The sequence below is a fragment of the Oncorhynchus gorbuscha genome, linkage group LG19 (assembly GCF_021184085.1).
Source record: "Oncorhynchus gorbuscha isolate QuinsamMale2020 ecotype Even-year linkage group LG19, OgorEven_v1.0, whole genome shotgun sequence".
NCBI classification, from domain to species: Eukaryota; Metazoa; Chordata; class Actinopteri; order Salmoniformes; family Salmonidae; genus Oncorhynchus; species Oncorhynchus gorbuscha.
In genome coordinates, this window is record NC_060191.1 from 36,822,864 (window position 1) to 36,889,138 (window position 66,275).

At 42.3% G+C, this 66,275-nt stretch overlaps 1 protein-coding gene and 1 long non-coding RNA gene across 2 annotated transcripts; both read left to right on the forward strand.

The window, feature by feature from the left end:
- Positions 1–5,621: 5,621 nt before the first annotated feature.
- LOC124006173 lies at positions 5,622–35,878 on the forward strand. The gene is made up of 3 exons (XR_006833739.1): positions 5,622–6,034; positions 35,069–35,137; positions 35,300–35,878. It is a non-coding gene; the product is annotated as an uncharacterized LOC124006173 (long non-coding RNA).
- A 6,676-nt stretch (positions 35,879–42,554) lies between these two features.
- On the forward strand, positions 42,555–45,098 carry LOC124005937 (mRNA decay activator protein ZFP36-like). The gene is made up of 2 exons (XM_046315581.1): positions 42,555–42,672; positions 42,947–45,098. The coding sequence occupies exons 1-2, from the start codon at positions 42,640–42,642 to the stop codon at positions 44,006–44,008; spliced, it is 1,095 nt and encodes a 364-aa protein (XP_046171537.1). The 5' UTR covers positions 42,555–42,639; the 3' UTR covers positions 44,009–45,098.
- Positions 45,099–66,275: the final 21,177 nt, after the last annotated feature.

Below are 66,275 nucleotides of genomic sequence, written 5' to 3' on the forward strand. Positions count from 1 at the left end.
TTATTGCAGGCCATCCACTGCAACAAAAGGGAATAACCAGTGGAGGTTTTGCCATACATGCTGTGTCCTGTGGCTGTCTCATTGCAGTGACATCCTCAAAAGAGATATTATGGTTGCTTGGGAAAACATGTCAAACTGTACACAACCTAATATTGGGACACAAATAAAATCTCAACTTTGCTCTGGGAGATTCATAAAGCTATATAATATGTTCTGGGAGGAAGACTGTGATGCTTCCTAATGATACACTGGTCAACAGCTCTACCTCTTTCTCCACCCGCAACCCCACTCCCCAAAACATTGCATCTGTGTAAAACCTACAGCACATCGGTGCAATAGTGGCACACTTCCCAAGTGCTAGTTTACGTGAAATGTGTGATCAAAAAGTATACTGAAAAAACAAGAATCCACATCTGATAATGGAAGGGGATTACACAATATTGCAGAGGTGGCACAATACTTCCCAGCCCAATATCTCTGGTTTACAGGGAAACCGAGGTTCCTGGAGGAGTGTGCATTATATTCAAAATGTGATTTGGCTCTCAGAGAACATCTCTGTGGGCAGGGGAAGTGATATATACTGTGATACACTGAGTTCTTAGGTAACCAGGGGACATCATGCTGTTTTTTTTTACATAAAGTGGAATTATCAGGTACTGGTTCATCTGGTTGTGTTTCCTCATATGCTAGAAAACTTTCCATTAGTTCCTTTATGCTACATGTGGTCTTACAGAAATAACTAGAATATCTCACAAAAAGCCAAGTCATCACACACAATGATGGTGCAAGTGAGTTGGTGGGCAACACATTCTGATGGTTTATTTCTATATAAGAATCACATTTGAAGTGTTATGATAATTAGGATGAAGACAAAACCTGTACTGACTGGAGTGGGAACAAGATTTACCATTGGATTTACCATGTATGTAGTGAAGGAAGTTTGGCTCTTTTTACTGACTCTGATCTTTTCGACTCGTTCAGTCCAAAGAATGAATCGTTTGAAAAATGTTGTTCATTTGAGTCAGCAATGCCCAGAGCAGGCAGGTCTTCCTACCGGCAAACAATGAACTGAAAACTCATGAGTCTGGTCTATAAGAGCCTCTCGTTCATTATAGGAGAATGTTGGAGCCGTCATTTGTGATTTAGACTATTTAGACGTAAACTTGTAAAAGAAAAAAAACAAATACAATAATTTATCTTGTCTCTGTATTTTCATAATTTTCCTTCAATTTGCAAGAGGCTGAATGTATCTCACCGAGAAAGCATCGAAGCAAGTGAAACCCCCTGCCCTCTGTCTCTGTATGAGTAGGCCATCTATCTGACTCTGTCTGGTCAAAAATAATATGACATTGTTGCCGCCAGTGGGGAAGCCAGCGAGCCTTTGGCCTCCCTTGATAAAAAAAAAGCATAAAATAATAGCCAAATTATTGTTGAGCTAAACTGAGATAGCTCCTGACGCACCACAACAAACGTGTCAAGGGAAGCCAGTTTGGATTTGGCTTCACTCCTATCCTATCAAGAGAGAATAATGTAATTGACAGAAACGACTTTCCGTTGCATCTCGTTGCGTTGTTGTCCTCTGGTTGCTAGCTCGCGAAAATTGGCCTTTTCCTAAATTGGCCACGAATGGAAATCGGGATTTCGTTTTAGTTAGTGAATATAACAGCGATTCTGATCCTACCATAAATTCATATATTGTGCCTCTGAACTGAGAGGATAGGAGTTCAATACGGAGCTAGATGTAGGAGGCAAACGTTAACTAGCTAACGTTGCCCATGAAAGGAAGTTAGGCTAGCGAGCAAGCTTTTTAGCCAGGTAGCAATAGAAAACCAAAAATAAAGTCATAGACCATTTTGTCAACATGAAAGAGAGGAGGATGGCATTGGCATGTCTCTACAAGTGTTGTGAGTATGTTTTTCTTCTACTTGTACGAACGCACGCAAACACACACAACACACACACACACACACACACACACACACACACACACACACACAAATCAGAACCATTGACAGCCACATTATAGATGATGTTGTTTGGACTATATTTTTAGTTGATTGGATTCAAATGTTTTTGCTACTTTTCAGTTGTCACTGTGTTAGACTAAGCATATGTGATCTGATCAAGTTTAGAAAGTTGAAATCGTGCTGGAATAGTGGAGGCAGCTCCTGTGTTCTTTGCGACTTGCGGTAACTCCAGAAGGTGTTCAGAGATAGATGCGAGGGGTTGAGTGGAGCTGAAGGATGGGACTAAAGACAAACAAAAGATAGCTATTGTAAAAGATAGTGTCCATAAAATGTATATATTGTGTGTAAACTGGAAGTAAAAGCCTAAGTGTTGTTGTCCATTAGTTTACTCCAATTAGGGGAGGAATGGTAGGGTTAGGCGAAAATAATAAAGAAAAATATATTAATATATATATATATAATATATATATACATATTTTTATATATGGGGAATTATAAATGATGCCAACAATTACATTGATGGAAGCCACAATCTATCTGTAATATTAAAGCTGATCTACCCCCCCCAAGCAGAGGCTGTACATATGATTTGATTCTACAAAGCTGTGTCCATCGTAACATTCAACAATCAATTAATTGCAGTCATTCTTGCACCATGAGATCAATTATTAAATGAGTTCTTCTCTATGCCCATGACCTATTTTCCTGCTGTAGGACTCAGTGGCCAGCACTAGAAGGTCAAATGAACGACAAAAGTGAACGAGTCACTCCGAAAAACAAATAACGACTCTCGAGTCAGTAAAAAGAACAAATTATTTTGCGAACTGCACATCACCAGCATGCTGATTCACAGACCAGTGTTGGACTTTGACTGCGTTCTCCACCAGGTGGCATCACAATAGAAGAGACCCTTTGCACTTCCTCTTCTCAATGTATCTCTATTACAATGGATTTGAAGCAAGTTGGTATAGAACAACTTTACCCCAAACACTGTGTTAGGGGCTACATGCAATGTTAGGATTTAGGGAGCGTAAACTGATCCTATACATTATGTCCAGTTGAAGTTGCTTGATTTGATAAACAGGCTACCCTTGACAGAAATTACAAGATTGGGCAAGACTGTAAAGGCCATGACCGCCCTTACAGACATGGCAACATGTCATTGAACGGCATTCTACAAACATGAAGATCACAGAGGATCATAACTCATCAAGCCAATCGATCATTAAAGCTTACGGACTTGTTGCGCTTACATTGACCTCCATAGGTATTGTGACAGTGACAAATATTGTTGTTTTGGGTCTGTCCACCAGCACTGTAGATATAGAATGATCTGAAACACAACCAAAGATTTTTTCCAGAAATCAAGGATGTCTACAGATGTCTGAACCTGAATCATCTGAAGTCATCTTAGGGATAACCACACTCCTCCCCACACTCCCACTGCCCTGCCGGGAAGCAGTCAGAAAGTAGTGTGACGCGAGTGTGACTCAAGCTGTGAGAATTATGTAGATTCACTCTCCCCCCAGGATAATGATGAACACAGGGGACTTAAATACAGGTTTGACTTGGCAGTAACCTATACACTGACTGCAAAATGGTCACACACGCAAAGATTTCATCAGTGAAACCAAGAGTATCTGAAACGTTTTTATGTTTGCACCACTCAGAGTATCCCCTCAGTTCAGAGGTTGGAGCCTCATGTTTGTGGCTCAGCAGAGACATATTATGTGTCTTCCTCTTGTACAACTGCACAGGTTTTGTACAACAGGCAGGTTCCTGCCACTTTTCAGCCATATTAAACAGTCTGAATGCAAACTGAAGTGTATTTTCGTGTGCAGTACATGATTCTGTATACAGTCAAATTCAATCACAGATGAAGACAGTAGGTTAATTAAGACAGAAACGATAACCTTAACCCCTTAACTACTTAGCTATTGTAGCATGTTACCTAACCCTAACCCTAACATTAGCCACCTAGTTAGCCTAGCTAATTTGTGTAATGTACACGAATGCGTTGGACAACTACAAATACCTAGGTGTCTGGTTAGACTGTAAACTCTCCTTCCAGACTCACATTAAGCATCTCCAATCCAAAATTAAATCTAGAATCAGCTTCCTATTTCGCAACAAAGCATCCTTCACTCATGCTGCCAAACATACCCTCGTAAAACTGATCATGCTACCCATCCTCGATTTCAGCAATGTCATTTACAGAATAGCCTCCAACACTCTACTCAAAAAATTGGATGCAGTCTATCACAGTGCCATCTGTTTTGTCACCAAAGCCCTATATATAACCCACCACTGCGACCTGTACACTCTCATTGGCTGGCCCTCGCTTCATACTTGTCGCCAAACCCACTGGCTCCAGGTCATCTACAAGTCTTTGCTAGGTAAAGCCCCGCTTTATCTCAGCTCACTGGTCACCATAGCAGCACCCACCCGTAGCACGCGCTACAGCAGGTACATTTCACTGGTCACCCCCAAAGCCAATTCCTCCTTTGGCCGCCTTTCCCTTCCACTTCTCTGCTGTCTATGACTGGAACAAACTGCAAAAATCACTGAAGCTGTACACTCATATCTCCCTCACTAACGTGAAGCACCAGCTGTCAGAGCATCTCACAGATCACTGCACCTGTACATATCCCATCTGTAATTAGCCCATCCAACTACCTCATCCCCAAACTGTATTGTTTTATTTATCTTGCTACTTTGCTCCCCATTATCTCTACTTGCACATTCATCTTCTTCACATCTATCACTCCAGGGTTTAATTGCTATATTGTAATTATTTCGCCACCGTGGCCTATTTATTGCCTTACCTCCCTTATCTTACCTCCTTTGCACACACTGTATATATGCTTTTTCTACTCTATTATTGATTGTATGTTTGTTTATTCCATGTGTAACTCTGTGTTTTTGTACGTGTCAAACTGCTTTGCTTTATCTTGGCCAGGTCGCAGTTGTATATGAGAACTTGTTCTCAACTAGCCGACCTGATTAAATAAAAGTGAAAGAAACAAAGAAAGGAAAAATAAAGAAAATTGTGTAATGCACACAAAATGAAATTTGTGTAATTCCGATTAAGTTATTTGTGTCTATTTTACAATAAGCTTCGATTGTGTGTCGGTTTTTAGGGTTGCATTACTGGGCAGGTGAAATGCTCCAAAAATGCAGGATATTTTATTTAATCTAAACCCAAAGTCAAGTAAATGTCAAATATTATACATTTATGGCATTCAAGTAAATGTCATATGCTGTACATTTATGGCATGCAGACCATTCATTCAGTTGGATTATTCCCGACAAACCTGTGGTGGTTAGAATAGATCAAATAGCTTCGAATGTCGGCCTGAGATGTATAAAATGTGTTGACGACCCCACGTGACTAAAGACTACTGGATGTTTGTTGACAGCTGATATTATGTGCTTTTCACTATGCCTGCTAAGGTTACATGAAAGCACTTCCGCAATTGGAACGTGCCAGACCCCCCTGTAGCAAGCACCCTTTACATTTTTTTTTCATGTTCAGGAGTGTGGTTTCCATATCCTGTGGTTGCGTGGGAGAGAAATCTGCCATTAAAATCACCCACATTGTCACTATAATTGTTGGTGACTCCTCTCATCTCGTGTTGTCCGGCTGTATATTGGTGTGAGAGTTTGGACATTGTGATGTTCCAACAGGTCTACTTAATACATCACACTGCTCAGACCTACTCTCTGACATCTCTCTCTCTTCTTTTCACTCTGGCTCTTTTTGAGCTCAGCTAATGAAGTATTTCACTGGGGGCGAAATAATTAACCAAGTCCCTGGAATTTGTGTAGTCAGGAGTCTTACGTGAGTGTTTTCCCATGATCATCTCTCCATGGGCCGGCCTCAGGAAGCTCAGGTGCTAAAAATACCACATGTCTACCGCTCCGTTGGCAGTCGTCGCAGGAAACAATGCGCCACACCACCTGAAACGACAAAACCTGATCCAACACCAACAGCCAGGGCTGAACTGAGAGGGGCGGTGGGGCTACTCAGAGGGGTCTCGTGAAAACCTTTTGCTTTGACTGCTTGGGTGAGTTATTCGTATTTCTCGCGCTGTCGCTGCACTTTAACCCTCAAGGCAATCTAAACAGTGTTTGGATTGGATGACCAAAGGCATTTAGAAGTTCCTAGGCCTGGCTAAAAAGCCTGTCACATTAGCTGACATCCATTTCTTTGAAACAGAAAATAAACACGGGCTCTCTGTGTTTGAAATGCTTATGTATGTGGGCTGTCTGAGACACATCGCAAGGATGAGTGATCCTGAAGTAGCAGAGGTGAAATGACTGCCTCTTGATTCTCAATAAACCTTAAGGAATGACTAGAATAGCAATAAGGTGACTATTGACACAAGTAAACCTGTTCAAAAGTTTGGGGCCACATAGAAATGTCCTTGTTTCTTAAAGAAAATATTATTTTTTTGTCCATTAAATAACATCAAATTGATCAGAAATACAGTGTATACTTTGTTAATGTTGTAAATGACTATTGTAACTGGAAATGGCAGATTTGTACAGGAATATCTACATAGGCGTACGGAGGCCCATTATCAGCCACCATCACTCCTCTGTTCGCTAATCAAAGTTTATAAATTTAAAAGGCTAATTGATCATTAGAAAACCCTTTTGCTATTATGTTAGCACAGCTGAAAACTGTTGTTCTGATTTAAAGAAGCAATAAAACTGGCCTTCTTTAGACTAGTTGAGTATCTGGAACATCAGCATTTGTGGGATCGATTACAGGATCAAAATGGCCAGAAACAAATAACTTCCTTCTGAAACTCATCAGTCTATTCTTGTTCTAAGAAATTAGGGCTATTCCATGTGAGAAATTGCCAAGAAACTGAAGATCTCGTACAACGCTGTGTACTACTCCCTTCACAGCACAGCCCATACTAGCTCTAACCAGAATAGAAATAGGAGTGGGAGGCCCCAGTGCACAACCGAGCAAGAGGACAAGTACATTAGAGTGTCTAGTTTGAGAAACAGATGCCTCACAAGTTCTCAACTGGCAGCTTCATTAATAAATAGTACCTGCAAAACACCAGTCTCAACGTAAACAGTGAATAGGCGACTCTGGGATGCTGGCCTTCTAGGCAAGGTTCCTCTGTCCAGTGTCTTTTATTTTGCCCATCTTAATCTATTATTTTTATTGGCCAGTCTGAGCCATGGCTTTTTATTTGCAACTCTGCCAGCATCCCGGAGTAGCCCCTTCACTGGTGACTGAAACAAAGTCAAAAGTGTAGATAGAGTATGATGGTGGCCCTCTTGTGACTTTATAGATTCATTCAGTTGAAGGGCCTCATTAGGAGGTTGGTTTGACGTTATTTTGAGGCTCTTACAGACGCAATGTCATATTCAAACTGAGAATACAAGGTGCGGTGAGCTCTATCAGTACAACTATATGAGTTGCGTTACAGCATCACATTCTTTTCAGTATCACTTCACAGCCATGCAAATGTGGTCCTGAGAAGTTGTACGTTACATTAACAGTTCATCTGAAGTGTAGATAGCAGACAATCAAAAAGGCATCACCAATGGTGACTTATGTTGATCAATGTTTTGATTACCCAGAAGCATGTCCTACACCAACGGTTGCATACTTTGAGGAGAAAGAAGTCGGACTGCACTGTAAAATTGTACCGCATGTGTGACTAGACTTCACAACGGAATACTTTCAGACCTACTGTTCCATATTCAGTTGAGTATTCAGACCATCTTTTGAATAGAATCTCTTTTTGAAGCCATGCCTGTCAGAAATAAACCCCATCAACACTTTGATCTGTATGAAAATGTTGGTGTTAAAAAAAAAAAGAAGCCAGGCTCGAGGGTGGAAACGGTTAACCCCACCTGTTATTTTTAGCCATGAAAGCCCCCAGACGGAGACAAAGCAGAGGCGATGGAAACAGAACCCCTGCTCTGTGGTGTTGAACGATTACATCTAGAATACTTATCAGCCCCATCACACTCTACTGTACATTTACGTAAAGGTCAAAGAGGAAGAAGTTAATAGGGGCTTGGTTTTACCACGTAGGGTTAAAGTTCACATGTTGTAAAATGGTGTGTTAGTGGATAAGAGGGAAATCAAATGTCACTGATCAAAGTGTGGTGACAGTTCTCTTGATATACTACTGACAGGCCTAGAACATTAAGCTGGTGACATTTGTAAGGGAAATCTATTAAAATGTCAAAGGAAGTGCTCATGTTTTGATCTAAAAATATTTGTTTTATATTTAGTCTTTACTGTGTGTGTGTGTGTGTGTGTGTGTGTGTGTGTGTGTGTGTGTGTGTGTGTGTGTGTGTGTGTGTGTGTGTGTGTGTGTGTGTGTGTGTGTGTGTGTGTGTGTGTGTGTGTGTATATATATATACCTGTTCAAATGTTGTTTTGTATATTGAGTACCATTTGTTAATGAGCCCTTGTCTCATTTTGAGGAGTTAACTTTTCAAAACAGCTCCGTCTTCTTTTTGGGGGGAAACACATTTTTTCCCAGAAATACAAAAGCATAACTTACAGAATAAACCATTTGAGGTGAGTCTTAATGAGATGTACAAGTCATGTAGAGGTGGCATAGTTTAACGGAATTCCTCTTCTTCAGAGGAGTAGCAAGGATCAGACCAATGTGCAGCGTGGTAAGTGTTCATAGTGATATATTTAATAAATCAATAGAACTCTGAACAAACGTACAAACAATCAACCGAAACAGTCCCGTATGGTAAAAACACTAACACAGGATAATACCACCCACAAAACACAATAGAAAACAGGCTACCTAAATATGGCTCCCAATCAGAGACAACGACTGACACCTGCCTCTGATTGAGAACCATACTAGGCCAAACACACAGAAATATAACAACAGAACAAAACATAGAAAAACATCATAGAATGCCCACCCCAACTCACGCCCTGACCAACTAAAATAAAGACATAAAAAAAGGAACTAAGGTCAGAATGTGACACAGAGGATGAAATTGACAGACAGACACTGTTTTCCTCCTACACCCCCCATATACATTTATAAGAACCTCGGAGTAGAGCAGGGGCGTAGACAAAACTCACCCCTTTACAGTCGGCAGGCGTTAGCTGTGGGATGGGTGGTGATGTTACTAAACTCAGATTGTGGATAGCGTAGTTTGTTTTATAACTGCCTTTTGACATTTTGACTTCTCAGAAGCGGTTTTGTGTTTTTGAAGCCGGGGACAAAGGCGATAAGCCATCCCTCTACCAGCACAGTTGAACATGCTGTTGTAGACAGACAGAGATGACTGTGATAGCACTGTACTGCTCTCAGAACAGATAGACTCAAGACTCTCTGCAAAGCAATACACCTCTGCACTTTCTAATCAGTGAGACAATCTAAAGCGTGGCTCCTTCTGAATCTGTGCAAACGACATGATGAAGATATCTAACTGAAGAGAACTATGAGTGCTCGTTTTACAGTCTAGTGAGGACAGTTGCGGAGAGAGCAAAGGGCATGTCCATGCCACTACTAAAGTGTCTGCTATACGGGTTAATATATGGCCAGGGCCGGAGTTATGGGCGTGCCCTGTCCCGCCCTACCATGCCTCCTTTCCTGTCCAAATCAAATATTGAAACGTTGATCATTTATTTGACCGAGACGCGCGCCTACAGAAAGACACATTATTCTCGGATAAAGTGAGCAAAACAGCTGTCTCAGTATGTGTAGACCATATACCTGATGCTGTCTGGACCAAAAGAGTATGGTTTGTCGTACTATTTCTGGCCAGACAGCATCAGAGACACGGACTACATATAGTAAGACAGAGGGATGCTGTTTCGCTCACTCGGATGTTTTGTCCAGGGAGAGAGTTTCAGCAGAGAGGAAGAGCGAAAAGCGAGAGGGCTCACTCTCGCCAAAATCTGTCCATAATAAGCCCAATGCATTTCTATAGGCATAATATGCAGACCTAAGCTTGACGCCTGCCTTCCCGACCTTTGGGACAATGACTCCCATTATTAGGGTGGAAACATGAGCATCTCGTCATCGCATACAGTTCTCTGGTTTCAGCCTCTTGCAAATTGGAAAGGAAAGTTGGCATGTAAGTCGATTCTTTTGCCAAAATGTTCTATTTACTTAAAAACTTTCCAAATACTTCACCAGTGAGGTGACTTAGCCAGAGAGGATCATTAGCTTCTTTTAAAAAATGATTATTTCAAATCACAAGTGTGTAGGCCTATGGGAAGCTGATTGAGTTGCGTCTGTCAGTGAAAAGCATCTAAAATCTAGTGTGGAAAATAATGTGTCTTGAAATGTTGCAACAAGAAGAAGGGGAGGGGTGTGCAGCGAAGATATGGCTCGTCTCTCTCCAGAATGCATGCACTCAGCTCTCCAGAATGTGATCAGCTGTCTCCCGCCAATTCTTGCACCATTCATTGCTTCATTCTGTGAATTGTTTGCCCTTTGAGTGTTTATTTTGTATTAATTCCCCATTACATACTGTATGTCACCAGTAGGCCTGGAAAATGTACAATTTAATCCCAGTGGTGGAAAAAGTACCCAGTTTGCCATACCTGAGTAAAAGTAAAGAAACCTTAGTAGAAATTGACTCAAGTAAAAGTGAAAGTCACCCAGTGAAATACTACTTAAGTAAAAGTCTAAAAGTACTTGGTTTTAAATATACTTAAGTATCAAAAGTAAAAGTACAAGTATAAATAATGTAATGATTTAATACAAGGATGGACTTTACTAGGGATAGCTCAATTCAAGACAGATAAAAAGGGAGGCTGAGTAGGCTGAGTAGAGAGATGAATGTGATTGAAAGAACCGGAACTGTTTTTATTTGTTGACTTTAGGACTATGTATTTTACTTAGTTGTTGATTGAAGTTACAGGCCACTGCTTCATTGGCCTACAGGCTATCTCTGAGTTCTATGCGCTCATTTCTTTAGCCGCCAATATACCCCAGTGTAGCAATGTTCCCATAGGGCAGAGCATGGTGCTCTCTTCTTAGTCGAATTTTAGATTTTTATAATTTTACTTCCGATTTTTTTGACTGACCACATGACAATGATTTGGAGAAACTCAAACGTTATTACTGATACCTTAGTCCTAAATATTTCAAAACTAAAAGCACTGTATTTGCGACAAATCATTCACTAAACCATAAACTAAATTGTGTAATGAATAATGTGGAAATTGAGCAAGTGGAGTTGACTAAATTGCTTGAAGTAAACCTGGATTGTAAACTGTCATGGTCAAAACATGTTGATACAATAGTAGCTAAGATGGGGAGAAGTCTGTCCATAATAAAGTGCTGCTGTGCCTTTTTAACAACACCATCAAAAAAGAAGGTCCTACAGGTCCTAGTTTTGTCACACCTGGACTACTGTTCACTTGGGTGGTCAGGTGTCACAAAGAGGGACTTCAGAAAATTACAATTGGCTCAGAACAGATCAGCGCTGCTGGCCCTTCAATGTACACAGAGATATAACATTGATGATATGCATGTCAATTTCTCATAGGTCAAAGTGGAGGTTCATCACTGCTTGTTTTTGTAAGAAGTGTTGACATGCTGAATGCACCAAGCTGTCTGTTCAAACTAATAGCACACAGCTCGGACGCCCATGCATACCCCACAAGACATGCCACCAGAAGTCTCTTCACAATCCCCAAGTCCAGAACAGGCTATAGGAGGTGCAGAGAACTACATAGAGCCACGACTAAATGGAACTCTATTCCACTTTAGGTAACTGATGCAAGCAGTAGAATCAGATTTTTTTTTTACTGATAAAATACAACTTATGGAACAGTGTGGACTGTGAAGAGACACACAAACACAGGTACAGACACACGCATACGCACACAGGCGCTAGCACACACACTCTACACACATGTACATTGTGGTATTGTTGTATTGTAGTATCGTGCATTTTGTGTTGTGGATATCTAGTGGTGTAGTGATGTTATATGATGTACGGTTTTATCTTTTGTTTAATGTGTCTTGATGCGTTAGGACCACAGGAAGAGTAGCTGCTGCCTTGGCAACAACTAATGGGAATCCCTAATAAAACACAAAAAGACCCGTCCAACTGATTTGTTCTGGCACCAGTCCTGTATATGGCACGAGCACTAGCCTATGGCCTTTACCTCCTGTGCTGGTCCCTCCTCCCGATCTGATTTCCTCCAGGCTTGGCGTGGTCCGCCGTTCAGGAAATGCTCAGATCATTCACTGTTCCAAGGCCATCATAAAAAATTACTTGCCTAGTTAAATAAAAGTCAAATAAAAAAGTGTATATAACAAATTCACAGTAGTAGAGATGCTCCAAGAACACGATGACCATGTGGGAATGTGGGAGCACGGCCAAAGACACGTGTCCATCCGCTGAATTCCTCAGCAAGTCAGAGCGACTGGCTAACGCTGCTCAGCGGCAGAAAACGACACAAGGTGGTCGTTCCTCTTAAAAGAGTGGGAAAAAAACATATGTAAACACATAATGACTGTTTGGAAAGAAAATACTGAGGACAGGAATAGGTTTAAGACTCCCAAGAGTTCTCTAGTAGACTGGTAGGCTATCTCCACCCCATTTGTTCATTTTGTGGAGGTAGCCTAGTTGTTCACCAGTCTACCAACTAGCCCCGAGCATAGGGGCTTTTACTAATCTTGTGAGAAAACACAACAATAATTATTGTCATCAACTATACCAATCAAAAGACCACATCCTACAAATAAAAAGTACATGTTTAGTTACATGGAGTGTTCCATAGGTGTTCTACAGGTCAATCATTTTTTTTTTTTAAACATAGGCATGTAGACACACTTTCCGAGCTTTGGCACATTTAATAAGAGCTTTGGAAATGGTTTCTAAGCGGAGTTATTCAGCCTCTTACAACTGACCCGTGTTACATTTAGCACCGGTCCCCCCATCGTTGTTGTAAATATATCTAATTTGGTATAAATTTCTCTGTAAGGGTTAACTACAGGGGCGCAACTTTCACAGGGGACAGGGGGTGGATATGTCCACACATTTTGAATGAAATGTTTGCCCCCCCACTTTTATCATTGGAATGTGATACAAAATGTGGCATCGTGGGCTTTAGGACCACGCGGATGTCTCCGAGTGGTCGGGTAGGCTGTTTGGAGTGTTTATTCAACTGGATAAAAAAATATAGAATAATAATTATAACCCCCCCACTTCTAAAACCAAAGTTGTACCCTGGTTAACTAATTAAGTAATTTAGAAAATACATTCACTTGTATTTTCAGCTTTCCATAAAAACGTTTTATGGCGACGTGAAAACTTAGCTGCTCTACTACCACATCGAAACGAGTGCGTCCACTCCCTTTCTCCATAGGGCACCACATGCAATTTGAACTCTGACGAATGGAGGCTTACAGTAGCACTCTGCCGCACGAGTGCACTTTGCCGCTCACATATTTGTTTGTGCTACTAATGACTAATACGTAAAGACTTCATGAACAACTTCGTATTAAATCATTGTGAGAATTGATTGTATCTTCTAAACAAAGTTAGGGGCCTACATTTAATTTTCTAACTGTGTTAGTCTTCGCCTTCTCCTCTTGGTGCACACCATAGAGATAGATAGAGGACTCGGCATGAATATAACCCATTTTAACATTGTCATTGAGGGCTTCCACCAATTTAAAGTAGTCAACTGGGTGGGGATTCCTATGATTTGGGAGCAATCAGCCAATATAGAAGACAATTGACTATTTTAATATGGAGATAGCTTCAATGGCGCTGCCCATGCTGCCAAAGACACTATAAAGTCACATTTACAAAGATGAGTACTCTAACAATCTCTATGGTGTGCACTCGCTTCACTTCCTCATTACATTGTGTCGGGGACTCCAAGAATTTCTTTGGTTTATTCCGTTTTGGATAAGTAGGCTATTGTGGCTCCCGAGTGGTGCAGTGGTCTAAGACATTGAATTACAGTACTAGAGGTTCGACCCTGGTTCGATCCTGGGCTGTAACACAACCGGCCATGATCGGGAGTCCCATAGAGTGGCGCACAATTGGCTTAGCGTCGTCCGGGTTTGGCCCAGGGTAGGCCGTCAATGTAAATCAGAATTTGTTCTTAACTGACTTGCCTACTTAATTAAAGGTTAAATAAGTACAAAATAAATTGTAATAGGCTACTGGAAATATGAACACCTGCTATTGTCAGTGACTGCAGTATCATCATTGATGTTGTCTGTTGTTTAAATGTGTGTCTATTTACTATTTGACCTGTTTAGGCCTACATAACCTATGCCTCATATTCATTGTTCAAGAGAACTGCTAATACAACGTGTGTTGCGAAGCTCTCTTGAAATAAACTCAGTTGGGGGAGTGTTTGTTGCATTTTTGAGCTGTCAAGCAACTTGTACGTACTGTTGAACTTTTTATTCAAGTTAACTGTAAATAAAAGCTGTATTGTAATATATTTTTATTCTCTGGTTTCCTTTGTTTGCTCAAACGCTCCAAACTTGACTGCAAGAACCTGGTATATCTTTACACATACACTATATAAGTATGTGGACACCTCTTCAAATGAGTGAATTTGGCTATTTCGGCCCCAGCCATTGCTGACAGGTGTATACAATCGAGCACACGGCCATGCAATCTCCAAGAGCTCAGTGATTTTCAACGTGGCATCGTCATAGGATGCCACCTTTCCAAAAGTCTGTTCATCAAATTTCTGCCCTGCTATAGCTGCCCCGGTCAACTGTAAGTTATGTTATTGTGAAGCGGGAACATCTATGAGCAACAACGGCTCAGCCGCAAAGTTGTAGGCCACACAAGCCCACAGAACGGGACCGCCAAGTGCTGAATTGTCTGTCCTCGGTTGCAACACTCACTGCTGAGTTCCAAACTGCCTCTGGAAGCAACATCAGCACAATAACTGTTAGTCTGGAGCTTCATGAAATGGGTGTCCATGGCAAAGCAGCCGCACACAAGCCTAAGATCACCATGCGCAATGCCAAGCGTCGGCTGGAGTGGTGTAAAGGTCACCGCCATTGGACTCTGGAGCAGTGGAAATGCGTTCTCTGGAGTAATGAATCACGCTTCACCATCTTGCAGTCCGATGGACGAATCTGGGTTTGGTGGATGCCAGGAATACGCTACCTGCCCCAATGCATAGTGCCAACTGTACAGTTTGGTGGAGGAGGAATACTGGTCTGGGGCTGTTTTTCATGGTTCGGGCTAGGCCCCTTAGTTCCAGTGAAGGGAAATCTTAATGCTACAGCATACAATGACATTCTGAACGATTCTGTGCTTCCAACTTTGTAGCAATAGTTTGGGGAAGGCTGTTTCCAATTTCAGACTGACAATACTCCCATGCACAAAGTGAAGTGGTTTATCGAAATGAAATGGTTTGTCGAGATCGGTGTGGAAAAATTTGGCTGGCCTGGACGGAGCCCTGATCTCAACCCCATCGAACACCTTTGGGATGAATTGGAACACCAACTGCGAGCCAGGCCTAATCGCCTAACATCAATTCCCGACCTCACTAATGCTCCTGTGGCTGAATGGAAGCAAGTATCCGGAGCAATTTACCAACATCTAGTGGAAAACCTTCCCAGAAGAGTGCAGGCTGTTGTATCAGCAAAGGGGGGACCAACTCCATATTAACGCCCATGATTTTGGAATGAGATGTTCGACGAGCACCAGTCCACATACTTTTGGTCTGAAGTTGGAGACTTTTATCTCCCTCACCAACTTCAAACATCTGCTATCTGAGCAGCTAACCGATCGCTGCAGCTGTACATAGTCTATCGGTAAATAGCCCACCCATTTTTACCTACCTCATCCCCATACTGTTTTTATTTATTTACTTTTCTGCTCTTTTGCACACTAATATCTCTACCTGTACATGACCATCTGATCATTTATCACTCCAGTGTTAATCCAATATTGTAATTATTGTACCTGCTCATGCCTTTTGCACACTAATATCTCTACCTGTACATGACCATCTGATCATTTATCACTCCAGTGTTAATCTGCAATATTGTAATTATTCGCCTACCTCCTCATGCCTTTTAAACACAATGTATATAGACTCTCTTTTTTTTATTTTTTCCTACTGTGTTATTGACTTGTTAACTGTTTACTCCATGTGTAACTCTGTGTTGTCTCTTCATACTGCTATGCTTTATCTTGGCCAGGTCGCAGTTGCAAATGAGAATTTTTTTTTTTAAATGCAGTGTATGTCCTTTATGATACACAATGGGCTATTTGACCTCTGAGACAAAAATACATTATGAGATTATTTGGTTGCAAAAACCAATGACAAAATAAATACAGCTTGCAGTCATCTGTTGAAGCCCTCGTCTTTGACTTAAACAGTCAGCTATTTGAGTGAACTTCACTCAGTCAGGCCAATAGTCCACCCACTGTCCTTGAGTTTGCACAACCGGACCTTGAAGGAAGGACATTCCTCGGAGATTAGGTCAACATGACCCTCCACCCCCGACACCAGAAAAAGCCCCTGCAGTATCTAACCCCAACTGGACTAAAGGGCTCCCCCTATGTGTCAGATCACAACCCACGCATTCCTTCACTCAGCCCCCTGTCTCCATAAGCATTGACAATGACATTGAGAGTGAGCAAGTCGACCTACACCACCAACCCACACCCCCCCTCACACCATCTCAACCCTCTGGAACACATTCATTGCCATTAACCATCCACTATTCGCTGACTAAACTTGTGTAACATCTTCTATTGCATGACATTCTGGAATCGAGGGAGCTGCTTCTTGAGAAGGGGCAGAGGGAATGAGGATATAATGCCATGAACTGACCGCGACTTTGCTTAACAATAACATGTTTCCGTCCCTCAGACTACAGATGCTGGGCGTCCCTCTGAGGCGTGTGTGGCTAGTTGCTGGGTCATGAGAACTGTTGCTATGGAAAAAGGTAGGGAGCCAATCCGGACAAGTGACCAACTTCACATACACAAAGTAACTAATTCCTCGTGCTTTCTACGTACTAGAAAAGGGGACACACTTAATAGCAATCATATATAGGCTATAATTGCAGTCATAGGGAAGTGTATCACCTGAACATTTAAATATAAATGGTATTGAGTGGAATGAGTCACCAGTTAGAAGTTAACTACAACGGTTATCCAATAGATAGTGAGTTTGATTCCTTGATAAAGCTTTGATAATGAACATGTATTATATTGGGGAATGACTTGGTTGCTGTGTAGCCTATAGATCAGTCTAGAAGAATAGGTGTGAGGGTCAGATGATCATCATACGTTTGTGTTGTGTGAACATGCTGAGCGGGAAAGCACTTTTGACTTTCCCGTTTCTAAAGACGCGCGGTCTGTTAGACTGTGGTTGGTACAGTCACCCAGGCATGAACAATGCACGTGTACATGCTTTCGCAACCTGCTCTACTTCCCACACTATGTGACCGTCACCCTGCACCTGATACAGTCATGTTCTCGGAAGTGATCAGACCGATTAAAAACATTTGCTCAACCCGTGCAAAGGTGAACCATGTTCATACGGACCCAAATGGTGCTTGCTGACTCACCAAAGCCAGCCATTATGACACTAAAAAGGGACCACCTTTACTTACTAAACTCACATACCGGTATTACCATCGTTATAGGACTCTTGGAAGATTAGTCCAAATGGGGACTAAATAAAAGAGATCCAAATGAAATCCAAATCAAACCATCAAAATAGAGTCAAACCCATGCTGCGTGTAAGGACTTTTCTGTTCTCATTAGACCGTGTTTGCGCGTGCAGTTAACACTCCCACGCGTCTCATTAGCATGCCTAAAATCAGCAGCCGCCCCTCTGCACAGCTCCCCGAGCAGTCAACAAGCAGTCTGCATTGACAGGATGTTGTGGTTGTGCTGGTAACGTGCGCTTCACACCGACAGGCGAGAATGGAGACACCATGACGTAGAGGTAAGAAGAAGAAAAACAAAGGCACCGCTATGAGGGTGTGCTGTTTCCACCCGGGCCCAGGCCAGCTTTGACCAGTGCAGTGTAAATAGTGGCCATGTCTAGATACTGTGTAGCCAGCATAAGTCTTTAATCAAACCTCAGTTGAAGTTTAAGCAGGCCCGTTCGTCTCAATTATGAATGAAGAACATTTCCCATTTTGAGATGGTCCCCGCGTCTAGGATGAAATAAAAGACTGATCGATCAACACTGAATTATTTCAGTCTGCCATAAAAAAGTTTTAGTGCCGTTATACTATAATACAATACGGAGTACCACAGGCTAACCGCAACGCAAGAATACAGAGGAAGTGTGCAGTTCCTCCTCTACACAGTCCAAAGGCTGTTTGCCGAACAGTATTCAGGCCAAGCACAGACATTGACGTCATAGAGCCTTTACAGTACAGCGGGCAGAGTGTACAGACATAATAAAAGGTACAATAAAGTCAGAAATTGAGTCCTACGTCCATTAGAATGAGGGCAGCCTGAGGTGGTCTGGGCTACTAAACATTAACCACTGACTTGGGTTACAAATCAATTGCACTACCAGCTAAGCCATAAAAGACACAGACCTATTGGTAGAAGAAGTAGTATCTTCATATGCACACATGGCAGATAAGCTTGCCCACACAACAACTGGCCTAGAACTACAGAGGTGTAAAACAATGTGTTTCGATGAGCTGTCACTTGTCCCATAGGTTTTTTTTGTTAACATTGGCAAGCTTACACCGAGCCACCTGTACATTGTCAAATCAGGTGAGCGTTAGCAATGTCTATATTGATTGTCTCTATACATTATTTTTGTCGGTGGAAACGCCTAAAGAACCATGTCGACCTTTTTGAGACAGAACTTTCATTCAGGAAGTCTCTTTCCCTCCATCTGTGGTAAAACATTACTCTGGTCCTAAGATTGTTTTATGGTTGAAGGGTAAAGTCTGCAAATCTCCTTCACTGATACGACGCATGAGCTAAAAATGACCATTGATAAGGATACATTGATATTTAACTGAGTTCATTTGTCTGCTCTTTGTTTAATCTGTACGGCATCATTTACTAGCATGGCTTCCCCTTTGGCTCTGTTGTGTGATTATAACAGGTACTGCACTGAGAACCTTTTCCTGTGTTATTCTTCCTTCTACTATATATCTACCACTGATTGTGTAGTGTGTATTTGTGTATTTCAGCTGATATCTCAAAGTGCTGTACAGAAACCCAGCCTAAAACCCCAAACAGCAAACAATGCCACGGTGGGGAAAAACTCCCTAGAAAGGCCAAAACCTAGGAAGAAACCTAGAGAGGAACCGGGCTATGTGGGGTGGCCAGTCCTCTTCTGGCTGTGCCGGGTAGAGATTATAACAGAAAATGACCAGGGCTCTGACACGACCTAACATGTATGGAAACCTCCCCATCCCCACCCCCTTCCAACAATCTCTGCCCACCGCTCTCTCCTTTCAGCCAGCTGTGATACTGGCCACATTTAGAAATCTGAGGGCTGTTATTACTAACAGGCAGAAACACAAACTCACTCTGCAAACACTTGGCCAAAGGCCTGGGAAAACAGAGTCAGAAGAAATGCTGGACAGTGTTTGTCCCCGAAGGGTGGGAAATAAGGCTTGTGAGGAGGTTTGGTTGGTGAATGGTGAACAACACCCTAGTAGCTCACAGCTGTGGGAGACTTACACCACAAACCGCTCCTTGAACAACCTGCAGAGCCGCCTCTGCTCTTCCCTCACCTACATTACGTTGCAAACAAACACTTCACAGAGAAGGCTTTTCATGAGGTAACGGCTCAATCTTTATAGCTACAAAGCATGAACGGTCGTCCATGAGTATGTGCGAGGTTGTACGTGTGTGTATGGGTGAGAGGCAGAGGGAAAGCGAGAGACAGAGAGTCGGACACGTAGTTAAGACATGTGGCCCGCAGAGCAGGTTAAGTGAAACAAGTCGACTGAAACTTTCTAATGGCAGTCAACATTGTAACCTAGTACCAGCTAGTGCACACTCAGATGTTTAGTACGTCCCCTTTTGTATTGTGTCTGACATATACTGAGTATACCAAACGTTAGGAACACCTTCCTAATATTGAGTTGCACCCCCCCCCCCCTTTGCTCTCAGAACAGCCTCAATATGTCGGGGCAGGCATGGACCTTACAAGGTGTCGAAAGCATTACACAGGGATACTGGCCCATGTTGACTCCAATGGTTCCCCCAGTTGCGTCAAGTTGGCTGGATGTCCAATGGGTGGTGTGGACCATTTTTTGATACACAAGGGAAACGGTTGAGCGTGGAAAACCCAGCAGCGTTGAAGTTCTTGACACAAACCGGTGCGCCTGGCACCTACTACCATAAATCGTTCAAAGGCACTTAAATCTTTTGTGTTGCCCATTCACCCCCTGAATGGCACACATACGCAATCCATGTCTCATTTGTCTCAAGGCTTAAAAATCCTTCTTTAACCTGTTTCCTCTCTTTCATCTACTCTGATTAAAGTGAATTTAACAAGTGACATCAATAAGGGAACATAGCTTCCTCCTGGATTCATCTGGTCAGTCTATGTCATGGAAAGAGCGTGTTTTGTATACTCCGTGTATATACCGTACAAATATTTTACCATTATTTATATACACCGTAAGCTAAGCTTGTCTTTCCAGTTTTCTAAATATCAGTGACTGGATGGGACAATCTATTTAAAATAGGGTGCGGGTTCTCTGAATAGACAACAGACAGAGACAGAACATGGAATAAACCACGGTCACCCAACAAAAAGGCAGAACTTTAGTCACTTAGTCCACTTGACCTTACTATTCAGCATTTCCATGTAATCATTCGTTGCCTTATGTAAAGCCTTGAGGCAAGAATTCATGTGAACAGGTTGGCTTCAAAATGCAAGTCACTGGAGTTTACGAAGATTCATTCTTTCCAGGAATGGTAGTAATGCTGACATAATTATTTAATGGATTCATTTATTTTTTGTTTCTGAGAGAAAACATTACCGGCGTAAAGGTCAGTTGTTTGTGCTCGTGCGTGTTTGTCTGTGTGTGTCTGTGTGTGTGTGTGTTATTACCTGCATGAAGCCTCTGCCTCAACCCCACCATTCACTATCCTGACCTGAAATGTGTGAGTGGTTCAAAAGAGTGTGCTAGGTCTTGACGGCTATTTTAACTCGGTCACTCAGAGTTCAATATTTGAAAATAGTATGACAAGGAATGCTTCTCCCACAATCGTTGAGGGACAATGAATTGTGACACATGACATAAAAAAACGACATTCTACAAATCTGTGAACTTTTCCATTGGAACAATGTAGTAATCGGCACGGTTTCATCATTCTTAGGTTGAGTACTCTAGATCGTATATCACTGGGACATTTTGACAGGCAATTCATTGTTGTCCTGTGGATTTTGTGTCATGTGGGGCCTCGTCCCTACCTGTGCCCCACCCGGACTTCCAGGTAAAACTGTGATGTGTTCTGTCCCTGCTGTGGAACAGTATAACCCGTTTCACCAGCTCAGAGACTTGCCCAATCAAAGACGGCTCCATAAATCAGTACTGTCTTATGGCACAACACACGCCTAGGGGTAAGGCTGTAAACCAGGGACTCACACTGGCCATTATTCCACCAATCAGATGATATCGTATGATGTCATTTATTTATGACGCTACTTATAAATCTACCAATCGGGTGCCTGCCCTGTGTTGTATAACCAATTGCTCCTCAGGTTTACTCAGGTTGGTCCTATTTCATTGTGTTATGGAAATGTTATCTATCATATTTGAGCATGAGATAAAGATGTGTGTCTTATCGTCAATAGCAAATGGAAAAAACAAGGCTTCATTTCCCACCAAAGAATTGTGATGACTACAGCAAACTTCTGTCACACTGGCCCTTGTTCCACCAATCAGCTTTGTGATGACATGATTTGTGGTGCACTCTTTAAAAATGTTTTTTTTAATCTAGAACCTTAAAGGAAAAATCTACTACATTTGCCACCAAAGAATTGTGATGACTACAGCAAACCGCGCCGGGCAAATATTTGTAGTTTGGTTGACCACAAGGGTTATTTTTTTCCCTTTAAGAGCTGAAAAGGGCCCAATATTGGCTCTGTACCAAAATCTTACTCATAATCTTACTCTAGGCCTTGTTCTCACTTTTCACGTGTGGGAACGGCATGAACCTGTATCCTAATCAAAATCAACATTCGTTCTTGGTCCATATTCTTATACTCCACAACACAACTCATGGCACTTTCGAGAAGTGGTAAGACCAAGTTCTCAGAATGTGAAGTTATGTGCAGAAATAGTTGTGAATATGGAGAAGAATGAGTATTTGTCTCAGAGCTAGCGGGTGGGTAAATTGGGTCCTCTAGGCCTGAGTCATTGTAGCCTATGACTAGGCCTCCGTGTTCACTCCTTGCTCAATTCCACCTCATGTGACTCTGTTTCACTGTGGTTTAGGTGCTGCAGATGGATTCATCTGTGAGGGAGCAAAAGAAGACCCATGGATTGACTTAATGTTAGTGACAACATGGCAGACAATCAAAACAATGAAAAGTCTCAGATGCTGTGAACGAGAGCACGCTCCGTGGGGTGTTATTCTTTGAAATAACTTCCTTCTGTCTCAAGTGCCCATTTGACAAAGAAGCACTGTTGATTGGCAGAATAAGCAATACCGTGACAACACAGCGAAGGAATGGCAGACAACCTGATTTACAGCAGTGAATCAGTAGATAGCAACAACAAGTAGTTATAGGAGGGGGGGGGGTCACAAAGTTTTGTCACAAACACTGGTCATGCAAGCTTTGGGTTCTTCCACAATATGAGCATAAGAAGAACACAGGCTGAAAAGTCCACCTGTAAATGACGTGATAAATCAAAATATGTCAAAAGTTTCACATTTACCGGATCAAATCAAACATTACAGTCACACCCGTCAATGCCAAAACATTGGCAGGCTGAGTTAGCGTTAGCAGTGGTATGTCTCTGAATGTTTTTGCCAGTAAAGCTTCTCATGTGCATCCAGTGGGAAACAAAGTGGTGAACTTGTGAAGAAACAAGGTCAGGTTGAAAAGAGATCACCCGCCCCCATGATTTTAAGCTGCCAGTCATTTTTTTAGGCTGTGGGAACCTAAGGTTTAGAATCACAAAAAGATTTCTCGTTAAGAGGGTAATTAGTGAGCGGCGTTACAGCAAGTGTGTTAATCACTCTTTCTTGGAATTGTCAGAATTCTTAGAAACCTGTGGAGGTACTCATGGCCACGCTGGCTGTTTTATGCTCTTGGCAGCTTGATTGAAAAGAGAAGCCACCAATCAAGCAGCAGATCTCTCCTCCAATGGACGTCACCTCCACAGGGCAAGAATGCAGCTCTCACCTTCCTCCTCACCGATCTAGGACTACAGATGTTTTGCTTTAGTCCTAGGCTCTTCATAGTTCTTCATGATAAGAGCTGAGGATAGCGTGGGTGGGGAGCAGAACAGCATCGTTTGAAAGGCATCTCCCAGGAGACGTTCAACACATGCCCTGAGCTTTCAGCCAGAGGAATGAGCTGAAGGAATTGTGATATGCTCTCTGGGGGATGGAAAACTTTCACTGTTTTTTTTTTGCTGACTACAAATGCTGACTTCACAAACATAACGGAAACCAGGAATGTTCTGTTACATGTGGGAAGCTTTCAAAGACAGCACATTTCTAATAGAAATGTATAAATACACATTTAAAATATAAATCATGTATGCAAAGTCGGTAACCACACAATTTGTTCAGCAAATTATTTCTTTCAGCAGACATACATTAGGTGTCACTAAACTTCATGACAGTCTGACAGTAGAGTGCCCCTTTTTGAAACCACTTTGTTAAAATCAGCTAAGAATGGAATAATACACCATTTTATTTCACTTCCGTAACCCTAATGACTAATTACATAAATTGGAGCAGAGTAAGACTGAATCATTCCCTCCATTACTACCACACCCCTCCATAGGCCCAGGCCCAAGCCTTTGACCCATTATCATACACCCCCAGTAGGCTAAACGCACAACATTTAGTCCACTACCACACCCCTCCATATGGTAGGCCCAAGCCTAGGGTCTTGGTCCGCCTCCTCTCCCAACATCTGGCGATTGTTTGACAGGACCCAATGCGCGACGTCTCCCAGCGTCTCCAGTTGCTCCAACTGGGCCTGTGACTAACACCGCTCAGCTATATTTCACTAACAAATGAGAAGGGCTTCCAGATGACGGGCAGAGAAGAAAAAACAAGGAAGGAAATTAAAAACATGTGTGAAAGCCTGGACTGCATTTCATACGGAAAAGGATACTCCAAGAAAAGTCTGAACATTCCCCAGACCCCTTCCTCCATTTAACAGGGGATTGAACCTCTCATGAAAGCTCTCTCAGTATGAAAGGCTTGATGATCTTAACAGAAAGTGATAAAATATTGTTAAGCATTCGCATGATGACTGAAGGTACATAATTACACCTAAGGGGACTCCGGGATGCTGGCCATCTAGGCAGAGTTGCAAAGAAAAAGCCATATCTCAGACTGGCCAATGAAAAGAAAAGAACACATACACTGGACAGAGGAATTCTGCCTAGAAGGCCAGCATCCCAGAGTCACCTCTTCACTGCTGATGTTGAGACTGGTGCTTTGCTGGTACTATTCAATTAAGCTGCCAGTTGAGGACTTGTGAGACGTCTGTTTCTCAAACTAGACACTCAAATGTACTTGTCCTCTTGTTCAGATGTACACCGGGGCCTCCCAGTCCTCTTTCCATTCTGGTTAGAGCCAGTTTGGGCAGTTCTGTGAAGGGAGTAGTACACAGTGTTGTGCTTTTCTTTCAAAGACAAGGACAATTCTAAGTTACCCCAAAATGTTGAACGGTAGTGTATATGGGCATACAAATAGGGTTTTACTGTCATAACATTAAGAGGTAAATTAGGTTGTTAAAAAAAGCATGACATGGGTGACTAAAAAAAGCCAAACATTTGTCATTTGTTCATATGCAGGTTATTATCAACCTCAAAACTATGCAGGGAATTCTGGGTTAAACATAAGCATCAGTCAAAGCTATCTGGTTCTGAAGACATTAATCAACCTGTTTAAAACGGTGTACCAAATCAGTGTGACTGAAGGGGGATAAAGAGAAGGGCAGGGGGGGGGATTCTCTGGCAGTGAGGGAGTCAAACCTAAACCTCTCTCTCAGCTAGAGTTGGTATGCAGCCAGCCCAGAGGCGGCCATCTTGCAGCCTGCATTGCGTGCATTCCTATGACTTAAGGCAGCAGGGTGAGTCACTTTGTTCGGTGCAAATGTGGCCTCTGATTCACACCCAAGTGACTAAGCCCCCAAACGGGCCCCACTGAGAGACGAGGAGAGAGGAAAGGAAAGGAGAAGCCTCTATCTATCTCTCTTGCCAGCCAAAACCAAGGAGACCTGATAAGTGGACAAAATGCAAGGCATTTCTTTTCAAAGGAAATTCTCACTTGCCCAAAAAAATGGTTTTTGGTTGACCTCAAAGTATATCATGAGTCACTTCCCTAGTTGGCCCAAGTCTTCAGTATACAAATGTTTATAGTGACATGTCATTGCTAAGATTGTTTAGTATATCTTTTCTCTCAATAATTCCCAAATAATTTGTACCAGACCAGTATAAAACTGAGAAGATGTGTCAGAAATCATTTCTAACCTAAATTACCCTGCAAATTAGCCAACTCAGCACACATACCACTTTCAATGCATCATGATTTGAATTTTCAGACCTTTTCACTTTTCTTACAGCTCATTAAATGTACAAAATAGACAACGTGACATGTAACATCACGGCTCAACTCATCTAGCTAGGGATATTAGAGGCTCATCTGTTTTCTCTAAAACTGGCCAAACAGCAAGAAACATCCATACTCTTTCTCTTTCTCTCTCTCTCTCTCTCTCTCTCTCTCTCTCTCTCTCTCTCTCTCTCTCTCTTTCCCTCTCTCTCTCTTTCCCTCTCTCTCTCTCTCTCTCTCTCTCTCTCTCTCTCTCTCTCTCTCTCTCTCTCTCTCTCTCTCTCTCTCTCTCTCTCTCTCTCTCTCTCTCTCTCCTCTCTCTCTCTCTCTCTCTCTCTCTTTCCCTCTCTCTCTCTCTCTCTTTCCCTCTCTCTCTCTCTCTCTCTCTCTCTCTCTCTCTCTCTCTCTCTCTCTCTCTCTCTCTCTCTCTCTCTCTCTCTCTCTCTCTCTCTCTCTCTCCCTCTCCCTCTCTGCCAACTGTGTGACTTCCTGCCTGCTGCCAACAGAAACAGAAACAGGTTGCACCTGCTATGTGACGTCATAAAATATATTTCCTCCATCATATTCTTACATGGTCTCTCCTATCATTGTTATTCAGATGACATTCAACTACTTTTCTCCTTCCCTCCTTCTGACACCCAGGTTGCGACACGCATCTCTGCGTGCCTGGCAAATATCTCAGCTTGGATGTTGGCCCACCATCTCAAGCTCAACCTTGACAAGACAGAGCTGCTCTTCCTCCCGGGGTGCAAAGAACTTCCTCCCAGAGTGCAAAGAACCTTGGCAACACCCTGTCATTCTCTGCAAATATCAAAGCAGTGACTCGACCCTACCTCACACAGGAAGAGGTGCAGGTCCTAATCCAGGCACTTGTCATCTCCCATCTGGACTACTGCGACTCACTATTGGCTGGGCTCCCCACTTGTGCCTTCAAACCCATGCAATGTATCCAGAACGCTGCAGCCCGCCTGTTGTTCAACCTTCCCAAGTTCTCCCATGTCACCCCGCTTCTCCACACACTCCACTGGCTTCCAGCCGAAGCTCGCATCTACAACTTACCTTAACGCTATGCTCAAACCCTACACCCCAACCCAAGTACTCCGTTCTGTCACCTCTGGTCTCTTTGCCCACCTCAATGGTGGAACCAACTTCCCCCTGAAGCTAGGACAGTAGAGTTCCAGCCAATCTTCCCGAAAACATGAAACCCTAACTCTTCTTAGGGGATTTGTTTCCCCTTATCACCATAGACTTTGCTGATAGCTAATTTGAGGAAAAATGTACTTACTGTGACTGTGATATGGGGTTGTCCCATCTGGCCCAACTTTCCTGATGACAAGAGAGAGTTTGGGAGAATGGCTGCCCTGAGAGTTCTGCTTTACATACAGACATAATTTGAATGGTTTTAGAAGCTTTAGAGTGTTTTCTATTCAATAATAATTATTATATGCATATATTAGCAATTTTGGACAGATTTGTTTTCTGTTTACTATGGGCACGCAATTCCTCCAAAGGGGGCAGTATTCAGCCTAGCCCTAACAGGTTAAGATGAACTGTAAGTCGTTCTGGAGAAGAGTCGGTTAAATGATTCAAATGGAAAATGTAATAATGTTGGCATGTGGTGTTTGCTCAATGGACGACACACCTCAATATTCCTTCTAGATGTTTTCATGCTCCCGTTTTCAACCACGGATACAAGGACATAAAACCTCACACGCAGATTACATAATTACGCTACATTGAAAGTCAAGTAAGGTTTTGATCAAAAGATGAAATGCATTGCTCATCTAATTGAAATAATTACACCTTATGAAGTTGTCACTTCAAAAAAGAGATTCCTTTGTATGTCAGATGGTGTGAAGGGCGAGTTGAAAACGTCTGTGATCCACACATTTCAACCTGGGCATTTTTAAGCTCACTGTTGAAAGATATGACCTACATACCAAGACAAAGAAAGTTTTAGACTTTGTAACAATTCAGAAAAGATGCGTCGGTGGAAGATCATTTACACCACATCAAAGGGCCAAACAGACATTTTCCAGTACCCTATCTGAAAAAGTCAGATGTACCCACATTGAGAAGAACTGATGTGAACTGGGTTGTCAGAGCTACTCACTTCTAGTACTGTTGTTTGACATCCAAAACAACAGAGATTGGCCTGTTCAAACACATGGATTAACTGTGCAGATATCACCCATTAACACAACCGCAGCCTGCGTCACAGCATTTACTTACGATGCTCTTTGGCTTCTTGATTATTACCCTCCCTGACCCTGATAACTCCCCTTTTAAATCCTCACAAACTTTAAGAGCAGCTCAAAACTAAAGCCTCCGGAGCGGTCAGATGCATTTTTTCCATGCGTGCCATGGCGTTAACTTCTCTGATAACGTAGAACTGACTCAAGTGTAATACAACCTTATCCCAGATAGTGGTGGTTACATATGTCCCTTTTCCGGACTTCTCTATAGTGTTCTACTTGGATGGCTTGGCTTGGCTTGCCAAGGTTTGGACTCCGGCAGGCCTGAGTTTTGGTTCGGGTTCAGGAGATGTCACTCTCACAGAACTACGTACAACCCAAGCACAGCCAAAACAATCGGGCCGACTTGGGAGGTTTACCTTCTTAAGGAGGATTTCATCAGAAATAATCCCAGGATTTTGGGGCTCTCTCACGTGTCCCGGGACGTTTGATGTGTGGATTATTGCTCAGATTAACCCTCCCCCTTTAAAAAAAGAGGCATATTCAGTAAGGGGTTTGATGTAGTGCTGAAAACACACCGGTGCCCTGCTTTGATGTAGAAGCCCTTGCATCTGAACTCACAACAGGCCTGACATAAACCCAAGGCTATGACCTTTGAGGGTAGAGTGTATTTTACAGAGCAATATTTGCACTTCACAATCATGGATAAACTGTAGTGTCCACGGGCACCGGGAGTAGAAGTCACTGGTAGATGGATAAGAGGAGTGGACTGTATCCAAGTTTCGATGAAGGGAAATGTTTATGCATGGAATCGGATAGGTTTAGATTCTGAATTGATTGCTGCCCCTGAAAAATAAGCTGTTCTTAAATTAGGGAATTGCAAGAGAGGGACAATGTCAGCTGAATGTAAATGTCTCAGTTATAAAAGTAATTGTGTCAGATTTGAGTTTTTCTATCAGTACATACCAGAGGCGGTCAGTGCCGTTTAAAATGAAGGACAGTATTTTTTAAATGAGCATGGCCTTATTTCTATTACAGCAAATTGGATGACTGTCATTCATATTCCAATCACCGAGCTCAATGTAACATCAATAGGTTTAGTTTACTACATGACACTCAAATTTCACTATACCCATCATGAGGTTGCTATACTGGTCGAGAGAAAATGTTATCCAGACAGTAATTACATTCAATAACGCCTTGCACACTGTTGCCTGCATCTAGCTGATCTAGGGTGTAATCATTAGTCTAACAGTTGCAAACAAGAGTTTTTATTGGACAAATTCAGGTGTGCTTATCCCCATTTAATTCCGTCTTCTTCCGTTTAAGAAAAGTTTTTCAACGGAATTGGCGGAATGAATGTACCCCTGATCACCGCAATCACAGTTCACTTTCATAGCAGCCACATGCAAACAGCATGATCACTTGCTCGTTGTATGATTCCTTCTCGCATCTACACGCTTTCCAGTGGTGGAAAAAGTACTCAATTGTCATACTTGAGTAAAAGTAAAGATGGCTTAATAGAAAGTGAAAGTCACCCAGTAAAATATTACTTGAGTAAACGCCTTAAATGTACTTAAGTATCAAAAGTAAATGTAATTGCTAAAATATTCTTTAGTATCAAAGTATATAAATCCTTTCAAATTCCTTATATTAAGCAAAACGGAAGGCACCCTTTTATATTTGTAATTTGTATTTATGGATAGCCAGGGGCACACTCCACCAGATCTGAGGCAGTGGGGATGACCAGGAATGTCTTCTTGATAAGTGAATGAATTGGAGGATTTTACAGTCCTGCTAAACAATCGAAATGTAATGAGTACTTTTGAGTGTCAAGGAAAATGTATGGAGTAAAAGGTTTTTAAAAATCTGTATGAATATAGTGAAGTCAAACTAGTCAAACATAGAAATAGTAAACTACAGATACCCATGAAACTACTTAAGTAGTACTTTAAAGTATGTTTACTTAAGTACTTTACACCACTGGTGCTCTCCTCCTCTCCCCTTTTCCCTTTGCTTGTGGACTTCAGTGCACAATAGAAGCACTGTCTGTGACCAGGTGACAAAACATTTCCAAGCCAAACCTTCATACTAGAAATAGTAAACTACAGATACCCATAAAAACTAGTTAAGTAGTACTTTAAAGTATTTTTACTTAAGTACTTTACACCACTGCTGCTCTTCTCCTCTCCCCCTTTCCCTTCACTTGTGGACTTCAGTGCACAATACAAGCAATGTCTGTGACCAGGTGACAAAACCTTTCCAAGTCAAACCTTCATACCATAACCGTTAACCACTACACACAGCATACCTCAATGTCACCTAACGTCATAGTCAACATAGCTAGCTACTAGAACTAACAAGTTAATAAACCAGCTACAAGCAATGCAGTACAGTGAACAGCATGCAGTTTAGTAGTTACACCAGAGGACCCCAGTGGCTATCAACTAATATATAAAACCAAAAGCTTACCTTGAATTTGAAGATTTCCAGTGTTTGATAGTCATAGCCAGCTAGCTAGCTAACATAGCATCCTTCTCTGTTTGAGCCAGGTGTTTGAGTAGGCTAAACTAGCTAGCTGCATTCACTAGCTAGGTAAAACAAAAAAACAACAACAACAACAACAAAATATATATATGTATATATATATAAACACACAGTGCCTTCAGAAAGTACTTAGACCCCTTGACTTTTTCTAAATGTTGTTAGGTTACAGCCTTCTTCTAAATCTGATTAAAAAGATTTCTTTCCCTCATCAATCCACACACAATACCCCATAATGACAATTCAGAAACAGGTTTAGGAAATATGACATTCACATAAGTATTTAGACCCTTTACTAAGTACTTTGTTGAAGCACCTATGGAAGCAATTAAACATCTTCTTGGGTATGATTCTACAAGCTTGCCACACCTGTATTTGGGGAGTTTCTCCCATTCTTCTCTGCAGATCCTCTCAAGCTCTGTCAGGTTGGATGGGGAGCGTCACTGCAGAACTAGTTTCAGGTGTCTCCAGAGATGCTCCATTTGGGTTCACGTTCTAGCTCTGGCTGGGCCACTCAAGGACATTCAGAGACTTGTCCTGAAGCCACTCCTGCGTTGTCTTGGCTTTGTGCTTTGGGCCATTGTCCTGTTGGAATGTTGAACCTTCGCCACAGTCTGAGGTCCTGAGCGCTCTGGAACAGGTTTTCATCAAGGATCTCTCTATACTTTGCTCCGGTCATCTTTACCTCAATCCTGACTAGTCTCCAGGTCCCTGCCACTGAAAACATCCCCACAGCATGATGCTGCCTCCACCATGCTTCACCGTAGGGATGGTGCCAGGTTTCCTCCAGACGTGATGTATGGTATTCAGGCCAAAGAGTTCAATCTTGGTTTCATCAGATGAGAGAATCTTGTTTCTCATGGTCTGAGAGTCCATGGGTGCCTTTTGGCAAACTCCAAGCGGGCTGTCATGTGCCTCATACTGAGGAGTGGCTTCCGTCTGGCCACTCTACCATAAAGGCCTGATTGAAGTAGCGCTTCAGAGATGGTTGTCCTTCTGAAAGATTCTCCCATCTCCACAGAGGAATTATAGAGCTCTGTTAAGAGTGACCATCAGGTTCTTGGTCACCTCCCTGGCCCTTCTCCCCCGATTTCTCAGTTTGGCCAAGCGACCAGCTCTAGGAAGAGTCTTGGTGTTTCCAAACTTCTTCCATTTAAGAATGGAGGCCACTGTGTTCTTGGGGACCTTCAATGCTGCAGAAACTTTTGGTACCCTTCCCCTGATCTGTGCCTCGACACAATCCTGTCTCGGAGTTCTAAGGACAATTCCTTCGACCTCATGGCTTGTTTTTTTGCTCTGGCATGCACAGTCAACTTTGAGACCTTACATAGACGTGTGTGCCTAGCCAAATCATGTCCAATGGATTTAATTCAAGTTGTAGAAACATCAAGGATGATCAATGGAAATAGGATGCATCTGAGCTCAATTTCGAGTCTCATAGCAAGGGTTTTGATTACTTATAAGGTATTTCCGTTGTTTTTTGTTGTTTTTGCAAAATAATCTAAAAAAATAAAACGCTTTTTTGCTTTGTCAATATGGGGTATTGTGTGTAGATTGCTGAGTCTAAAAAACACTTTCTGAAGGCGCTGTATCTCTCTCTCTCTCTCTCTCTCTCTCTCTCTCTCTCTCTCTCTCTCTCTTTCTCACTCTCACTCTCTCTCGGGCTTCTTAATTTTTGAAGAAATACATTTCTTCAGAACTATTCAACAATTGTCTTTCTCTCACTTTGAGTCAACGACTCACCACATTTCATGCACCGCAGTGCTAGCTATCTGTAGCGTAAGCATTCAGTACTAGATTAATTATCTGATTCTTTGATTGGGTGGACAACATTTCAGTTCACACTGCAAGAGCTGTGATAGGTTGGAGGATGTCCTCCGGAAGTTGTCATAATTACTGTGTATGTCTATGGAAGAGGGTGAAAACCAATATACCCAGAGGAGGTCAGAAACTAACTGTCCTCCAGCAACACCATGGTGCTACCCCAGAGATTGCTGTTGAGACTACTGTAGACCAATTTTGCAAAACAGTTTGTTTTAATCAATTATTTGGTGATTTGCAAAGCATGAACATGACCTAAATGTTTTCACCCTCCTCACAAGCTTCCCTTTGAAAGTCTGAGGGACTGTGTGTGCGTGTGTGTCCATGGGTGCATGTGTGCACGTACATGTGCACTCATTTGCTGTTATTGCTTAGCCTTGCACTTCTTTCTGCTTTGAGTGTCAATAGTGCCATGGTGGCAAATACAGAGCATACGTGAGAGCACGGCAGAATGGAGAAGCCTCCTTCAGCAGACAGAGGAACTACACAGGCAGGAATAGGGGTAACACACATACGCTCCTTGGAGACATACAAAGCGGTGTGTGAGATATCAGAAAGGTGTTGCACGGTACCTTTGGCCTACTTTTATATTCATATGGAGATGTCACCAGACACATTGGCTAAAGATCTGATTGGTGACCTAAACTATTTGCGGATTGAAATGTGACTACAGAGAAATGTTCAGCAGACATGACCTTTCAGAAAAGTATGGGGAAGTTACAGTACATTCGGAAAGTATTCAGAACCCTTGACTTTTTCCACATTGTGTTATTTTACAGCCTTATTCTAAAATGGATCAAATAAAACTCAATTGACACACAATACCTCATGATGACACAGTGAAAACAGGTTTTTAGAATATGTATAGAAAATGTATAAAACATAAATAAAAATAAGTATCCTGACCATTTTCTAAGAGACTCGAAATTCAGCTCTTCGTTTCCATTGATCATCCTTGAGATGTTTCTTCAACTTGATTGAAGTCAACCTGTGGTAGATTCAGTTGTTTGGACATGATTTGGAAACGCACACACCTGTTTATTTGACAAGGTCCCTGTCACGAATTCCACCGAAGGTGGCTCCTCGCCCTGTTCGGGCGGCGCTCGGCGGTCGTCGTCGCCAGTCTACTAGCTGCCACCGATCCTTTTTCCTTTTCTTTTGGTTATGTCTGTTTTCTGTTTCACCTGGTTTCCTTTTGGTTAATTAGGGGGGGGGGGTATTTAATTCAACATTTCCTTTGGGGTTTTGTGCGGGATTGTTTTCTTTTGAACTGCCAGTGAGTTTGGGTTTCGTTTTTATTAGCTCATGTTTTACAGGTGTTTTTCCCTAGACTGTGTCTGAGTGGGGGTGTTCGTGACTATTGCTGTAGTCCGGTGTTCCTGTTGTTTTTTTGAGCTAGTTAAATGAAACGCCATTTTCTTTTGAAACTCTTTTCTCCTGTGCCTGACTCCACACCCACATCTCCTTGGGGACGTCTCACAGTTGACAGTGCATGTCAGAGCAAAAACCAACCCAGGAGGTTGAAGGAATTGTACGTAGAGTTTTGATACAGGATTGTGTGAAGGTACAGATCTGGGGAAGGGTACCAAAACGTTTCTGCAGCATTGAAGGTCCCCAAGAATACAGTGGCCTCCGTCATTCTTAAATGGAAAAAGTTTGGAACCACCAATACTCTTCCTATAGCTGGCCGCCCGGCCAAACTGGTGAATCGGGGGAGAAGGGCCTTGGTCAGAGAGGAGACCAAGATCTTCATGGACACTCTGACAGAGCTCCAGAGTTCTTCTGTGGAGATGGGAGAACCTTCCAGTAGGACAACAATCTCTGCAGCACTCCACCAATTAGACCTTTATGGTAGAGTGGCCAGACGGAAGCCACTCCTCAATAAAAGGCACATGATAGCCCGCTTGGAGTTTGCCAAAGGGCACCTAAGGGATTGTCTTGACTGATGAAACCAAGATTGATCACTTTGGCCTGAATGCCAAGCATCACATCTGGACGAAACCTGGCACCATCCCGATGGTAAAGCATGGTGGTGGCAGCATCATGCTGTGGGGATGTTTTTCAGAGGCAGGGACTGGGAGACTGATCTGGATCGAGGGAAAGATGAACAGAGCAAAGTACAGAGAGACCCTTGATGAAAACCTGCTCCAGAGCGCTCAGGACCTCAGACTGGGAAAAAGGTTCACCTTCCAACAGGATAGTTACCCTAAGTACACAGCGAAGACAACGCGGGATTGGCTTCTGGACAAGTCTCTGAATGTCATTGCTAGGCCCAGCCAGAACCCGAACTTGAACCCAATCGAACATCTCTGTAGAGACCTGAAAATATCTGTGCAGTGACGCGCCCCATCCAACCTGACAGAGCTTCAGAGGATCTACAGAGAAGAATGGGAGAAACTCTCCAAATACAGGTGTACCAAGCTTGTAGCGTCAAGAAGACTCAAGGCTGTAATCGCTGCCAAAGGTGCTTCAACAAAGTACGGAGTAAAGTGTCTGAATACTTTTGTAAATGTAATTTTTCAGTTTACTATTTATAATACATTTGCAAAAATGTCTAAAAACCTGTTTGCTTAGTCATTATGGGATACTGTGTGTAGATTGATGAGGGGAGAAAAAAAAACATTTAATCCACTTTAGAATAAGGCTGTAACGTAACAAAATGTGGAAAAATTCAAGGGGTCTGAATACTTTCCAAATGCACTGTATGGTATGGAACGTGTCCACACAATGTGTCCACACCACCATTTTTATGTACTACTGCTGTTCTGATTATTGTTGTTATGATCATTTATTATATTTCCACATTTCTCCAATTAGACATGGCTGACCAAGACCAGACGGAGAGCACACATTACACCTGTTTTAAGGTCTCTGCACCGGCTGACTGTGAGTTTTACAATTCATTTTAAGTTTATGCTATTGGTTCTTAAATCAATCCACGATTGTGCACCCCAATACATGTCAGACATGCTTTGAATTTATGTACCAAGTAGGTCTCTAAGGTCCTCTGGCACTGACCTTTTAACTATCTTTCCCTTCATCCCAAAGCCTTGGACCAAGAGATTATGCCCCCAGCATCTGGAATAGCCTGCCAAAGAACCTGAGGGGGGCCGAAACTGTGGACAAATATTTTTTTTAAGATACTAAAACATGTTTTTACTAAAAACATACTTTTCCTTTGGCTGCTGTTTGTCATTCTTTCGTTTTTTTTATCTTGTGTTTGTTGTGTCGTAAATATTTCAGCTTTTATTTTTGTGTTTTTTCCCCCTATAAGGCACATTGCATTGCATCCCATGTCTTAAATGTGCTGTATAAATAAATCTGGATTTGATTTGATTTGAATGGCCCGAGTCAGGCACTAGAGTGTCAGTTATTATTCAACATGACACCCAGAGGACGGCAGCACAAATCACTGAAACTCCCTCCTCATACGTCAAACTTTACGCTGCGAATTTTGCCAACCCTAGAGGGAAATACTTTTGCCAGTGGTCTAAGGCACTGCGTCTCAGTGCAAGAGGTGTCGCTACAGTCTCTGGTTTGAATCTAGGCCGTATCACATCTGGCCGTGATTGGGAGTCCCACAGGGCGGCGCAAAATTGGCTCAGCGTCGTCCAGGCTTGGCCGGGGTAGGCCGTCATTGTAAGTAATAATTTGTTCTTAATTAACTGACTTGCCTTGTTAAATTAAAAAAATTAAAAGTGAAAAATGAGAGGAGAGAGAGAGAGTCTGTTTTCAATGGAGTTGGGACCACGAGAGAGAGAGAGAGAGAGAAAGAGAGAGTCTGTTTTCAATGGAGTTGGGACCACGAGAGAGAGAGAGAGAGAGAGAGAGAGAGAGAGAGAGAGAGAGAGAGAGAGAGAGAGAGAGAGAGAGAAAGAGAGAGAGAGAGAGAGGGCAGAGAGGGGGGAGAGAGAGAGAGAAGTAGGGCCTGTTATCAGTGGAGTGGGGAATGTTGATAGGCGGTATGGTGCAGAGATAGCGCCTGCACATCAGCCCTGGCGTGACGCACGGCAGACTCCCACGCCCACTCCCTCCCTCCCTCCATCCCCCTCTCCTTCTAACCATTTCTTGCCCTTTAAAAAAAAAAACTTTCCTTCCCTTCCAGTCTGACAAAATGTTTCATTACCTCTTCCCTCTTTCATAAAACAATGCTAACCTCCCATAGCAATCAAAGGTTTTGGAACACACTCCATTCCCCTTATTATATTGCCGGTCTCATTTGAGTTCACATGCCTGTGTTTCCCTCTACAGGATTTACAGGCACTGATGGTGGTATGAAACATTTAGGGGAAGCTGCCTCCCTTGGTTTCCCAATCGCTCTCATGTGCTTTCTTTTATCTCCACTAGACCAGCGAAAGAAAAAAAGTCTGCTGTTGCGGAACCACTGTCAGAGAGCACAGGACATTTTGTTTCATTTTCCTACTTCTGCTTCCCGTCTCTCCCACCCCTCAACCTCCTGCTAGGCTACGCTGGCCCCACATCCTTGAGTGGGGGAAGAATGTTGAAATATGATAGGGAGCGAGGGAGAGGCAAATAGGGGGGATGGGGAAGAAGAACAAAAATGAGAAAGCATATTACATATTACAGAGGAACCAGGGAGAGACTTTCAGAAGGTTTGAAAAGAGAGAGCCAATGAGAGAGAGAGAGGGAGAGAGAGAGAGAGAGAGAGAGAGAGAGAGAGAGAGAGAGAGAGAGAGAGAGAGAGAGAGAGAGAGAGAGAGAGAGAGAGAGAGAGAGAGAGAGAGAGAGAGAGAGAGAGAGAGAGAATTAGAAAGAGGGAAAGTAATACAGAGACCTGGAGGGGTGTTGACATGCCGCTAAATTACAGAGGGGCGTTCAAATAAGCACGGCCCCATAGGGATTAGTATCTGCTATACAGTATGTGGTAATCCACAAAGTACTCAGAACTTCAAGCCTGTAAAATATCCACATGAAAACCAATCCAACACTGAAACTCCATTGATATTACTGAAACTGAACAATACTGGTCATGACGTTTGAAACCTCATCTTGAGGAAATGTATTATTTCCACAGGTGTGACCATGGATGACATAGAGGTCTTACTATTGCTATTGTTTGCATTGATTTTGTTCTTTGCCACTGACAACACATCGGTTTTACTGCATCCGTATAAAGAAGTCATCAGTAGTCAGACAGAAACAACTGAAGACTCCCTAACCTAATATGCCGTACAGTCCACCACAGTAAAGGACGAGAGGTTGTGTATGACCCCTCATTAGTGGCAAGCCAGACAGAGAGAGAAAATCACATGACAGTCACGTAACAGGTAGACAGTGTCAAAAAGGCCAGGGGTCGTTCCTGTCAACTGTGAGGTCCCGAAGCTGGTGGGAAAACACCTCAAAAAGGGTGTGAGGCTGAGTCATAGTTTTACTGAATAGTGGGTCCACAACCGCACGGTTATCATCTAGCGGTACGGCACCTGACCTTGAACACAGCTATGAGTGAAAATTCAGAAAAGGGAGTGTGTGCGCTTGGCCATAGCCTAAAGAGTTCTCACATATATTAGATTTGAAAGCCTATTGCATGTTATGAATAGATACATGTCAAAAATACCAAAACTTTGCAGAACATACGGTAACTATTTCACATGGATTTAAAAAAACTGTCTTCTGGCAGTGTCTGGCCCTTTTGTCACAAGGCATCCCCACCCTGGACACAGCTAAATGGTTCACTGGCAACACTGTTCCCTACTTTATACTGAGAGAGAGAGCATGAGAGAGAGAGAGCATGAGAGAGAGAGCATGAGAGCATGAGAGAGAGAGAGAGAGAGAGAGAGAGAGAGAGAGAGAGAGAGAGAGAGAGAGAGAGAGAGAGAGAGAGAGAGAGAGAGAGAGAGAGAGAGAGAGAGAGAGAGAGAGAGAGAGAGAGAGAGAGTGTCTGGCCCTTTTGTCACGAGAGAGAGAGAGAGAGAGAGAGAGAGAGAGAGAGAGAGAGAGAGAGAGAGAGTATGAGAGCTGTGCTTCTGCAGAGTGAGTAGTACTTCAGATCTAGCTCAGGACTGGCAGATTCTGCACTCAGCTTTGACTGCCATATCACGTGTGTCTGTGAGGGGTTGGTTCAATCATTCCCACGGCGGCTGGCCATTCGGACCTAGGATCAGCCATATTATTAACAAGAATAGGCTAGCACTGCGTTTAGCAAACCTACCCACCTCACAAGACAGTTTCCAGCCCCCCCCCCTCCCTACAAATGGTCAAATCTGGGATGTCACCATCCACCAATTGTGAATATTATCATAGAATGTCACTACATGGGATATCACACATGTAGTCAAAATGTTGTGTGATGATATCACACCTGTAAAGCAGTGATATGTGTATGGACTGTATTGAGAAGGAACATGCCGCACTGAGTTACAAGTAATGCATCTGTAAAAAATCTGTAATTCACATGCTGGATTCTTCCAAGACTATCAGGTTCTCCACGCAATCTTGAACCTTGTGTACATTCCCTGGGAGAAATATTCCACTGCATTCATTCCCCGACAGGCTACTGATCTTATCTCCAACCTCTGCTCAGTGTGAAAATAATGCATCATAAATTTCACCTAGATAAAGATGGACAATGAAGCCCAGCGTCACTGGTACTGCGGGGTGTTGTCACTGTGCGTTTGGCCACGATATTCAGTGACCGGTGCATGCAAACATTTAAGGAGTACGGTTTCATGCTTGGATTGACAAATAAGCGTCCACGTTTCAACTGGCACAAAGCAAGTGGGTTACGTGTCTCGGTTTTGATATTCATTGATAGCCCATTTTCTATTACAGGGAAACAGGGTACGGTAGCCTATGTATACTGGCATCCATTCAGGTTTTCCAGGTATGGTAGACAGTGCTGTGTTTAAGTGGGGTTGGGTAAATAGAGGGGAGTACAGTATCAACTCAACAGTAAGACTCAACTATAACTCAACTATAAGACCATGTTTGTTCTTCTGGGAATATTTCACACTGCCAAAATGTGTTTCGGAGGGAAGTGTAAAAACTACACCACCAGAGTGAAAACAAAGTGGCACAAATGCAATCTCTCTGAGGACCTCAACAGTAAACTACCGCCTTGACTTGCTGAGGTCATTCTAAAAAATCAGACATACAGTACCTGGAAAAGTATATGTACCAAAGGTTCAAAGGTGAGTTTGACAGAAAAATAATAATATTGGCTAAGGTAAAACATACAAAGGCAATAGAGGAAAATGTCTATCACACAAGCATTACAATCAATGCAGAGCAATATGTAGCTACTGTAAAGAACTTAGGCCTACTATACAGCACAAGTGCTCATATGCAGTACACCTATTTCACAAAGACGCACTGATTACAAACAATGGATAAGAACACAGAAACAACTCTTGAAGAAATAAGAGCCCCTGTATTTCTGTTTCAAATATTTTTTATTAAACACACACAAGAATGGTGTATAGGTATACAAGACAGGTATACAATTATTATCTAAACATAAAAGAGCAGGCAGGAACAACAAGACCCAGAGTTCTGGGTGCAAAACAAATAATACAAAACATGACATACAAAACAAGGACACTTATTCCCCCCACTAGGCCACTAGTAACTTGGCCACAACTAGGAACATTCAATGTCGTCTTGGTAAGCAACTCCAGTGTATATTTGTCCTTGTGTTTTAGGTTATTGTCCTGCTGAAAGGTGAATTTGTCTCCCAGTGTCTGTTGGAAAGGAGACTGAACCAGGTTTTCCTTGAGGATTTTGCCTGTGCTTAGCTCTATTCCGTTTATTTTTCATCCCCCCTCAAAAAAAAACTCCTTAGTAATTGCCGATGGCAAGCAGATGCTTGCTGTTTGGGGCGATAAAAATAAACGGAATACACCATGCACCATGCTTGAAAATATGAAGTGTGGTACTCAGTGATGTGTTATGTTGGATAGTGCCTTTTTATTGCAAATTCATGTTTTGGAATATTTGTAGTCTAAACACGCTTCCTTCTTTTTCTGTCATTTAGGTTAGTAATTTTGGAGTAACTAGAATGTTGTTGATCCATCATCAGTTTTCTCCTATCACAGCCATTAAAACTCTAACTGTTTTAAAGTCACCTTTGGCCGCATGGTTTCCTTCCTCTCCGGTTTTTGTGAAAATGTCCCTAATTCATACAACAGCCACCCCACCCCATGCACATATGTCAACGTGAGTGTTCATAAGGCGGTTCCTGCCTAAACATGCCTATTGGTATGCCTGTAAGTCTACAAACGGCACCTTTGCCAAGACAGGAAAGCTCGAATGGAAAGCTTGGCGTATTGCACATCGTTGCTCACCGTAGAATATCCCTTAGGGCTTAGCTAGTATGTATATTTGTGTGAGCACGTGTGTATGAGCAAGTACGCCGCGCCCCTCCACAACTCACTAGGAGCGACTTTCCATACTCTCAGGACCGGTGCCAGAAAAGGAACTTGGAGAAAATGCACACCAACTGCACAGCTTGAGAAACCAAACCGGTGGATTGGGAAACAAAATATAAATAAAAAGGAAAGGGAGAGAGCCAGGAGTGAAATATTTTCCTTTTCTCATTAAGCTTTTTTTTAAATAGAATTTCCAACCAAATTTGACAAGGTAGTGGAAGCCTGGGGTTATTTTTAACTGGACATGAGTAGGCATGCCTGCCCTGCCTGCTCCTGTGGCCTGCGACTGATGAAACCTGAGCTTTTCAGGGATCCTGGTGGACGAGTCCCACTGCTGTAATAGTGTATGTAGTGGGATAAATAGAGGCGTTAAAGCGTAGGACACAACCAGATAATGCAAAAACACTCCTTAGTGTGGATCCTTATGCAGCAAACGCGGTGCTGAAGTCATTATGTAAGCATTTTAGGGTGTGACAGGGTTCAAGTCAAATGAGCAGTTTCCTCGAACACTGAAATAGTGCCCCTTCTGCCATTAGGTAGTTTTGCAATCAATTGACTCAACTGACAGAGCTCAAAGCCCATCCAAGTGTAATCATTTCAAAGTAAATATATGACTCTCTGTCACATTGCCTTGTCAGACTTATGAACTGTGTGACGACAAACCCAAAGGACAAATAGAGATACCTCTAAGAACTGTAGATCAAATCAACATGGCCCAGTCGACACATGGCACACTGTCACTGGATCGATTTTGACTGGATAGATTTTTAAACCCTCTCCACTTCTTCAACTTGACACTATTTACATGAGCAAATATAGCACAACTAATGTACAAAATACTCTCTGAATATAGTCCACTAATCAAGACAAAGAGTTGGTTACTCGTCACTTTGAAATCTGGCCATTCTTGCACATGCTTTATTGTTGTTGGAAAGTGGATAGCTGCCGAGTTAATTAAGCCTTATGTCTTCAGTATTTAGCCACACAAATTCAGATGCCTTTCTCACGTGTGTGAAAATTGCTATGTCAGACAAAAGATAGACCCAAGGGTTTCATTATTGGTTAAATAGCAGAAACAGAAACATGTTTTCATTATCCAAGAGTATCCTGCTATTGAGGGACGAGTAATCAAATTGCCTGTTTATACTTGGGCTACCGGTAACACAGATAGAAGAAGTCACATAACCTAATTCAGCCTACATGATATAACAATAGAAACTAAACCATATCCTGAAAAACCCTGCGTTTGAAGTCTAGACTGATTACTGGATAATGTTGTTTGTTGCAGTAAGATCGTACTAATGTATTTTACCTACCTGGGTTCATATCAAGTGTTTTTACGTTGTCATAACGCACATGAGCATATTTGCGTCTACAGACTAAGGAAATATATATAAATAAATGTATTTTCCCCCCTTTGAGAGACAGCCTATAACTGTTGGAAAATAAATGTAAAGACTGGAAATTATATTAAAGACAGATGTTCTACAAAAAAAAATTAAAACAGAGAGCGGGTGTCACGCATAGAAACCAACGAGGAAAAAGTCTGGGGTGATTCTGGTAACAGCATTGGGGAAAATGTGTCCGGCGACGAAGTAGTTAATCATAGCCTACTACCACAAAACTAGTCGTCATCGTGATTGAAAATCTAATGAATTTAGACAAATTATGTACAAGTGTGTCAATATTTGTGGGCGTATTATGTTGTTGACCTACGAAGCCTAGTCAGTACGACGCGTTTATGTTCGAATGTTGGTGAAACTGAAACATTTCACAGCTGACTAAAAATACAAAAACAAAGCAACCTTGGTTGGTTGAGTTGTGTATGAAACTTTGTGGGAGTGGTGTCCGGGAAAATAGCACAGGAAACCCCGCCTGCCTGCAGCCCAGACACACTATAAAAAGGCTGGCACTGCATTAACAGCGCAGCGCAATCGCCCGTGTCTTGCAACTGAAAGTGACAGGCGAACTGAAACGTTTCAAAGGACAAGAACACATAGAAGCATGTCCGATATGATCGACGATATTATCACGAGGGTAAGGTTTATTCACTGTGTTGTATGTATGTTTTTGTTCAGATCAGTTACATAAGCTTAGGTTATGCTTTTGGTTCGTTAAAAAAAACTACAACTACTGTATAAGTTGTAGGCTACTTTCAACTTTGATTACATGTTGAAATATTCACAAAACATATTTAACATAATTAAAAGCTTAATGGGGAACTGGGCATAGGCTACAATTCTGCATCCTGGGTAGTCTATAGGATGGGCATAACGTGATCATTTATTGACAGTCATATTTCTCTCCACAGAATCTGATCAATCTTGGTTTAGATGAACCATTCACCCAGCAACAAATTCAACCAATGGCACCTCGTCTCAACAGTTCAACTTCGTTCTTCTCACCAAAGAGACATAGTCTAAGCTCTGAGCAACTGAACGATGATACCCCCTGGCCACTTGACATTTGGAGCAAGATAGCTCCAAGTAAACAACAAGTTTCCTTCAGACCTGACCGCTCCATGAGTCTAACCGAATCCAATATCCTCTCCTTCGGTAAAATGAAGACCCTGGATGAAGTGCCTCCACCTCCTGGATTTCCTCCTCTGAACAACCCGACACCTCTCCCTTCCAACCGTTACAAAACCGAACTGTGCCGTAGCTTCCAGGAGAACGGAAGCTGTAAATATGGGAGCAAGTGTCAGTTTGCCCATGGAGAGCCTGAGCTGCGCGGTTTGTACAGGCACCCAAAATACAAAACGGAGGCCTGTCGCACCTTTTACAACTTTGGCTACTGCCCATATGGAGCCCGCTGTCACTTCATTCACGAAGAGAAACTCACCCCCTTGACCCAAAAGTTCCACAACCAAGCACTTGCTGATCAGAACCCACGTCAGCTCCGTCAGAGCGTCAGTTTCGCAGGTTTCATGGGATCACGCAGCTCTCCTCCCCCTGCGCCCCACGACCCCCTTGGCTTCACCCGTGCGCCCTCGGTGTCACCACCCCCTGCGGACATTCTCTCCCCAGTGTTCAATGACACCCAACGCAACACATTTCAGTTTTGTCAGAGCCGACCAAGTGTTGGTGACATCCACAACATCCCTATGATAGTTGAGCCACAGAAGCCCTCACGCTGCATTTGTGGCCACGGAAATAACTTCCCAAACACTCTGAACAAATCTTACGCTATGGAGGACCGCAACAATGTCTACATCACCCAGCCAAACCTCCAGCGCTTCTCTTCTGAAGATTCCCTCTCAGATCGGGATAGTTACACCAGCACAGGCAGCACCAGCGGTTCAGAGTCCCCCACATTTGATGGGGCTGGCAACAAGCGCCTCACCGTCTTTGCGCGACTGTCACTCTCTGACTAGGAAACCCAAACCACACAGAGACAATCCAAATCACGAACCTCAATCAATTGTGAAGGTTCTGCTTACAGAAATCAGAATTCCTATCAATATGATGCGCATCAACACTTTATACTGTTGTTTATTTATTAGTAAATTACTTGCTCAGTGAAATTTATTTGGTACTCAAACTTATCAAAATCTGTATATTTTTTTATACTTGTGTATATTTTCATTTAACTTTTCATCTTGTCTTCCATTAATTACTTTCTTTAAAAATGACCTTGATGGTTATGATAGTAACAGATGTTTTAAGTGCCTTTTACCTGTCTCAATCATTATGAGAAGGGCCTAGTAGCCTTACTTTAGCTAGATTACTTCGATTAGTCCTTCAAATATATGATCATATGAAACAAAAGACTCCCCTCCATTTAGTAAGCTGCCAGAACTATTTGTCAGATCTGTTCATACTGTTGGTATTAATGTGTATACCAAAAAAAAACTGTTGAAAATATTCAAACCATCAATGTGACTTGAAAAATGACAAGACATTCTCTCACTGTGATATGCACTTTAAAATAGGTATTGGGAGACTAGTCTCTCTATGTAGCATTTAACCAAAGCTTTATACTTACTTTTCTACATTTGCTACATTCTTTGTGTAAGAGCAGTTTTTCAATTTTTTTTTTAACACATCTGTGACCAGTGAGAAGGTGCTAGAACGCCGTCTGTGCATGTCACAGATCCAGGAGGGGGTATTTGTGTAGCCTTGCCATTTTATTGAGAGACCTGTTTTGTTGCATAATGTTTTGACAACCCTGGTTGGGTCTTACTCAACTGTAGTAGGTGACTTCTATTTCATCAGGGACTGTAACATCACAGTATTTCCATAGACTATAGGTTGACTTATTTGCCTTTTTTGTAATTGTATAGACTTAACTAATATATTTATTATGATATTTATTGTGTTAATACCAAATGCATTTTGTACTTATTTATCAAGAACATGTCAGGGTCTGTGAAAACGATGTGTGAATTATTAAGAAGAAAAGTACGAATGTATTTTTTTGATCGCCTGAACAGGAGAAATAAATGAAAATGATAAAGAAATGTATTTCTTGCATTTAATGGTATTTTTGTCTGTTTTTCATCTTGTTTCAAGTTTGATTCAATGAGGCAAACATTCCTTACTACTTGATGACAACACAAACCGAGGCTATATGAGGGCAGAATACATGGTTTATGCAAAGATACACACAACACATAACTTACCATATTATCAAACTATATTTTGTGCTTAAACAATACGAAAAATAGAAACCAGTCTATACCCTCGTTTTCTCGCTGTGAGAAACCAGTCTATATCTATCGATAGATGGCTGCTATGTCAACACAAATGGGTGATACTGTATTTGGCCCCAAATACTGTCAGTCACTGAAGGCATTTGACCCAAAACAACAACTTAGTCCTTATCCTGCATGCATTGAGCTCAGTTTCATAACTAGCCATGTGGATATACTGAAGTTGGTGTGTTGACCATTAGATAGGGAGCTGAGCTGTAACCTAGCTGTGTGGTCAAGTGCCTGTGCATATTTGACATTCCTCTCTTAGGACGCCCTGTGCTCACCCTTGTGTTTACTCACTGGCAAGGTTGCCACGGTTACCCGTCTTTCCTCTGCTCTGTATACACTTGAGTGTGCACCAATACTTGCCATTCTTATCCCCAAATGGGTATCCATTTTTATGATGTCAGATGTGACTGGATTGCATCAGAAAGGCCTTGTATTACAAGTGAACTCCAGAAATCTCCTTTTGCAATTTGTCCCTTCATGTAAGGATAGCTGACGAGGTTTTATTGAGAAGTGTTTAACATATGGACACAGGATGGACACGAAGAGCAATGCAAACACTTCCTTAAACCTTGTATTTGAAATGTGAGGTTTATAGTGTTAAGTCAACCTCACTACTTCAATAGCCTACTTTTCCTCAATCCAGTAAGGCCTTCAAAAGTCTATACGCTGCACATTTCTGATGGGATCATCTGAAATTCCTTCTCCAAGAATAAGGAAGGGGTCAAAAAGCAAACCTGAACACAGACATGCTACTAGAGTTAAAAAGGTTGGGTATATTACTGGAAACTTTAGAATTTCTTTATCTTTCAAGGATTTTATGTAATCTATCAAAAGACATCTATTGGCCCTTTTGGGATGTTCAGATTTCCACGTGTCTGTAATAATCTCTGGCCCTCTGTGCGGCCTTATTGCATGTAAAATATGTGAAATAATTGAATGAGGTGATTTTAAAATGTTAAAAAGAATGGCAAAGCTTTAAAACATTATGCTAAATCTAAACAATCAATTTGAATACCATTGGTGATTAATATGAGAGTTTCAGCATGAAATACCCTTTTTAATTATAAATAAAAAAATGTTTACAAACATTTATTTTACTATGTCAATATGTAGGTGTTAATGCTTTGGCATCAAACTGGTGGCAATTGTGAAAAAAGTAAATAGTTGGAAGAGTTGCAGAGTTAATTGAAAATGAAGCCCTTGTTAAGTAGATTATTTTTCCATTATTTAGGCTATTTTCACTTGAACCATATGCTCTATCAACTAGAAACTCATGGACAATATGTACACACAGATATAATAAAGTTATGCTGGATTGCCATCATTTTCTGTTAATTACTCAAATTACTGAATATTACGGGTAACTTTGGTAAATTTACCAGTAGCTTTGTAACCCTATATGCTACCAAGTTCATATGCTTTTCAGTTTGCCATTTACTCTAAATGAGAGGTGGCTGGGAATAGCCTACTAATACAAATCAGGCTACGCCTATGGATTGGATATGCTATCTTCTCACTGTCAATGCAATCAGCAGTGAAGAAACAGTGCTAAAGGCTAACACTTCCAGATAAACCTGTCCTGAGATCAGTTATCTATGCATGTACGTACATAGCCCTAATCCATCTGTAGGGAAAACACAACCTTTGAACAGGTCACCAATACAGACAGATGAATAGCTGCAACAATTTGTCCACATAGACATACATTGCCCGCATACTATAGAATGAGAGCAAAAGCTATTGTTATTTGTTAAGGTAATGTAATCTTGCATGGTGCTGCTAGACTGGTTTTCACTTCTAGCGTAAGGAAAGTGACCCCTGCTCAGTGGTTGATGCACGAGATAAACAGCGTTGTTGAAACCGCAGCGCATCTAATTGTGACAGCTACAAGTGAGGTAAAGGATATGACAAATTCACACCATCTATTCATTTGTTGCCTTTCCCCCACTTCCCCTTTCCTCTTCCGTTCTTCCTCAAGATGGGTAGTTGAGGTGTCAGTTGACAAGGAGGAAGTTCAAGTTCGATCTGAAGAATAGAACATCTTTCTGTCAATACAGATGATCTTGCCATGACATTTTCTCTGTATTTCAACCAAGACCTTAGAATGCAAGACCAGAGGACCCCCTCACAACACCCCTAGGAAGACCATGCCGTTACACAAAAACACCTGCCATGGGGGAACTGTGATTGCAGGCCGTCAGTCACATCAATAAATAAATCAATTCACAGTCCATTTAGTTTCTCTTGTCCTTTAAGTCAGTACAGACACGGGATGCGTTGCCATAACAACAGAGGCCGTCCAGTAAAATCAAATGACCAACACAGAGCACAAAACGGGCAGTGTGTTTTCTCTAGGTTTGGCATGGCCTCACACTGCAAACATAGACAGCTGGTGGACCATGCATTGCGGTTTGGACCGCAACAGTGTAATGCCGCATATAGTGTGTTTCTTTAGTTTATTTTTGCCTTTGATCTTTCGGAATGGATAGTGAAATCCCTATCTTTAGTTGGCATTTTGATCAATTGTTAATGTGAGCATTATGCTAGTTTATATATGTTTTGTAGATTCCTGCCAAGGAGGATATATTTACTGTCTATGATAAACTCCATCACACCTTGTGTAATGGACCCAGTTCTGTAGAAATGGTCACATGGTGAGTCACAAATGAATCCCAAATGCTCTACTCCGATCTGATTCCAAGCCTCAACAGTTAAACCTTAGTACAGATTTTATTTTTTGTTGTATCCAGAATAACTGATAAAGTAATATTATAGTGAGCGTTACTAATGCTGTCTTTTTGTAGGCACTAACTCCAACATGGCTCGTTGGCCAAAGCCTATGGGGAAATGAATGTTTTTTAAGGGGGATAAACGCCAAAAATAACGTCTGTAGTTAACACAGGCCTAGGAGATTTATTACATTTTGTTCTATGAGATAATCTTCATCAGCGAACTTAACTTTTGGGGAACTTTGAAGCATTTCTGTATTCAAAACAAGCATCTAAAGCACATAAAGGCTTCATAATTTATAAAGGCCATGTTAACTGACTGATATTATCTGATAGAACAAACTTAGAAGATGGGATCCTAAGCCTGTGTTTACCTCAGACCTCATTTTCGGGGTTTATGACAAAACCCTATTCTTTCCCCATAGGAATGCCTGAACGAACCAGTCGTGACTCATTCAAATTGTTATGGACTACAAGCTGGCAAGCTCTGGGGCTATCTATTCTGGACTGACAGTATGATGATTTATTAGCATGGCAAACTGATCCTAACCCCCATTCCTTCTTGCAATGCCTTTAGAGACCTCTAGGGGTCTGCAATAACTCACTTTGCCTTGTGGCCTAAACCCAAAAGAATAACTGTTCTTACAGAACCTCGTAATGTGGACAGAGGAAGGACAATGGGATCAGAAAAGTCTTATTTTAAGCTTAAGGTTTCCTCTGGCAGAGTGGGTTTTACCTGTGCCCTGGCAAGGTTGTCTTAGTGCAGACAAGCAGATCCATAATCAGAGGCCAAAACCCCTCCCAACATCAATGTTTAACCACTAGAAAGAGGTCAAATATAAACAAAATACATTACTCCATCAGCGTCATTGTGGACCGTCAAGACCCACCCCCACAAGCAAACAGAAAATAGTAGGCCTAATAGACAGTCTACTATTAGGAAACAGTGAAGCCTTACAAAACCAAAAAATCATTTAAAAAATACATTTGCTAGAGTGGACATAGTTTTGTTTGGCAGACAGGGCATCTAAAAACATGTATGGCTAAAGTATGACTAAAAGCAATGTTTTGAACAAGGTATCTAATGTTTTTCCATTTTAAAAAAAAGACATCCCTAAAACACATCCTTCTACGTACAGTAACAAACACGAACAGGCAAACTTTCTTTAGAAACACTAGGAAAGTTCATTCAGGAGCACCGCAATGTGAACCGTTTGAGAGCAGTCAGTTTGAACCACTCTCTATCAACGTTTGCTGAGAGGTGGTTGCTAGAGCAGCAGTTCAAAGGTAGAACTGGTCTATTTGCACAAGTTACTGAGGCAAGACAAGATTAATTGCAAAAGCCTCTTGAAACAGGCGTGCTCAGCGTCATGGAAACAAGTCTGGTTTCTATTCTGCCGATGCAAGTCAGTGTCAAATCCTATCAAGTCTCCTCCGGCCAAGAACAACACAGAGGGAGAATTCTTACATATCTAATGTGGAGCATGTGGGCACAGCAATATGAGCTATGGAGAAGTTATTGCAACAGTCACATTTATTAAGCACTGCTACAGTTTTGTATTTGGAGTCAGGCACGTTCAAGGTTGAACGGTGCACTCCCTATGCTATTACAATCATTCAGGGCTGTCTATAAAACTTCACCCAAGTCAAATCAAAGGTACTTTATATGAACGTGTATTTTGGCAGGTGTGTGTATAGGCAGTTGGCACATCTTTGAGCCAAGTGTTTAAGCTAAACAAATACCTGAACAATGGGGGAAATTGACTAAAGAATCAGAGAGTTAGGAAATGGGCTGTAAATGTGTTTTGCTTTATGAATCAAGTTAATCTGAGGGAGCTCCATTGAAGACTTTGGACTTTGTGGTGTGTTGACTTCATTCACTGGGTGTTATGCGGGAAGTCAGGCCATGGGATACAGGCTATTGTACGGGACAGATTGAAATGTAGTGGGGGGGGGGGGGGGGTGTCGCCAACGTAAAAAAAATCTGCATGACCCTCCCTTTGTCTGTAAAATAAATTGAACACCCTCCCCCATCATAGAATTAACTAAAAATAATGTTTACGACCAAAAACCACAACTGTAGCAACCCTGTGTTTATAAATATGGATATCGACTTTGCCACTTCAACATGCCATTGTGGCACTGTTGATACCATGCAGGGGTATGGGCCAGAAGGTTCCCCGACCACCACCGATGAGCTCACTCTCCCTGCCTGTCTCATTACACTATGATCAGAGCCAGCTGGCAGACAATGATCAGCTAGGGGGGGAAATCAGACTTTCAACATTTTGATGCCATATTTATAATTGTGTAAAATATATGAAAGGAATTTTCCACCAACAGGTTTCCATGCCAATGCACCAACACAACCAATCAACAAAGAATACCGCCTTCGGGCACTTCAAAATCATGGTTTGCATTTTCAACACCACAATAAAAAAAAGACTATGTCAATTTTGACAAACAGAAAACACATCCCTTGTCACGTTCTGACCATAGTTCTTTTGTGTTTTCCTTGTTTTAGTATTGGTCAGGACGTGAGCTGAGTGGGCATTCTATGTTGTGTGTCTAGTTTGTCAATGTCTAGATGCATGTGAGCACTATGTTTCATTAGCAGTCACGTTCGTTTGTTGCTTTGTTAGCTTGTTCAGTTTACGTCGTGTTTTTTCGCCGTTGAATAAAATAATGCATTCATACCACGCTGCCCTTTGGTCCGCTTCATACAACGATCGTGACATCCCTCCCTACCTTGTAGGCTTCCCCAGTATCGAAGGCTTGGCTTGACAATCTCCGAATGTCATTCAACTTTTTGGCCTTTTGTGACGGACATCTCTTTCCGTTCATAGATTGATTGTTTGATTGATTTTATTTGTCAGTAAAAACAAAAGCATAACATAAATACATAAAGATTTTCTTAAGTGACCGAGATTGCGCAATAAATTCAGGGACTTATTTTCATTGTGTGTCACGTTCTGACCTTAGTTCCTTTGCTTTTGTCTTTGGTTTAGTATGGTCAGGGCGTGAGTTGGGGTGAGCAGTCTGTTTGTTTTTCTATGTTTGTTTTTGAGTTCGGCCTAGTATGGTTCTCAATCAGAGACAGCTGTCAATTGTTGTCCCTGATTGAGAATCATACTTAGGTAGCCTGGGTTTCAGTTTTGGGATGTGGGTGTTTTGTCTTCCGTGTCAGTGTTTGTCGCCACACGGGACTGTTTCGTTAATTTCACGTTTATTGTTTTGTATTTCGTAGTGTTCAGTTTATGTTTTAAAATAAACCGTATGGACACTTACCACGCCGCGTTTTGGTCCTCCGATCCTTCTCGCTTCTCCTCAGAGGAGGAGGAGGACGAGATCCCTTACATTGTGGTCCCTATGTTTTGCATGAACACATAAACAATTACACAGATACAAGACGCATTACAGAGATACAGACACATTACAGAGATCGAGGTGAAAGAAAATTCTCAATCTCGAGATGAGTGTGAGGGGGGAGTTTAGGTAGAATTCTTCCAAGCTTGTTTGGCTGGTAGCTTATTCTTTAGATGTTTGGGGCTGTTGGTGAACCATGATGTGCAGGCATACGCACTTGCCAGAGTATTTAGGGTGTCTATAGCTAGGTTCCCATCCAATTGGAGACAGATTTTCATGCAAATATTCTAAAATCTTAATTAAAAATCCATATGCCATTGGTGCCGGAAAACATGACAGGGAAGATTTTAATTGACCAGACATTTGAGACATTTTACAGACGTCCATATGCACTCAGATGCGGCCTGGCGCAGCCAGCGCAAATCAATAAAAGAGGGATGTTGGCCAAATGAGCCACATTTACATGCCCTTAAAAACAGCCGGTAACAAATGATAAACGGGTGGATGTAGTAAAAAGCAGCAGGCCCGACTAGACAGGGCACAGAAGAGGGCCTTGAGGCTCATCCCCAGAGGTGGAGCAGCCCAACCACGGTCCCCGCCACTGCAGAGCAGGCGAGAGCAGTCTGCGGTGCGCCCGGTGAAGGACATGCACACCCTTGACCATCCACTGAGCGACCTGCAACCCTCCAGAAAGAGGTAAATGCACCACCAGGCTCCTGAGAAACACCCACGACCTGTCCTGTATAACCGCCCGTACGAACTGCCTGCGAAATGCCAATCTACCCGCTGCTGTCAGACTGTATGTTACGTCCGTTGTCGGAATGAAAAGCGCGGCGTGGAAAGTGTACATCTTTCTTTACTTTAGATCAGGGGTCACCAAACTTTTTCCTGTGAGGGCCACATAACTTTTCCCTTCTCTAATGGGGGGCCGGTGTCAGTTTGTAACAGAAAAAGTGTGACGATCGTACGGGAGCTTAAAAAATGTATTGTTTTCCAGAAAGCCACACATAACCAAATAACCCTTTCCAGGTTCTTTACAGAAAAAAAGTCAGGAAACAAATAATAACACTATTAATGAAATAAATAATAACTAAATAACCCTCTCTGAGTTCTTCACAGAAAAAACAGGAAATAAATAATAACTAAATAACTCTCTCTGGGTTCTTCATAGAAAAAAAAGCCATGGAACATTAACTTTCTGTCGTGCCATGCACAATCTTAAAAGATAAAAGTTCAGCTCAGTTGTCAGAGCAGAATCTCTCTGACACATATGAGCAGTCTCTTAAAGTTCTTGTGTTCCTTCCTTATAATCCTTTTGTAGGTTCCAGTAGGCTTGTAGACACCGCTTACCTATGTATGTTCATCAGTGTGAACTGTGGGCCTGCATCTGGCTGGTGAGAAGTTGAATATCAGATTCCATTCTTGTCACAGCCAGTCTCAAGCACTGATGCAAATGTTCATCTGTCAATCTTGATCTCATCGGGGTTTTCAGCAGTTTCATGCGAGAAAAGGTTTTCTCGCAGATATACGTGCTGCCAAAAACTGTGGACATTTTCATTGCGTGTTTTTTGATGTTTGGATATGTGTCGTTTGGGAGGGCGGCATAGAAGTCAATGAGACTGTTGGGCTTGAATGCGTCTTTCAGAACATCACAGTTCTGTAACTCAGCCAACTCAAACTGATATGAAGGCTGGGCTTCATCAATGTCGGCAACAAAGGGGTTCTGAAAAAGACGGATTTCTTTTGCATGAACATGTAGTTCACTGAATCGCACACCGAACTCCGCCTTCAGCATTTCCAGTGCTTCCACGCACTTTTCAGCTGGGAACGGGACCGCTGGGTTCTCTGTCGACAGGTTTTGGGTAGCAGGAAAATGGACGAAGTTGCGCATTTTCACTTGTTCCAAAAGCAGCGCTAATTTCACCTCAAATGCTTTTATGTGTGAATACATGTCGCAAATGAGTTTCCCCTCGCCTTGTAGCTGCAAGTTAAGGCTGTTAAGTATTTCTGTCACTTCTGTTAAAAATGCGAGGTGCCATTTCCATTCTGGGTCGATCAGCTCTGGGACCGTTTTGTCTTTTAAATGAAGAAATGCGTTAATTTTGGGTAGCAGCTCGTAAAAACGCCTCAAAACTCTGCCCCGTCTCAGCCATCGGACCTCTGTGTAGTACAGCACATCTCCGTGCGTAGACTCCAGTTCAGACAGGAATTCTTGAAACTGCCTGTGTTTAAGTCCCTTTGCTCTGATGAAGTTTATGCACGACACCACAACCTTCATTACAGAATCCCACGTCAACACTTTCCAGCACAGTGCTTGCTGGTGAATTAGGCAGTGGACTCGTAGCGGGGCGGTGAGACCCCTTTTTTCCAACTCCCGGTTCATGCGTCCTATTAGACCGCGAGTTTCGCCCACCATGCTAGGAGCCCCGTCAGTCGTGATGCTAGCTAGCTTTGACCAGTCCAGGTCCAACTTCTCCATGGTTTGGCACACTTTGTCAAAAATATCCTCTCCCGTTGTAGTCCCTTTGAGACTTTGGAGGGCTGCCAGCTCCTCGCATATCTCAAAGTTTGCGCTAACTCCACGAATAAAAATGAGCAGTTGCGCTGTGTCTTGCACGTCCGTGCTCTCATCCAGTGCTAATGAAAAAAAAGTCAAATTCTTTCGTCTTCTGCTGCAGCTGGGCATATACATTACTCCCGATTTCTTCAACGCGTCTGGTGATTGTACTCGCCGACAGACTTACGGCATTAAATGCATCTTTCTTCTCGGGACACACCTCCTCCGCGACAGCATCCATACATTTCTTAACAAACTCTCCGTCAGTGAAAGGCTTACCGCTTCTTGCTATCAGTTTAGCAACCCGAAAGCTGGCCCGAACGGATGCCTGGTTCAGCTGAGCTTGGCGTACAAATGTATTCTGCTGAGATAGTAGTCCACTTTTTAGCTTTGAGAGTTTGTCTGCTCGTATTTGGCCTTGCAAGCTATCGTACTTGTCTTTGTGACGGGATTCATAGTGTCGGCGAAGATTGTATTCTTTGAATACCGCCACCGTCTCTTGACAGATGAGACAAACAGCCTTTTCTTTGCATTGAACAAAAAAATAATCGTTTGTCCACTGCAGGTTAAATACCCTGCATTCTGAATCTATTTTTCTCTTACCTAACCTTTTCGCCATTATTCCGTTCTCTCTTTGACAGGGCCGGGCCTAGGATTTTTTTTCTGGAGGCCAAATAGGAAAAAAATTTGATAGCGTCTCTGGTATTGTTCAGAGGGCCGGGCCAAATGTGCTGACGGGCCGTATCTGGCCCGCGGGCCGTAGTTTGGTGACCACTGCTTTAGATGAACACCAAAAAACAACAAAAGATCAACGAACATAAAGTTCTGCAGGGCTAATACAGCAACTAATAGGCTGCCTAAGTATGATTCCCAATCAGAGACAACGATAGACAGCTAGCTGCCTCTGATTGGGAACAATAACCGGCCAACAAAGAAATAGAAAACTAGAATGCCCACCCAAATCACACCCTGACCTAACCAAATAGAGAAATAAACAGGCTCTTTAGGGTCAGGGTGTGACACTGTATAATAACTCTAGCTCTTAAATGGTTTTCGCAAACATTTCATTTTTTACAATCACATTTTAACATTTCAATTTCCACCATGAAAAATATCCTGTAATGTTTCTGTATTCTATTTAAAGTCCATTCGGAAAGTATTCAGGCCTTTGGCATTACCCTCTGTAGAGCAACAGCTTGCCATCCGACCGTAAGGCGTTACAGAGGGAAGTGCGTACGGCCCAGTACATCACTGGGGCCAAGCTTCCTGCCATCCAGGACCTATATACTTGGCGACTGTCAAAGACTCCAGTCACCCAAGTCACAGACTGCTCTCTATGCTACCGCACGGCAAGCAGTACCGGAGCGCCAAATCTAGGTCCAAAAGGCTCCCTATAACAGCTTCAACCCCCAAGCCATAATTTTCTTAACTCTATTTCTTGAACTGCATTGTTGGTTTAGGGCTTGAAAGTAAGCATTTCACGGTAAAGTCTTCACCTGTTGTACTCAGCATATGTGACAAATACAATTTGATTTGATTTAATTACAGCCTCAATCCTTCTTGCATTTGACACTACAAGCATGGCACACCTGTATTTGGGGAGTTTCTCCCATTCTTCTCTGCAGATCCTCTCAAGCACTGTCAGGTTGGATGGGGAGCGTCGCTGTACAGCTATTTTCATTTCTCTCTAGAGATGTTTGATCGGATTCAAGTCCGGGTTCTGACTGGGCCACTCAAGGACATTCAGAGACTTGTCCCGAAGCCACTCCTGTGTTGTCTTGGCTGTGTGCTTAGGGTTGTTGTCTTGTTGGTAGGTGAACCTTCCCCTCAGTCTGAGGTCCGGAGCGCTCTGGAGCAGGTTTTCATCAAGGATCTCTCTGTACTTTGCTCTGTTCATCTGTCCCTCGATCCTGACTAGTCTCCCAGTCCCTGCCACTGAAAAACATCCCCACAGCATGATGCTGCCACCACCATGCTTCCCTGTAGGGATGGTGCCCGGTTTCCTCCAGACGTGATGTTTGGCATTCAGGCCAAAGAGTTCATTCTTTGTTTCATCAGACCAGAGAATCTTGTTTCTCATGGTCTGAGTGTCCTTTAAGTGCCTTTTGGACAATTCCTTTGACCTCATGGCTTGGGTTTTGCTCAGACATGCTCTGTCAACTGTGGAACTTTTATAGACAGGTGTGTGCCTCTCCAAATCATGTCCAATAAATTGAATTTACCACAGGTGGACTCCATTCAAATTATCGGACCATCTCAAAAATGATCAAAGGAAACATTCATTTCGAGTCTCACAGAAAAGGGTCTGAATACTTACGTAAATAAGGGGTTTCTGTTGGTTTTTGGTTTTATAATTAGTAATTATATTTTGTAGGAAAAAAGGCTGTAACGTAACAAAATGTGGAAAACGGGAAGGTGTCTGAATACTTTTCGAATGCGCCGTATATCACATTTTGTGTGTTTTTAATTAGTGTTTTGCCATTCTTATTTATGTAAATTCTACATTTCTTCAGTTGTATCTGTGAGCAAGAATAAATCAACTGAAAAACACCATTCCTTGTGTTTCGGGGTGTAGGTTATACAAAACTCTATAGCCAATTTCTTTTATTGCTTTTCAGGCAACTTTCTTTAAACAATAATTGTCCACCTCTCAGTTCAGCTGTCAGATATTTGAGCACTAATTGCATCAATGCACTGCATGCATAGGCCTATAGCCTTAGGTGTCCACTGTGTGATATTCATATTTGAATAAATATATAGTCTATATAAAAGGAAGAGAAGCTTAGGCCTAACCCCAGAGAGAGTGAGAGAGCGAGAGATATGCCAGTGACATGCTACGACACCGATATGCATTTCTTTATGTCAGATGGCTACTGCATCTGCTATGCAGATATAGATGACCAGAACATTTTTTTTTTCATAAAGATTATATTGTTCGATTATAGGAGTAACAGTCTTCCTCAACTCAACTCCAGCTGTTGGAGTAAGTTGGAGCGCTTCCTTCATATCAAAGGCCTACAGTAGCGAAAACGTAATAATAGCCACACCATAACAAACCTTCACAATCTTTTCGAAATGTATTAGGGTAACATCAAAGGTAAGTCAAGCCATTGTTTATGGGGAAAATACCAGCAGATGAGTGAATGTAAACTTGGGAAAAAAACACACTACCCTCCCCTGTTCCAAATTTAAAAAAGCACACAACCCTCCCCAAAGCAAAAAAAAAGAAGTTTGACAAACCTCCCTTATTTTGGACAACCCTTCCCTTCAAAAAATGTCGACATATCCCTAACAATATAATACTGGGGCATGTGATTTGGCGTCATTCTGTGCCAAGGGGGGAAGGAAATGTTCAATCAGAAGAAAACAGAATATGTATTTATGTATTTAACATTCTGTGCTTTCTACTAAATACTAAATCTTCTTCACGGTGTAAGTGCAATACGTCACGTTTTGACAATGCTGAACAGATTCAGTAGTAGTCCGAAGGCGTCTTCCTTGCCAAGTCTTAGTGTGACCTCAGTCCATTCTAAAGTAAAACATTTCCTCAAAGATAAGGAGCTTTGAGTTGATTGAGCCTGTCGAGTGAAAGTAAAAGCTTTGGGAGGGGGGATTTTTTCTTCCCTCACGGACCGGCATGTGCCAACTTCTCTCTTTCTCTCTATGTGTGCGTCACGGCCCTCTCCACTGCTCCTGTACGGAATGCAGAGAGAGCGAAAACGTGGCTATAAAAGGAGATCACTTCCACTCATGGGCGTTGACGTCAGAGGGCAGTTATTTCCCTCTACTCTACTCGCTTTAGTACAAGCAAAACTAAAGCAGCTCATTCTCTGCTCTGCAGCTACATTCAATGCGATGACTCTAAACCAGTTTAGAAGTTTGCCATTTTTGTCCTCACGGTCTCTGGCATGCCTTTCAATAAAACACACTTTAGCTTTCTAGGGTGGAAATAAGTAGAGCTCTTTGGAGAACGCCCTTGGTCACCGGAAATCAAATGATGGTTAACCCTAGAAAAATATATACGTATCTTACGGGAGTAAAAATATATTTTAATAATTCGCCACTGTGACATACCATCTCCCAAGCTATGTTTCTTTGTCTTGTGCTTTTACTATTGAGCATGTAAAATGAAGTGAAACAAGGGTCTAAATGGATTCAAAAAAGGGAAACGGACATCAACCCCAAAGCAATGCTCTCACATGGTGAGGCCATCTCCTTTTGAACCCTGCCATTGGCTGATGATCTGCACACGGCATACCTTGTGTCACTCGCTTCTGCAAAATAAATACCCTGTCAGCCTGTTTCACATCTCCAGTTTAAAAAAAAGACATCTTTCACAAACCGTGTGTTTAAAACCTGCAGAAGTTCAGACCGACGTTCCTTTTTGATGTTCCTTTGTGAAACCCTAGCCCTGGGTGGTCATTACGACGTGCATATCAAAAAAGGCAAACACAATAAAATCACATTTCTGGCTCCATTTTCAACTTGACCTCAGATATCTTGCACCGGGAACCCTTCAAGTATTGTCCCAGAGTTCTTTCCACTCGCATCCACTGAAATAGCACGTACACAATGGTGTCCTGAGGGAATTTGACTCCACACAGTTAAGAAATGCCTTGACAAAGCCATGCACGTTTGCAGGTGTTGGTTGCACAATGAGAGTCACGTATAACAACAGCAAATAGGTTTACCTTATTATGGACTATGGGAATCCTGTGGGTGGGAATGGACCTCTGATGAAGCTTGACAATCAGATGGCATAGACTCAAATAGTAATGTGCGTCTGAAGCTGTCATTGCAGCTTTATGGTGTTTCTATTGTCAGGTCAATTTAACGAAACTGGCAACCATTCATTCTTGTTCGTGACGATTCCCCCCAAAATACATATAGCCCCCCCCCCCCCCCTCACACACACACATTGAGATCCCAAAGCAGCAATGACAGTCATGCATTTACTTTATAGGTATAGCTGAGAAAGCAGTTTTGCATACAAGAGAGGAACTGTCTTAGCATAGCACAGATGGTCATACTTCAAATAGGTCATTACAATTCTGTGTTTTTGTTAGGTCTAAAATAAGCACTGGTTAGTGTTTGGAAATACAGCACATGACATTGCAATTACATGGTAGCGGACAGTGGTGTAAAGTACTTGAGTAAAAACACTTTAAAGTGCGTACTACTTAAGCAGTTTTTTTGGTGGGGGGGGGTATCTGTACTTCCCTTACTATTTAAATTTTTGGGACACTTTTACTTCACTATATTCCTAAAGAAAATGACATACTTTTACTCCCTGCATTTTCCATGACATCCAAAAGTACTTGTTACATTTTGAATGCTTAACAGGACAGGAAAATTGTTCTATTAACACACTTATCAAGAGAACATCTTCAGGTCATCCCTACTGCCTCTGATCTGGCTGACTTACTAAACACAAATGTATCTTTTGTAAATTATGTCTGAGTGTTGAGGTGTGCCCCTGGCTATCCGTACATTTTTGCTTAAATTAATATAAGTAATTTGAAATGATTTATACTTTTACTTTTGATACTGAAGCATATTTAGAACCAAATACTTTTAGACTTTTTACTCAAGTAGTATTTTACTGGGTGACTTCCACTTTTACTTGAGTAAACTTTCTATTAAGGTATCTACACTTTTACTCAAGTATGACAATTGGGTACTTTTTCCACCACTGATAGCGGACAATTCTCCTTTTGTGGACAGGCTGGGTATTTGAACAGGTGTGCGAATTCTTTTAGGGTGGTATGTATAGTACGCTTTGAATGGTATATTACTGGCAGACCTCCCCAGGCATACTGTGGTAACTCGACTGCAGAGGACAGCAAAAATGATTTCCTCTCTTAGTGAAAATAATCCATCATGGAAAAATGAAGCTAGAAAAAAAAAAAAAGGATGGAAGAACAATGGAAACATTCCCGGGAATGTCAAAACTTCAACGTTAGACATCTGTTTCCAGTAAACTTCCTCTCCATCCACCATTTCTTAACATCTCTCTGGACTTCAAGAATGTATCAATTTACATTTCTCTGGTTGACTAAACAGATTGTCAAGGACCCAGTGAAACATTGGAACTGTTCCGTGGAAGAATAACTGCCCTTGTGTGTTTTGAAAGTGGCTGAGACTAAATTGCCATCTTCAAGGCTCATTATCTGCCGAGCCTAGTCTCAGAGTATCAGCGGCCACTTCAAAAGGTGAGCACCAACTCCCAGCAACTCTTATCCTCCCGGGGAATGGGACACCTGTGCACTCACAACGTAACCCCCACTTTTCTCCCTCAGTTGGGCTTTATGATAGAGTCTACTGAAAAGCCTATTAGGACCATTCATAGTCGATGAAGGTCTACATATTACCTTATTGGCAGAGCTGCCGGTCAGACTGGACTAGGGTCCAAAATATGCAGCCCTCAGAGCTTAGTGAGTGTTTGTTGACAACTTCAGACTTGATTAACCTACGGCTGGTAGTTACTGACGACCATGAAAGGGGAACTGATACTCATGCTGACGCGCTGTGTATGATTTGCTCAATAAGCTGTGGTTGTTGTCGTAAATGTTGAACTAAGATATAGCTAATTCTCAGTAGAATGTAATAATCAAGTCTGGGATTTTTACTTCAAATCAAACTTTATTTGTCACATGCGATGAATACAACAAGTCTAGACCTTACAGTGAAATGCTTACTTGCAAGCCCTTAACCAACAGTGCAGTTCTTGAAGAGTTAAGAAAATATTGACCAAATAAACTAAAGTAAAAAATGTAAAAAAATAAAAAGTAGCACAATAACGAGGCTATATACATTGGGTACCGGTACCTAGTCAGTGTGCAGGGTGACAGGTTAGTTGAGGTAATTTGTACATGTAGTTAGGGGTGAAGTGACTATGCATAGATAATAAACAGAGAGTAGCAGCAGTGTACAAAACAAATGGGAGGGGGGGGTTAATGTAAATAGTCCAGTGGCCATTGAATTAATTGTTCACGCTAGAGGCGTCACTAAAAACCCTGGTTCGATCCTGGGCTGTATCACAAACGGACGTGATCGGGAGTCCCATAGGGCAGCGCACGGTTGGCCCAGCGTCGTTAGGGTTTGGTCGGGGTAGGCCGTCATTGAATTTGTTCTTAACTGACTTGCCTCGTTAAATAAAGGTTATATAAAATTTAAAAAATATTGGGAAATAGTTTCAGGCGAAAAAGTCTCTGCAAAGAAACGGTTTCGATGTTTCAACCTGTTAAAACAACAGAAAGACAACGGTAGCACATTTTGGAATGCTATTGCCCTGCAGCCCTTCAGGCAGACAGATACAATCTTCCACATTAGCCTTAGGTAAGTAAAACAAGTTTACATGGAGACCGTGAGGGTTGCCAAGTGTTGATAAGTACAAGATACACTTTTAGCGTCAACATTGGTTCTGGCAGTACGTCAACCTCTCCCAGACGTTGCGAGTCGAACGGCTACTACCCGTTGTGTGTCCACGGAAGAGTTTGGTTACTCTGCTGATGTGGGCCGAACTGAGTACAGGGGACAACGATTGAGCTGTTTTGGGGGAAAGAGTTTCATTTTCTATGGTAATACTGGAGGACATGACTGGGCAACACATAGGGCAATATATATGAGAAAAATCTATTATTGCCAGGGAGAAGACTGACATGACCAATGATGCTCGTTTGTGAAGAGAGTTGAACAGATATGATTTTTTTTTTTGTTGCCCTCATCCAGTCAAGATGCCTAGCACCTTAAGAAAAGAGGACAAACAACTAAGAACGCCTTACTAGTATTGAGTTGCACCCACTTTTGCCCCCAGAACAGCCTCAATATGTCGGGGAATTCACTGGACTCTACAAGGTGTCGAAAAGCATTTCCACAGGGATGCTGGCCCATGTTGACTCTACAAGGTGTCGAAAAGCATTTCCACAGGGATGCTGGCCCATGTTGACTCTACAAGGTGTCGAAAAGCATTTCCACAGGGATACTGGCCCATGTTGACTCTACAAGGTGTCGAAAAGCATTTCCACAGGGATACTGGCCCCATGTTGACTCTACAAGGTGTCGAAAAGAATTTCCACAGGGATGCTGGCCCATGTTGACTCTACAAGGTGTCGAAAAGCATTTCCACAGGGATGCTGGCCCCATGTTGACTCTACAAGGTGTCGAAAAGCATTTCCACAGGGATGCTGGCCCATGTTGGCTCTACAAGGTGTCAAAAGCATTTCCACAGGGATGCTGGCCCATGTTGACTCTACAAGGTGTCGAAAAGCATTTCCACAGGGATGCTGGCTCATGTTGACTCTACAAGGTGTCGAAAAGCATTTCCACGGGGATGCTGGCCCATGTTGACTCTACAAGGTGTCGAAAAGCATTTCCACAGGGATGCTGGCCCCATGTTGACTCTACAAAGTGTCGAAAAGCATTTCCACAGGGATGCTGGCCCATGTTGACTCTACAAGGTGTCGAAAAGCATTTCCACAGGGATGCTGGCCCATGTTGACTCTACAAGGTGTCGAAAAGCATTTCCACAGGGATGCTGGCCCATGTTGACTCTACAAGGTGTCGAAAAGCATTTCCACAGGGATGCTGGCCCATGTTGACTCTACAAGGTGTCGAAAAGCATTTCCACAGGGATGCTGGCCCATGTTGACTCCACTGCTTCCCACAGCTGTGTCAAGTTGGCTGGATGTCCTTTGGGGTGGTGGACCATTTTTCTTTTGATACACACGGTAAACTTTTCAGCGTGGAAAACCCAGGAGCGCTGCAGTTCTTGACACAAACATGTGCGCCTGGCACCTACTACCATAACCCGTTCAAAGGCACTGAAATGTTTTGTCCGGACCGTTCCCCCTCTGAATGACACACATACACAATCCATGTCTCAAGTGTCTCAAGGTTTAAAAATCCTTCTTTAACCTGTTTCATCCTCTTCATCTACACTGGTTGAAGTGGATTTCACTAATGACATCGATAATGGATCCGAGCTTTCGCCTGGATTCATCTGGTCAGTCTATGTCACGGAAAGAGCAGGTGTTCCTAATGTTTTGTACACTCCGTGTAATAACACTGTTACACCACAATACATGCGTCCTCATGTTTTTGGGGGGGGTTTCATATTCTCAGTCTCATACCCATTCTGGGAATCAAGTGCAGTCTAGTAGAGCTGGCAGGGGGCGAGGATGGGAGTTGTGTTGGGTGTGAAGCTGAATGACGCATTCTACAGCCCGGGGGTGACAGAGGGAGAGCTGTAGGGTGCAGCAGGGGAACAGACATGCTTTGGTCTGCTGGGGAGACAAGCTCCTCCTTTTGAACCAGCAGGAACAAGGAAAATAATCAGAGGAAGGAGTGAAAAGGGGCGAAGGATGGGCCCGCTTCGATGGATGGTTTACCCATTTCACAATATGGTTTGTAATTCTATAGAAACTAACAGAAACAGATGTGCCACGCACTTTTCACAAATGAGTCGTCTCAACACGAGATGATGTTGCAGCGGGTTCTTGTAGCAACTTCTTTATTCTGACAAAATATTATTTTAAGATGACCCCTCTGGTAATCACTCAAATGGTTTAAGTGGGAATATATTCTTTACTAAGCTGCTTACGGTAACCTGAGCTCAAGCCTGAGGACAAGATATTGCTCAAAACCCCTCAATCGCACCAACTGTCAATGAGACTATCCATCTCTGATTCAGATATTCATCGGACAAAGTGATGTTCCGATGGGCACAAGTTTAGAGGCCAGAGAACTGTTAGCTGGCAGTGAGAGGGGAACCTTTTGAAGGAAGTGATTACAGGAAACAGTGTAGCCCAAAAACAATGTTCCCGACACACACACAGGGGTTGGAGTGTTAGGGGGATTTACCTGGAATTAATAGACTTTGGTATCTTGGTTCTCAATGCAGAAATCACCAGGACAAACCCATTGTTAGTATAGACCGTACACATCATAAACTATTAAAGATAATCACTGGATGTTTTGTGTAGTGTAGGTCATTGTTCAAAATGTGGGACAGTCAAGTTAAGCTTCCAGCTTGTTATTCAGCACTCCTGTTTTGTACCTCTTGCACTGTGATTATGTGATATTTATGAAATGTCTATCGTTGGCGAACACATAATTACTCAGTTTAAGTCTTGGCCTACTTGCGTGTCACACGGAAAATTTGCCACGACACGACGACATCCCTCAATACTAATTGAATTAGCTTTCAAGAGTTACTAAAGATCTTGTTAAATTAAGATGTTTGTCCCATGGGGCAGACAGTCCTATATTAGGTACGGGGAGACAATGATCACAGGTCTGAAGGCTGTTCCCTCTACAAAGATGTTCCATGGTAATTGTCCATTCTGGTTCAATAATACATGAGAATACATGGTTAAAGGCAATACTTAGTGAGGGACTCGAGACAAAGATAGTAAATCCTCTCTCGGAGGACAAACAAACAGAGAAAGATGTCAACCGACATGATAGTATATCAATATCCATGATCACGCTCAATGTTTTGTACAGTTGCCTGGATACCCAGCATTGCATACACCCATTGAACACATTGCAAAGTGAATAATAGACCGGTTGCGCACGCACAAGCGCTGTCACAACCTGTGACATACAGAGCATTCAGAAAGTATTCAGACCCCTTGACTTTTTACACATAAAAGAAAATCAATTGTTTTTGTTCCTCAACAAACTACACACAATACCCCATAATTACAAAGCAAAAACATTTTTTTTTTAGATTGTTTGTAAATGTATTAAAACATATCTTAAATGTCCCATTGGCATAAGTATTCAGACCCTTTACTCAGTACTCGGTTGAAGCACCTTTGGCAGCGATTACAGCATTGAGTCTTCTTGGGTATGACGCTACAGGCTTGGCACACATGTATTTGGAGAGTTTCTCCCATTCTTCTCTGCAGATCCTATCAAGCTCTGTCAGGTTGGATGGGGAGCGTTGCTGCAGAGCTATTTTCAGGTCTCTCCAAAGATGTTCAATCGGATTCGAGTCCGGGCACTGGTTGGGCCACTCGGAGACATTCAAAGGCCACTCCTGCATTGTCTTGGCTGTGTACTTTAGGTCGTTGTCCTGCTGGAAGGTGAACCTTCGACCCAGTCTGAGGCCTTAAGCACTCTGGAGCAGGTTCATCAATGATCTCTCTGTACTTTTCTCTGTTCACCTTTGCCTCGATCCTGACTAGTCTCCCAGTCCCCGCCGCTGAAAAAACATCACCATGCTTCACCCGTAGGGATGGTGCCAGGTTTACTCCAGACGTGACGCTTGGCATTCAGACCAAAGAGTTCATACTTGGTTTCATCAGACCAGAGAATTCTGTTTCTCATTGTCTGAGAGACTTTTACGTGCCTTTTGGACAATTCCTTTGACCTCATGGCTTGGGTTTTGGTTTTGGCAAACTCCAAGAGGGCCGTCATGTGTCTTTTACTGGGGAGTGGCTTCCGTCTGGCCACTCTACCGTATAAAGGCCTGATTGGTGGAGTGCTGCGGAGAAGGTTGTCCTTCTGGAAGGTTCTCCTATCTCCACAGAGGAACTCTCGAGCTCTGTCAGAGTGACCAGTAGATTCTTGGTCATCTCCCTGACAAAGGCCCTTCTCCCTCAATTTCTCAGTTTGGCCAGGCGGCCAGCTGTAGGAAAAGTATTGGTGGTTCCAAACTTATTCCATTTAAGAGTGTTGGAGGCCACTGTGTTCTTGGGGACCTTCAATGCTGCAGATATTATTTTGGTACCCATCACCAGATCTCTGCCTCAACACAATCATGTCTCTGAGCTCTACAGACAATTATTTCAATCTCATGGCTTGGTTTTTGCTCTGAAATGCACTGTCAACTGTGAGACCTTATATAGACAGGTGTGTGTCTTTCCAAATCATGTCCAATCAATTGAATCTCAAAGATGATCAATGGAAACAGGATGCACCTGAGCTTCATTTCAAGTCCCATAGCAAAAAAAAAATATGGTGTATGGATGGATAAAAAAAAAATATATATATATATATCATCCATTTTAAAATAAGGTTGTAACGTAACAAAATGTGGGAAAAAAAGTCAAGGGGTCTGAATACTTTCCCGAAGGCCCTGTAGGTCTGTTATTTTACAGGAAGCTTAGCTAAAACCATGACTTGCTGTCAGGTTCGCAATGGCAGCAGTAGACAACTTGAGCTTCACCGATAGTGCCCCTCCTATTTCGAAAATCACTGTTTTCTCACTAAACCTCATGACCCAGACCGCTACTAAGGAGTCGGATCAGCAGGAGCGCTTAGTGCTAAATGACTCTTT

Bases quoted from the DNA above. Each gene is read 5' to 3' on its own strand.
- LOC124005937 (XM_046315581.1), top strand. From the start codon at position 42,640: ATGTCCGATATGATCGACGATATTATCACGAGG. The intron at 42,673-42,946 runs GTAAGGTTTATT...TTCTCTCCACAG, and splicing joins TCGACGATATTATCACGAGG to AATCTGATCAATCTTGGTTT.